The 72,089-nt window shown below is 42.5% G+C and overlaps 1 protein-coding gene across 2 annotated transcripts; it reads left to right on the top strand.

Annotated features, from left to right (window-relative positions):
* Positions 1 to 28,476: 28,476 nt before the first annotated feature.
* ZNF180 (zinc finger protein 180) lies at positions 28,477 to 55,972 on the top strand. Of its 2 annotated transcripts, none has more exons than XM_049901016.1 (5): positions 28,477 to 28,733; positions 32,793 to 32,882; positions 43,292 to 43,366; positions 50,926 to 51,052; positions 52,374 to 55,972. In XM_049901016.1, exons 2-5 carry the CDS (start codon positions 32,832 to 32,834, stop codon positions 54,104 to 54,106), a joined length of 1,986 nt encoding a protein of 661 aa, XP_049756973.1. In that variant the 5' UTR covers positions 28,477 to 28,733; positions 32,793 to 32,831; the 3' UTR covers positions 54,107 to 55,972. The 2 variants fall into 2 exon arrangements, with proteins under 2 accessions (XP_049756973.1, XP_049756974.1); XM_049901017.1 differs by having other exon boundaries at positions 43,310 to 43,366.
* Positions 55,973 to 72,089: the final 16,117 nt, after the last annotated feature.

Raw genomic sequence — 72,089 nt, forward strand, 5'->3', positions numbered from 1 at the left:
ATATTCAATATTATAGGCATATAGGTACATTTTATTATATGCATAATAAAACTATGTTAATATAAGAGAATAATTCACAAGACTTCAGTATCATGGTTACCTCTGTGTGTGATGGTAAATGGGTAAAATAGGAGAAGAAACCAGAGGCAGAAGAAATGGCATTAGTAATATTATGGCTCTTATGTAGGGCAGCAAGTTTGTGGATGTTTATTGCATTATTATCTCTCATAATCTACAAATAGAGTATATAATTAAAAAATTTTATTTATTGTGCTTTAGGTGAAACTTTACAGCTCAAGTTAGTTTCTCATACAAAAATTTATACACACGTTGTTATGTGACCCTAGGTGCTGCCCCTATGATGTGACTGCACATTTCTTCTTTCCCCCCAGATTTCCCATGTCCATTCAACCAGCTCCTGTCCCTTCCTGCCTTCTCATCTCACCTCCGGACAGGAGCTGCCCATTTAGTCTCATGTATTTATCTACTTGAACTAAGAAGCACACTCCTCACCAGTATCATTCTATGTCTTATAGTCGAGTCTATTCTTTGTCTGAAGAGTTGGCTTCAGGAATTGTTTTAGTTTTAGGTTAATAGAGAGCTTGGGAACCATGTCTTCTGGGGTTCCTCCAGTCTCAGTCAGACCATTAAGTCTGGTTTTTTTACTAGAATTTGATTTCTGCACCCCACTTTTCTCTTGTGCTGTCAGGGAATCTCTTGTGTTCCCTGTCAGGGCAGTCATTGGCGGTAGCTGGGCACCGTGGAGTTCTTCTGGTCTCAGGCTAAGGGAGGCTCTGGTTTATGTGGCCTCTTTTGTCTAATGGGCTCATATTTTCCTTGTGTCTTTGGTGTTCTTCATTCTTCTCTGCTCCAGGTAGGTTGGGACCAATTGATGCATCTTAGACGGCCACTCACTAGCTTTTAAGATGCCAGAAGCCACTCACCAAAGTGGGATGCTGAACATTTTCTTACTAAACTTGACCTAGATGTCCCCCAAAACCATGTCCCCAGAACCCCACCCCTGTTACTCTGTTCCTCAAAGTGTTTGGTTGTATTCAGGAAACTTCTTAGCTTTTGGTTTAGTCCACTGGTGCTGACTTCCCCTGTACTGTGTGTTGTCCTTCCCTTCACCTAAGATGATTCTTGTCTACTATCTAGTTACTGAATTCCTCTCCCTCCCTGCCCACCCTCGTAACCATCAAAGAATGTTTTCTTCGGTGTTTAAACCTTTTCTTGAGTTCTTATAACAGTGGTCTCATACAATATTTGTCCTTTTGCAACCAATTTCACTCCCAGTAATGCTGTCCAGATTCCTCCATATTATGAGATATTTCACGGATTCACTGTTGTGTGAATACACCATAATTTGTTTATCCATTCATCTGTTGATGGACACCTAGGTTGTTTCCCATTTTTTGGTATTGTGAACAGTGCTGCAATGAACATGGGTGTGCCTATATCTATTCTTGTGACAGCTCTTATTTCTCTAGGATATATCCCAAGGAGTGGGATTGCTGGATCGTATGGTACTTCCATATCTAGCTTTTTAAAGAAGCACCAAATCTATTTCGAAAGTGGTTGTACCAGCAGTGTATAAGTCTTCCAGTCTCTCCACAACCTCTCCAACATTTATTATTTTGTGTTTTTTGGATTAATGTTAGCCTTGCTGGGGTAAGATGGTATCACATTGTAGTTTTGATTTGCATTTCTCAAATGACTAATGATTATGAGCATTTCCTCATGTATCTGTTAGAGGCCTGAATGTCTACTTTAGTGAAGTGCCTGTTCATATCCTTTGCCCATTTTTTTTTGTTTGTTTTATAATTTTTATTGCGCTTTAAGGGAAAGTTTACAAATCAAGTCAACCTCTCACACAAAAACTTATATACACCTTGCTACATACTCCCAATTAATCTCCCCCTAATGAAACCACCAATGAGACAGCCCACTCTCTCCCTCCACTCTCTTTTCATGTCCAATTTGCCAGCTTCGAACCCCCTCCACCCTCTCATCTTCCCTCCAGGCAGGAGATGCCAGCATAGTCTCAAGTGTCCACCTGATCCAAGAAGCTTACTCCTCACCAGCGTCCCTCTCCAACCCATTGTCCAGTTCAATCCATCTGAAGAGTTGGCTTTGGGAATGGTTCCTGTCCTGGGCCAACAGAAGGTCTGGGGGCCATGACCACCGGGGTCCTTCCAGTCTCAGTCAGACCATTAAGTCTGGTCTTATGAGAATTTGGGGTCTGTATCCCACTGCTCTCCTGCTCCCTCAGGGGTTCTCTGTTGTGTTCCCTGTCAGGGCAGTCATCGGTTGTAGCCAGGCACCATCTAATTCTTCTGGTCTCAGGCTGATGTAGTCTCTGGTTCATGTGGCCCTTTCTGTCTCTTGGGCTCATAATTACCTTGTGTCCTTGGTGTTCTTCATTCTCCTTTGATCCAGGTGGGTTGAGACCAATTGATGCATCTTAGATGGATGCTTGCTAGCATTTTTAAGACCCCAGACACCACTCTTCAAAGTGGGATGCAGAATGTTTTCTTAATAGATTTTATTATGCCAATTGACTTAAATGTCCCCTGAAACCATGATCCCCAAACCCCTGCCCCTGCTATGCTGGCCTTCGAAGCATTCAATTTATTCAGGAAACTTCTTTGCTTTTGGTTTCGTCCAGTTGTGCTGACCTCCCCTGTATTGTGTGCTGTCTTTCCCTTCACCTAAAGTAGTTCTTATCTACTATCTAATTAGTGAATACCTCTCTCCCACCCTCTCTCCCTCCTCCCTCTCGTAACCACAAAAGAACGTTTTCTCTGTTTAAACTATTTCTCAAGTTCTTGTAATAGTGGTCTTATACAACATTTGTCCTTTTGCAACTGACTAATTTCACTCAGCATAATGCCTTCCAGATTCCTCCACATTATGAAATGTTTCACAGATTCCTCACTGTTTTTTATCGATGTGTAGTATTCCATTGTGTGAATATACCATAATTTATTTATCCATTCATCCATTGATGGGCACCTTGGTTGCTTCCATCTTTTTGCTATTGTAAACAGTGCTGCAATAAACATGGGTGTGCATGTATCTCTTCATGTAAAGGCTCTTATTCTCTAGGATATATTCCGGGGAGTGGGATTGCTGGATTGTATGGTAGTTCTATTTCTAGCTTTTTAAGGAAGCATCAAATCGATTTCCAAAGTGGTTGCACCATTTGACATTTCTACCAGCAGTGTATAAGTGTTCCAAGCTCTCCACAGTCTCTCCAACATTTAGTCTTTTGTGTTTTTTGGATTAATGCCAGCCTTGTTGGAGTGAGATGAAATCTCATTGTAGTTTTGATCTGCATTTCTCTAATGCCTAATGGTAGTGAACATTTCCTCATGTATTTGTTACCTACCTGAATGTCTTCTTTAGTGAAGTGTCTATTCATATCTTTTGCCCATTTTTTAATTGGGTTATTTGTCTTTTTGTAGTTGAGTTTTTGCAGTATCATGTAGATTTTAGAGATCAGGCGCTGATCAGAAATGTCACAGTAGTCTTTTTGCTCTTTTGGTGAAGCCTTCGGATGAGCACAGGTGTTTGATTTTTAGGAGCTCCCAGTTATCTAGTATTTCTTCTGCATTGTTAGTAATGGTTTGTATACTGTTTATGCCATGTATTAGGGCTCCTAACGTTGTCCCTATTTTTTCTTCCATGATCTTTATCATTTTAGATTCTATATTTAGGTCTTTGATCCACTTTGAACTTGTTTTTGTGCATGGAGTGAGGTATGGGCCTTGTTTCACTTTTTTGCAAATGGATATCCAGTTGTGCCAGCACCATTTGTTAAAAAGACTGTCTTTTCCCCATTTAACTGTTTTGGGGCCTTTGTCAAATATCAGCTGCTCATATGTGGATGGATTTATGTCTGGATTCTCAATTCTGTTGCATTGGTCTGTGTATCTGTTGTTGTACCAGTAGCAGACTGTTTTGACTACTGTGGCAGTATAATAGGTTCTAAAATCAGGTAAAGTAAGGCTTCCCACTTTGTTCTTCTTTTTCATTAGTGCCTTTTTTTTATTTATCCGGGGCCTCTTTCCCTTCCATATCATATGAAGTTGGCGATTTGTTTCTCCATCTCATTAAAGAATGTCTTTGGGATTTGGATCGGAATTGCATTAAATGTATAGATCTCTTTTGGTAGAATAGACATTTTTATAATGTTAAGTCTTCCTATCCACGAGGAAGGTATGTTCTTCCACTTATGTAAGTCTCTTTTGGTTTCTTGCAGAAGTGTACTGTAGTTTTCTTTGTATAAGTCTTTTACATCTCTGGTAAGATTTAGTCCTAAGTATTTTATCTTCTTGGGGGCTACTGTAAATGGCATTGATTTGGTGATTTCCTCTTTGATGTTCTTTTTGTTGGCGTAGAGGAATCCAACTGATTTTTGCATGTTTATCTTGTATCCCGATACTCTGCTGAACTCTTCTATTAGTTTCGGTAGTTTTCTGGAGGATTCCTTAGGGTTTTCTGTGTATAAGATCATGTCGTCTGCAAATAGTTTTACTTCTTCTTTGCCAATCTGGATGCCCTTTATTTCTTTATCTAGGCTAATTGCTCTGGCCTCCAACACAATGTTGAATAAGAGCGGCGATAAAGGGCATCCTTGTCTGGTTCCCGATCTCAGTGGGAATGCTTTCAGGCTCTCTCCATTTAGGGTGTTGTTGGCTGTTGGCTTTGTATAAATGCCCTTCATTATGTTGAGGAATTTTCCTTCTATTCCTATTTTGCTGAGAGTTTTTATCATGAATGAGAGTTGAACTTTGTCAAATGCCTTTTCTGCATCAATTGATAAAATCATGTGGTTCTTGTCTTTTGTTTTACTTATGTGATGGATTACATTAATTGTTTTTCTAATGTTGAACCATCCCTGCATACCTGGTATGAATCCCACTTGGTCATGGTGAATTATTTTTTTGATATGTTGTTGAATTCTACTGGCTAGAATTTTGTTGAGGATTTTTGCATCTACATTCATGAGGGATATAGGTCTATAATTTTCTTTTCTTGTGGTGTCTTTACCTGGTTTGGGTATCAGGGATATGGTGGCTTCATAGAATAAGTTTGGTAGTATTCTGTCCTTTTCTATGCTCTGAAATATCTTTAGTAGTAGAGGTGTTAACTCTTCTCTGAAAGTTTGGTAGAAGTCTGCAGTGAAGCCCTCCGGACCAGGGTTTTTTTTTTTTGTTGGGAGTTTTTTGATTACCTTGTCAATCTCTTCTTTTGTTATGGGTCTATTTAGTTGTTCTACCTCTCTTTGTGTTAGTTTAAGTAGGTAGTGTGTTTCTAGGAAGTCATCCATTTCTTCTAGGTTTTCAAATTTGTTAGAGTACAATTTTTCATAGTACTCTGATATGATTCTTTTAATTTCAGTTGGGTCTGTTGTAATATCACTCATCTCATTTCTTAATCGGGTTATTTGCTTCCTCTCCTGTTTTTCTTTTGTCAGTTTGGCTAGCGGTTTATCAATTTTGTTGATTTTTTCAAAACACCAGTTTTTGGTCTTGTTAATTCTTTCAATTGTTTTTGTGTTTTCTATTTCATTTAGTTCTGCTCTAATTTTTATTGTTTGTTTTCTTATGGTGCCTGTGGGTTTCTTTTGTTGCTCTCTATTTGTTCAAGTTGTAGGGATAATTCTTTGATTTTGGCCCTTTCTTCTTTTTGGATGTATGCATTTATTGATATAAATTGGCCTCCGAGCACCGCTTTTGCTGTGTCCCAAAGTTTCTGATACGAAGTGTTTTCATTCTCATTGGATTCTCTGAATGTCTTTATTCCATCCGTAATGTCTTCTATAATCCAGTCTTTTTTGAGCAGGGTATTGTTCAGTTTCCAAATGTTTGATTTCTTTTCCCTGCTTTTCCTATTATTGATTTCCACTTTTATGGCCTTATGGTCAGAGAAAATGCTTTGTAATATTTCAGTGTTTTGGATTCTGCTAAGGCTTGCTTTATGACCTAACATGTGGTCTATTCTAGAGAACGTTCCATATGCACTAGAAAAGAAAGTATAGTTGGTTGCTGTTGGATGGAGTGTTCTGTATATGTCCGTGAGGTCAAGTTGGTTGATTGTGGCATTTAGATCTTCCGTGTCTTTATTGAGCTTCTTTCTGGATGTCCTGTCTTTCACGGAAAGTGGTGTGTTGAAGTCTCCTACTATTATTGTGGAGCTGTCTATCTTACTTTTCAGCGCTGAAAGAGTTTGTTTTATGTATCTTGCAGCCCTGTCATTGGGTGCATAAATATTTAATATGGTTATATCTTCTTGGTTTATTGTTTCTTTAATCATTATATAGTGTCCTTCCTTATCCTTTATGATGGATTTATCTTTAAAGTGTATTTTTCCAGAAATTAATATTGCCACTCCTGCTCTTTTTTGATTGTTGTTTGCTTGATGTATTTTTTCCATCCTTTGAGTTTTAGTTTGTGTCTCTAAGTCTAAAGTGTGTCTGTTGTAGGCAGCATATAGACGGATCTTGTTTTTTAATCCATTGTACCACTCTCTGTCTCTTTATTGGTGCATTTAGTCCATTCACATTCAGGGTAATTATGGATGGGTATGAATTTAGTGCTATCATTTTGATGTCTTTTTTTTGTGTGTTGTTGACAGTTTCTTTTTCCCACGTAATTTTATGTGTTTAGTAGATTATCTTTATATATCGTCCTTTCCTCATATTTGTTGTTGTTGATTTTGTTTCTGCTGAGTCTCTTATTTTTTTCTTGTATTTTATTTTGATGAGTAGGACAGTTTGTCTCCTTTGTGGGTACCTTATTATTTACCCCTATTTTTCTAAATTTAAGCTTAACCTTTATTTCTTTGTATTACCATATCTTCCTCTCCATATGGAAGGTGTATGATTACATTTCTTGGTACCTCTTTATTATTCTAATGTTGCCTTCTTTTATGTAATAACATTGCTGTTGCCGTGTTTTTAGCTTTTTTTTTTTTTTTAATAATCTTGCTTTTTTTTTTATTTCCCTGTCTGGGTTGACTTCTGGTGGCTCTGCCCACTGTTCTAGTCTTGGGTTGATACCTAATATTATTGATTTTCTATCCAAAGAACTCCCTTTAGTGTTTCTTGTAGTTTTGGTTTGGTTTTTTTTTTTTTTTTAATTAATTTTTATTAAGCTTCAAGTGAACATTTACCATTCCAATCAGTCTGTCACATGTAAGTTTACATACATCTTACTCCCTTCTCCCACTTGCTCTCCCCCTATTGAGTCAGCCCTTTCAGTCTCTCGTTTCGTGCCAATTTTGCCGTCTTCCCTCTCTCTCTATCTTCCCATCCCCCCTCCAGTCAAGAGTTGCCAACACACTCTCCAGTGTCCACCTGATTTAATTAGCTCACTCTTCATCAGCATCTCTCTCCCCCCCACTGACCAGTCCTTATCATGTCTGATGAGTTGTCTTCGGGGATGGTTCCTGTCCTGTGCCATCAGAAGGTCTGGGGAGCATTGCCTCCGGGATTCCTCTAGTCGCAGTCATACCATTAAGTATGGTCTTTTTATGAGAATTTGGGGTCTGTATCCCATTGGTCTCCTGCTCCCTCAGGAGCTGTCTGTTGTGCTCCCTGACAGGGCAGACATCGATTGTGGCCGGGCACCAACTAGTTCTTCTGGTCTCAGGATAATGTAGGTCTCTGGTTCATGTGGCCCTTTCTGCCTCTTGGGCTGATAGTTATCGTGTGACCTTGGTGTTCTTCGTTCTCCTTTGATCCAGGTGGGTTGAGACCAATTGATGCTTCTTAGGTGGCTGCTTGTTAGCATTTAAGACCCCAGATGCCACATTTCAAAGTGGGATGCAGAATGTTTTCATAATAGAATTATTTTGCCCATTGACTTAGAAGTCCCCTCAAACCATGTTCCCCAGACCCCAGTCCCTGCTCCGCTGACTTTTGAAGCATTCATTTTATCCCAGAAACCTCTTTGCTTTTAGTCCAGTCCAATTAGGCTGACCTTCCTTGTATTGAGTGTTGTCTTTCCCTTCACCCAAAGCAGTTCTTATCTACTGATTGATCGATAAAAAACCCTCTCCCTCCCTCCCTCCCTCCCTCCCCCCTTTGTAACCACAAAAGTATGTGTTCTTCTCCGTTTTTTCTATTTCTCAAGATCTTATAATAGTGGTCTTATACAATATTTGTCCTTTTGCCTCTGACTCAATTCGCTCAGCATAATGCCTTCCAGATTCCTCCATGTTATGAAATGTTTCACAGATTCGTCACTGTTCTTTATTGATGCGTAGTATTCCATTGTGTGAATATAGCACAATTTATTTACCCATTCATCCGTTGACGGACATCTTGGTTGCTTCCAGCTTTTTGCTATTGTAAACAGAGCTGCAATAAACATGGGTGTGCATATATCTGTTTGTGTGAAGGCTCTTGTATCTCTAGGGTATATTCTGAGAAGTGGGATTTCTGGGTTGTATGGTAGTTCTATTTCTAACTGTTTAAGATAACGCCAGATGGATTTCCAAAGTGGTTGTACCATTTTACAATCCCACCAGCAGTGTATGAGAGTTCCAATCTCTCCGCAGCCTCTCCAACATTTATTATTTTGTGTTTTTTGGATTAATGCCAGTCTAGTTGGTGTGAGATGGAATCTCATCGTAGTTTTAATTTGCATTTCTCTAATGGCTAATGATCGGGAGCATTTTCTCATGTATCTGTTGGCTGCCTGAATATCTTCTTTAGTGAAATGTGTGTTCATATCCTTTGCCCACTTTTTGATTGGGTTGTTTGTCTTTTTGTGGTTGAGTTTTGACAGAGTCGTGTAGACTTTAGAGATCAGGCGCTGGTCTGAGATGTCATAGCTGAATATTCTTTCCCAGTCTGTAGGTGGTCTTTTTACTCTTTTGATGAAGTCTTTAGATGAGCATAGGTGTTTGATTTTTAGGAGCTCCCAGTTATCTGGTTTCTCTTCATCGTTTTTGGTAATGTTTTGTATTCTGTTTATGCCCTGTATTAGGGCTCCTAGGGTTGACCCTATTTTTTCTTCCATGATCTTTATCGTTTTAGTCTTTATGTTTAGGTCTTTGATCCACTTGGAGTTAGTTTTTGTGTATGGTGTGAGGTATGGGTACTGTTTCATTCTTTTGCAAATGGATATCCAGTTATGCCAGCACCATTTGTTAAAAAGACTATCATTTCCCCAATTGGCTGACACTGGTCCTTTGTCGAATATCAGCTGCTCATACATGGATGGATTTATATCTGGGTTCTCAATTCTGTTCCATTGGTCTATGTGCCTGTTGTTGTACCAGTACCAGGCTGTTTTGACTACTGTAGCTGTATAATAGGTTCTGAAATCAGGTAGAGTGAGGCCTCCCACTTTCTTCTTCTTTTTCAGTAATGTTTTGCTTATCCGGGGGTTCTTTCCCTTCCATATGAAATTGGTGATTTGTTTCTCTATCCCCTTAAAATATGACATTGGAATTTGGATTGGAAGTGCGTTATATGTATAGATGGCTTTTGGTAGAATAGACATTTTTACTATGTTAAGTTTTCCTATCCATGAGCAGGGTATATTTTTCCACTTAAGTATGTCCTTTTGAATTTCTTGTAGCAGAGCTTTGTAGTTTTCTTTGTATAGGTCTTTTACATCCTTGGTAAGATTTATTGCTAAGTATTTTATCTTCTTGGGGGCTACTGTGAATGGTATTGATTTGGTTATTTCCTCTTTGATGTTCTTTTTGTTGATGTAGAGGAATCCAAGTGATTTTTGTATGTTTATTTTATAACCTGAGACTCTTCGAAACTCTTCTATTAGTTTCAGTAGTTTTCTGGAGGATTCCTTAGGGTTTTCCATGTATACGATCATGTCATCTGCAAATAGTGATAGCTTTACTTCCTCCTTGCCAATCTGGATACCCTTTATTTCTTTGTCTAGCCTAATTGCTCTGGCTAGGACTTCTAGCACAATGTTGAATAAGAGCGGTGATAAAGGGCATCCTTGTCTGGTTCCCGTTCTCAAGGGAAATGCTTTCAGGTTCTCTCCATTTAGAGTGATATTGGCTGTTGGCTTTGCATAGATGCCCTTTATTATGTTGAGGAATTTTCCTTCAATTCCTATTTTGGTAAGAGTTTTTATCATAAATGGGTGTTGAACTTTGTCAAATGCCTTTTCTGCATCTATTGATAAGATCATGTGGTTTTTATCTTTTATTTATGTGATGGATTACATTAACGGTTTTTCTGATATTAAACCAGCCTTGCATACCTGGTATAAATCCCACTTGATCAGGGTGAAGTATTTTTTTGATGTGTTGTTGGATTCTATTGGCTAGAATTTTGTTGAGGATTTTTGCATCTATGTTCATGAGGGATATAGGTCTATAATTTTCTTTTTTTGTAATGTCTTTACCTGGTTTTGGTATCAGGGAGATGGTAGCTTCATAGAATGAGTTGGGTAGTATTCCGTCTTTTTCTATGCTTTGAAATACCTTCAGGAGTAGTGGTGTTAAGTCTTCTCTGAAGGTTTGGTAGAACTCTGCAGTGAAGCCGTCCGGGCCAGGACTTTTTTTTGTTGGAAGTTTTTTGATTACCGTTTCAATCTCTTTTTTTGTTATGGGTCTATTTAGTTGTTCTACTTCTGAATGTGTTAGTTTAGGTAGGTAGTATTTTTCCAAGAATTTATCCATTTCTTCTAGGTTTTCAAATTTGTTAGAGTACAATTTTTCGTAGTAATCTGAAATGATTCTTTTAATTCCATTTGGCTCTGTTGTGATGTGGTCCTTCTCGTTTCTTATTCAGGTTATTTGTTTCCTTTCCTGTTTTTCTTTAGTCAGTCTAGCCAATGGTTTATCAATTTTGTTAATTTTTTCAAAGAACCAGCTTTTGGCTTTGTTAATTCTTTCAATTGTTTTTCTGTTCTCTAATTCATTTAGTTCAGCTCTAATTTTTATTATTTGTTTTCTTCTGGTGTCTGATGGGTTCTTTTGTTGCTCACTTTCTATTTGTTCAAGTTGTCGGGACAGTTCTCTGATTTTGGCTTTTTCTTCTTTTTGTATGTGTGCATTTATCGATATAAATTGGCCTCTGAGCACTGCTTTTGCTGTGTCCCAGAGGTTTTGATAGGAAGTATTTTCATTCTCGTTGCTTTCTAACAATTTCCTTATTCCCTCCTTGATGTCTTCTATAACTCAGTCTTTTTTCAGGAGGGTATTGTTCATTTTCCAAGTATTTGATTTCTTTTCCCTAGTTTTTCTGTTATTGATTTCTAGTTTCATTGCCTTGTGGTCTGAGAAGATGCTTTGTAATATTTCGATGTTTTGGATTCTGCAAAGATTTGTTTTATGACCTAATATGTGGTCTATTCTAGAGAATGTTCCATGTGCACTAGAAAAAAAAGTATATTTTGCAGCAGTTGGGTGGAGAGTTCTGTAGAAGTCAATGAGGTCAAGTTGGTTGATTGTTGTAATTAGGTCTTCCGTGTCTCTATTGAGCTTCTTACTGGATGTCCTGTCCTTCTCCGAAAGTGGTGTGTTGAAGTCTCCTACTATAAATGTGGAGGTGTCTATCTCACTTTTCAATTCTGTTAAAATTTGATTTATGTATCTTGCAGCCCTGTCATTGGGTACATAAATATTTAATATGGTTATGTCTTCCTGATCAATTGTCCCTTTTATCATTATATAGTGTCCTTCTTTATCCTTTGTGGTGGATTTAAGTCTAAAGTCTATTTTGTCAGAAATCAATATTGCTACTCCTCTTCTTTTTTGCTTATTGTTTGCTTGATATATTTTTTTCCATCCTTTGAGTTTTAGTTTGTTTGTGTCTCTAAGTCTAAGGTGTGTCTCTTGTAGGCAGCATATAGATGGATCGTGTTTCTTTATCCAGTCCATGACTCTCTGTCTCTTTATTGGTGCATTTAGTCCATTTACATTCAGCGTAATTATAGATAAATAAGTTTTTAGTGCTGTCATTTTGATGCCTTTTCATGTGTGTTGTTGGCCTTTTCATTTTTCCACATACTTTTTGTGCTGAGACATTTTTCTTAGTAGATTGTGAGATCCTCATTTTCATAATGTTTAACTTTATGTTAGTTGAGTCGTTACGTTTTTCTTGGCTTTTTTCTTGAGTTATGGAATTGATATTCCTTTTTGTGGTTACCTTATTATTTACCCCTATTTTTCTAAGTAAAAACCTAACTTGTATCGTTCTATATCGCCTTGTATCACTCTCCATCTGGCAGTTCAATGCCTCCTATGTTTAGTCCCCCTTTGTGATTATTGTGATCGTTTATCTATTGATTTCCAGTTATGTGTATTTTGTTTATTTATTTATTTTTTTAGAATTAATCTTAATTTCTTTGTTTTTTTGCTTTCCCTATTTGAGTTGCGTTGATATCAGGACGTTCTGTTTTGTGACCTTGTATTGTGCTGGTACCTGATATTATTGGTCATCAGGCCAAACAATCTCCTTTAGCATTTCTTGCAGTCTTGGTTTAGTTTTTACAAATTCTCTAAACTTGTTTTTATCTGTAAATATCTTAATTTCTCCTTCATATTTCAGAGAGAGTTTTGCTGGATATATGATCCTTGGCTGGCAGTTTTTCTCCTTCAGTGCTCTGTGTACGTCGTCCCATTCCCTTCTTGCCTGCATGGTTTCTGCTGAGTAGTCCGAACTTATTCTTATTGATTCTCCCTTGAAGGAAACCTTTCTTTTCTCCCTGGCTGCTTTTAAAATTTTCTGTTTGTCTTTGGTTTTGGCAAGTTTGATGATAATATGTCTTGGTGTTTTTCTTTTTGGATCAATCTTAAATGGGGTTCGATGAGCATCTTGGATAGATATCCTTTCGTCTTTCATGAGGTCAGGGAAGTTTTGTGTCAGGAGTTCTTCAACTATTTTCTCTGTGTTTTCTGTCCCCCCTCCCTGTTCTGGGACTCCAATCACTCGCAAGTTATCCTTCTTGATAGAGTCCCACATGATTCTTAGGGTTTCTTCATTTTTTTTAATTCTTTTATCTGATTTTTTTTCAGCTATGTTGGTGTTGATTCCCTGGTCCTCCAGATGTCCCAGTCTACATTCTAATTGCTCGAGTCTGCTCCTCTGACCTCCTATTGCGTTGTCTAATTCTGTGATTTTATTGTTGATCTTTTGGATTTCTACATGCTGTCTCTCTATGGATTCTTGCAACTTATTAATTTTTCCACTATGTTCTTGAATAATCTTTTTCAGTTCTTCAACAGTTTTATCAGTGTGTTCCTTGGCTTTTTTTGCAGTTAGCCTAATTTCATTTGTGATGTCTTGAAGCATTCTGTAAATTAGTTTTTTATATTCTGTATCTGATAATTCCAGGATTGTATCTTCATTTGGGAAAGATTTTGATTCTTTTGTTTGGGGGGTTGGAGAAGTTGTCATGGTCTGCTTCTTTATGTGGTTTGATATGGACTGCTGTCTCCGAGCCATCACTGGGAAACTATTTTTTCCAGAAAATCTGGTGTGCTGGCTCCTGGCTCTGAAAACAATTGCTGTCTCCCCGTATTTGTTTGTTCTCTGTCTCTAAATCTGTGTTTGTTGTTCAGAGTTCGTAGATTGTTATGTATGTGATCGATTCACTTGTTTTTCCGAGTCTTTGTTGCAAGAGGGATCCGCGGTAGCGTCCACCTAGTCCGCCATCTTGGCCCCGCCTTCTTGGTTTGGTTTTTACGAATTCCCTAAACTTGTGTTTATCTGGCAATGTCTTAACTTCACCTTCATATTTAACAGACAATTTTGCTGGATATATGATTCTCGGTGGGCAACTTTTTTCCTTCAGTTTTTTAAATATGTCATCCTATTGCCTTCTCGCCTGCGTGGTTTCTGCCGAGTAGTCTGAGCTTATTCTTATTGGCTCTCCTTTGTAGGTGACTTCTCGTTAATCCCTCACTGCTCTTATAATTCTCTCTTTATCTTTGGTTTTTGCAAGTTTGATTATAATATGTCTTGGTGACTTTCTTTTAACATCTATCTTATGTGGAGTTTGATGAGCATCTTGGATAGATATCTTCTCATCTTTCACACTATCAGGGAAGTTTTCTGCCAACAAATCTTCAGCAATTCTCTTGGTATTTTCTGTTATCCCTCTCTGTTCTGGTACTCCAATCACTCGTAGGTTATTTCTCTTGATAGAGTCCCACATGATTCTTAAGGTTTCTTCATGTTTTTAAATTCTTTTGTCTGATTTTTCTTCAAATATATTAGTGCCAAGTGATTTATCTTTGAGTTGAGAAATTCTAGCTTCTACTTGCTCAACTCTGCTCCTCTGACTTTCTATTGAGTTGTCTAATTCTGTAATTTTATTGTTAATCTTCTAAATTTCTGATTGCTGCCTGTTTATGGATTATTCCAGCTTATTAAACTTTTCATTATGTTCCTGAATAATCTTTCTAATATCTTCAATTGCTTTACCTGTGTGTTCCGTGGCTTGTTCTGTGTATTATCTCATTTCCTTCCTGATGTCTTGGAGGGTTCTGTATATTAAACTTTTGTATTCTGCATCTGGTAATTCCAGGAATGCACTTTCATCTAGAAGATCCCTGGATTCTTTGTTTTGAGAGCTTGTTGAGGTGATCATGGTCTGTTTCTTTATGTGACTTGATATTGTCTGTTGTCTCCAAGCCATCAATAAGTTATTGTATTAGTTTATGGTTGCTTACTGTGTCATAGCTTCTTGCTTTGTTTTGTTTTGGTATACCCCTGTGGGTTGCTTGAGTGAGCAAGTTTGATTATTTTTGCCTTTGGAGCTCTGACATCCTGTCCTCAGCTGGCTGGAGCTGTTATCAGGTATATCAGTCTAAGAGTCCATTCAGTTTTCTTGTATGAATTCAGCTTAGGTTTCCAGGTAGCTGATAATCAAGAGTATGGTACCGGCTCTGTCCTACAGTCTTAGAGGGGTGGGAGTGATTGGCGTGTATACCAGTATCTGATTGCAGCAGGGGGTCACGCTCTGAACAAGGCAGGGAGCTGAGAACCGACCCACAAATGTCTCTGAGGAAAGCGAGTCCCTGTTCCCTAGAGCGCGCAGGTGGGTGGGTTCTGCAGACAGACCATGGGTACCCAAAGTTTTTGTTGTAAGGACTGAGAGGTACCAGTTATCTTTGGACCCCTGTCACAGGTGGCTGGGTGACCTGAGTGGAGCTACCAGTCTTTAGGTCCCTGAAGTGGGTAGGTGAGGACCTTGTTTGATAGGCAAAGCAATGTCAAACATCAAACGCCCACCAGGTCCCTGCAGAAGGGAAAGGTGCTCAAAGTCCACAGACGGTTTATGCCTGAACAGGAGCTGCTTCTGTCCTGAGCTCCCCCAGTTAGTGGAGCTAGCAAATTATCTTTTCCCCCAAATGCAAATGTTTTCGTTCCCCAAGGCTGGGAGGATGGCTCTAGGTGCTCAACAGGGCCTATGTCAGGTCCAGGGATTCAGCCGCTGAAGCAGGCTTGGGGGTGGGGGGGCGCGGTAAAATATTCGCAGGTACTTAGCTTTTGCCGAGAGCACCATTATCCTCAGGTTCTGGAGGCGTGAGTGGGCTGTGTGGCTGGCTGCTTCTCCCTAAGGAAACTGCGGCCCAACGCTAGGACCAGCCTGTGGCCGCCGCCACCACCGCCGCTGCCACTCCAGGAATGGTGCCTGAGGGCTCCCTGCAATTCAGGTCTGGGAACTGCTCTCCATTTCTGAACCTTCTCTTCCTTCCCCTGCCCCTCAGTTCATTGTCTAAGCTTGCCTTTGATGCTCAGGGCTCCCAGCTTGTCACAAATATACTCGTTTCACTTGTCTTTTCGGGTCTTTATTGTAAAGAGGGCTCGACGGAAGCGTCTGTCTATTCCGCCATCTTGGCTCTGCCTCTTCCTTTGCCCATTTTTTTATTAGGTTGTTTGTCTTTTTGTAGTTGAGGTTTTGCGGTATCAGGTAGATTTTAGAGATCAGACACTGATCAGAAATGTCATAGCTAAAAACTTTTTCCCAGTCTGTAGGTAATCTTTTTACTCTTTTGGTGAAGTCTTTGGATGAGCATAGGTGTTTGATTTTAAGGAGCTCCCAGTTATCTAGTTTTTCTTCTGCATTCTTTATAATGTTTTCAGTACTGTTTATGCCATGTATTAGGGCTCCTAGCATTGTGCCTATTTTGTCTTCCATGATCTTTATAGTTTTAGATTTTATAGTTAGGTCTTCGATCCGTTTTGAGTTAGTTTTTGTGCATGGTGTGAGGTATGGGTCTTGTTTCATTTTTTTGCGGATGGATATCCAGTTATGCCAGCACCATTTGTTAAAGAGCCAGTCTTTTCCCCATTTAACTGACTTTGGGCCTTTGTCAAAGAGCAGCTGCTCCTAGGTGGATGAATGTATGTCTGGATTCTTAATTCTGTTCTACTAGTCTATGTATCTGTTGGTGTACCAGTACCAGGCTGTTTTAACTACCATGGCAGTATAATAGGTTGTAAAATCAGGTAGTGTGAGGCCTCCCACTTTGTTCTTTTTCAGTAATGCTTTACTTATCCAGGGTCTCTTCCCTTTCCATATGAAGTTGACGATTTATTTCTCCATCTTATTAAAAAATGCCATTGGAATTTGATCGGGATTGCATTGTATTTGCAGGTTGCTTTGGATAGAATTGACATTTTCACAATGTTGAGTCTTCCTATCCATGAGCAAGGTATGTTTTTCCACTTATGCAGGTCTCTTTTGGTTTCTTGCAGTAGTGTCTTGTAGTTTTCTTTGTATAGTTTTTTTTAAGTTTCTAGTTAGATTTATTCTTAAGTATTTTATCTTCTTGGGGCTGTTGTAAATGGTACTGATTTGTTGACCCCTCTTTGAAGTTCTCTTTGTTGGTGTAGAGGAATCCAACTGACTTTTGTATGTTTCTCTTGCATCATGATACTTTGCTGAACACTTCTCTTAGTTCCACTAGTTTTCTTGAGGATTGTTCAGGGTTTTCTGTGTAGAAGATCATGTCGTCTGCAAGTAGAGATACTTTTCCTTTTTCCTTACCAATTTGGATGCCCTTTATTTCTTTTTCTAGGCTAATTGCTCTGGCTAGAACCTCCAGTGCAATGTTGAATAAAAGAGCTGATAAAGGGCATCCTTGTTTGCTTCCAGTTTTAAAGAGGAATGCTTTCAGACTCTCTCCATTTAGGATGACGCTGGCTGTTGGCTTTGTATAAATACCCTTTGTTATGTTGAGGAATTTCCCTTTTATTCCTATTTTGCTGAAAGTTTTGTCATGAATGTGTGTTGGACTTTGTTAAATGCCTTTTCTGCATCAATTGAAAAGATCATGCGGTTCTTGTCTTATGTTTTATTTATGTGGTGGATTACATTGATTGCTTTTCTAATATTGAACCATCCCTGCCCACCTGATACGAATCCCAGTTGGTCATGGTGAATTATTTTTTTGATATGTTGTTGAGTTCTATTAGCTAGAATTTTGTTGAGGATTTTTGTGTCTATATTCATGAGGGATATTGTTCTGTGATTTTTTTTTTGTGGTGTCTTTACCTGGTTTTGGTATCAGTATTGTGCTGGCTTCATAGAGTGATTTTGGGAGTATTCCATTCTTTTCTATGCTCTGAAACACCTTTGGTGTAGTGGTGTTAACACTTCTCTGAAGTTTGGTAGAATTCTCCAATGAAGCCATGAGGGCCAGGGCTTTTTTTTTTTTTTTTTTTTTTTTGATGGGAGTTTTTAAATTACCTTTTCAATCTCTTTTTTTGTTATAGGTTTATTTAGTTGTTCTACCTCTGTTTGTGTTAGTTTAGATAGGTAGTGTGTTTTTAGAAATTTATCCATTTCCCCTAGGCTTTCAAATTTGTTGGAATACAATTTTTCGTAGCATTCTGTTATGATTCCTTTAATTTCAGTTGAATCTGTTGTGATACCACCCATCTCATTTCTTATTCAGTTTATTTGCTTCCTCTCCTGTTTTTCTTTTGTCTGTTTGGCTGGTGGTTTATCGATTTTGTCAATCTTTTCAAAGAACCAGATTTTGGTCTTGTTAACTCTTCCCATTGTTTTTCTATTCTCTATTTCATCTAATTCTGCTGCAATTTTTATTATTTCATTTCTTCTTGTGCCTGAGGGCTTCTTTTACTGTTGTCTTTCTACTTGTTTGAGTTGTAGGGTTAGTGTTTTGATTTTGGCCTTTTCTTCTTTTTGGATGTGTGCATTTATTGCTATAAATTGACCTCTGAGCACTGTTTTTGCTGTGTCACAAAGGTTCTGGTAGGATGTGTTTTCATTCTCATTTGATTCTGTGAATTTCCTTATTCCATCCTTAATTTCTTCTATAACCCAGCAGTTTTTTAGTAAAGTGTTGTTCAGTTTCCATGTATTTGATTTTTTTTTCCTTGTTTTTTCTGTTATTGATTTCTACTTTTATGGCTTTATGGTCAGAAAAAATGCTTAACAGTATTTTTGATGTTTCGGATTCTGTTAAGGCTTGCTTTGTGGCCTAATATGTGGTCTATAGTGGAGAATGTTCCATGTGCGTTGGAAAAGAAAGTATACTTGGCTGCTGCTGGGTGCAGTGTTCTGCATATATCTTTGCGATCAAGTTGGTTGATTGTGGCATTTAGATCTTCCATGTCTTTACAGAGCTTCTTTCTGGATATTCTGTCCTTCACCAAAAGTGGTGTGTTGAATTCTCCTACTTTTATTGTGGAGTGGATGTCACCTGGAGGCTGTGGAGGTGGTGTTCAATTACAGCCTGACCCTGCAGTGTTAGGCTGAGTCCAAGCCAGACACAGAGTATTGCTGGAGCCTTGAACTCTCCACCTGGGAATCTGTGTGGGAGCAGCTGATCATCGGAGCTTTGACCTGGGAGCACCAGGGGCTGTACAACTGCACAACCTTCAACCAAATGACTTGTCTGGCCCACTCCACCTCATTCTTGTTTAGGGTGATAAATGAGTCTGTCAGGTGCAACTTCCACTATGGTTCAAGTGGCCTTTCCCTACGCTGGCCCCAGCCATCTGGTCTTTTCCTACCATGGGAGGGAATCTGGCAACAAGTTCCCAGTCTAGAGCTCTTGAACCCCAATCCCTAGCCCACAGGCCCTTGAACTTTCACTTCCAAGCCATATGCCTTGGCAAACTCTCCAGGCCGCTCTGAGCCTCAGTTTTCTTACCTGTAAATGGGCTTTGTGATGCCTACCTCTCAGGGTTGTATAAAATAACAAATAATGTTTAGAAGGACAATGAGTCAGGGAGATAGCCAGTGAAAGAAGGTGTGAGCAGTTAGGGGGAAATCAGGAATCATGTTAACAATTGAATGTGACTGGCAAGGAATCCCTATGTTTCTCAGCCCTGAATTCTTTAGAGGGCAATATAGTCACATAGATTCACATCCTGGCTCCAATTCTTATTAGCTGTGTGACCTTGGGCCAGTTACTTAACCTCTCTGTGCTTCTGATTCCTTATCTTTTTAACAAACATAATCCAAACCAAACCAAAACCATTGCCATCAAGTCTATTCGGACTCATGGAGACCGCACATGTTACAGAGTAGAACTGCTCAATGGGGTTTTCATGGCTGTAATCTTTATAGAAGGATTACGTAATGGCACAGTGCTTAAGTTCTTAGGTGCTAACGGAAAGGTCAGTAGTTCAAAATCAGCAGCTGCTCCTCAGGAGAAAGATGTGGCAGTCTGCTTCCATAAAGATTACAGCCTTGGAAGCTCTATGGAGGCAGTTCTACTTGATCCTATAGGCTTGCTATGAGTTGAAATCAACTCAGTGGCAATGGGTTTGGTTTGGGTTTTCAAATCTTTACAGAAGCAGATCACCAGGCCTTTCTTGTATGGCTGTTTGGTGGGTTTGAATGGCCAACTTTAGGTTAGTAGTCGAGTGCAAACCATTTACACCACCCAGAGACCCAACAAACATAATAATTGCACCTGTATCATAGGGTTGTTGAGGATTAAATTAATTAATATTTGTAAAGTTCTTGGGTAGTGCCTGCCATATTGTGTTTGATAAACAAACAAATAAAATTACTGTTTATTGAGCCTGTGCCATATGCTGGAACCAAGTCTTCCCATATGTAACATCAACAAACATTCATGGGCACTCACTGGCGGCCCACTATGAGGCAGGCCTGTTCTTAACTCCATGGTACAGAAGGAGGGACTGAGACCTGGAAACTCAAGTCCAGTTGCTGAGGTTTGAAATGAGGCTGACTGCATCAAGAGCAATGCCTGTAGTTGTCCACGAAGACCACATGTAGCTTTCCAAATCACTTAATTCAATCTTCAGAACAACCCTCTGGTCCTGCTAAGACATTTGACGGGTAGGGAAATAGGCCCAGAGGAGGAAGCATCAAGTTAAGTTGAGGCTCATGGGATACCGCAGGATTTGAATGATATCCTGTGTGGAGGGCTCTTGGCACTCAGAGCTCAGTGAATGGCAGTTTCTATTGTTATTGATGTTATTATTATCATTCTCATCACCTTTTATTAAGACCTACTATGTGTGAGGCATTGTGCTGATACTTTTACATGTGATCTCCCTTATTTCCCTTAAAAGCTTTGTTATGTTGTGTTAAGCGCCATTGAGTAGGCAACCCTATGCACAACAAAACAAAAAGCTGCCTGGCCCTGAGCCATCCTCATCATTGGCTGGGGATCAGACTATTACGATCCAGAGGGTTTTCACTGGCTGATTTTTGGAAGTACATCACCAGGTCCTTCTTCCTAGTCTGTCTCAGTCTGGAAGCTCCACTGAAACCTTTTCAGCATCATAGCAACAGGCAAGCCTCCACCAGTGGCTGCATGTAAGATGCACTTGCCAGGAATCAAACCTGGCCCTCCCACACAGAAGATGAGAATTCTACCACTGAGCTACCAATGCCAAAAGCTGGTAGGGTGAGGCATTACTATCCTTGTTTGACATAAAGAAGTTGAGCCTAGAGAATGAAACTAAGAACCCCTTAGCATCTGAGGAAGTCCCCTTCCACATCTGCATATCTTGACCCTCTTGGCTGACTTCTTAACCCCTGTGGCCAGATGTCACCTCTTTGAAAAAGGTCCTGATCAGAACCAGGAAGGGCAAACAGCAGGCCAGTGTTAATGATAACTGCCAGTTATTAATCACCTACTGTGTGCCAAGCATTAACGTCCAGGAGCTCATCTCAGCCTCACAATATCCCTGTTTGATGAATACTGTCATGGATTGAATTGTGTCCCTCCAAAAATGCATGAATCAACTTGGTTGGACTGTGATCTCCAGTGTTCTGTGGTTGTCCTCCATTTTGTGATTGTAATTTTATGTTAAAGAGGATTAGGGTGGGATTGTAACACGCACTTACCCAGGTCATATCTCTTATCCAGTGTAAAGAGAGTTTCCCTTGGGTGCGGCCTGCACCACCTTTTATCTCTCAAGAGATAAAAAGCGAAGGAAAGCAAACAGAGAGTTGGGAACCTCATACCACCAAGAAAGCCACACCCGGAGCGGAGTGCTTCCTTTCGACCTGAGTTTCCTGCACTGAGATGCTCCCAGACCAAGGGAAGTCTGAGGCATCACGAAGACCTTCCTTCAGAGCCTACAGAGAGAGAAAGCCTTTCCCTGGAGCCGGCACCCTGAATTTGGACCTCTAGTCTACTGCACTGTGAGAGAATAAACTTCTCTTTGTTAAAGTCATCCACTTGTGGTATTTCTGTTATAACAGCACTAGATGATTCAGATACTGTGAAATTAAATTATAAATTTTGCTTTATGAAAACAGTCCTGTTGCCCATGACACTAAAAGTCGTCTTAGTAAATGTTAGAATCCTATGTGCTGTATAATCATACATATAATTTTTAAAGCTTATAGTTATGTCAAACTGTGACTAACCCTTAGAAGCAGCTTGTGTAGTTTCACATAATTATATTTGGGTGATCAGGCTCACTGAAACATTTGCAATTCATTCTTTCAGAAAACAATCGAAGCTTAATGAACGTATCCTGTTTCCGAAGCTTCAGAGGTCTTGCAGTCATAGCTCATTGATCTTGCAGTTGTCTTAGCAAGATTTCTATTTTTCTATTCTTTATAATAAGGAACTCTGGTGGTGCAGTGGTTAAAGCACTTGACTGCTAACCGAAAATTCGGTGGTTTGAACCCACCTGCTGCTCCTCAGGAGAAATATGTGGCAGTCTGCTTCTGTAAAGATTTACAGTCTTGGAAACACTATGGGGTAGTTCTACTTTGTCCTGTAGGGTCACTGCGAGTCAGAATTGACTCGGCGGCAATGGGTTTATTTTATTTTTTGTGCCCATTTCACAGAAAAGGCAACTGAATGAAGCCCAGAGAGGTTAAGTAGCATGTCCAAGATCACACAGCTGAGATTTGAAGCTGGGTCATATGACTCAGACCACAGAGCTATTGAAACCACAAGCTGCTGTACCCCAATGACAGGAAAACAAGTGCTCTTCAAATGACAGTGGAGATGAACCCATAAACCTGGGACTGGGGGTGGAGGCAGGGATGAGGGTGTGTTAGGCCTGGGTCTTGATTCTCTCCCCTGTCCAGGTCCCCAGTCCTCCTGCTCTGCAGGGGTTATCGTTGGCGTTGCCATTGGGATCCCAACTGTGTTTGCCCTGGCTGCAGGGCTGGGCTGTTTCCTCTTCACTAGAAATTCCAGATGATAATACTAGAGCTGAGGGAGGGGGTGTGGCTGTCATGGTCTCCCTCCCCCTTCCTGCCCTCCCCCTCACCTGTGCCCAAGAATGAGGCCTTCGAGGTTTCAGGTCCTCAAGGAAAACAGCAGAAGACCCCATCCAAAAGGCCGCAAAACCCACCTCTGAGGAGGAACACCCTGCAGAGTCCATTTCTAGTAAGTGACCCCACAGCTGGTACCCAGGGCAGCGGTGAGGGCTAGGAGGTCAGGCTTCCAGCCAAAGCTTTGCCACCAGCTCACTATGTGACCATGAATGAGTCCTGCCCTCTCTGGGCTTTAATGTCCACACCCAGAAAGTGGATGAGATTGGAGGCAAGAACCTCTGAGAAGTTCTCCCTCTTCCAACAGCATGGGACAGTGTCTTAGTTATCTAGTGCTGCTGTAACAGAAATACCACAAGAGGATGACTTTAAGAAAGAGAAATTTATTCTCTCACAGTCTAGGAGGCTAGAAGTCCTAATTCAGAGCACCAGCTCTAAGGGAAGGCTTTCTCTCTCAATCGGTTCTGGAGGAAGGTCCTTGTCATCAGTCTTCCCTTGGTCTAGGAGCTCGTCCTCACAGGAACTTCAGGTCCAAAGGATGTGCTCTGCTCCCAGTGCTGCTTCCCCATGTCTCTCTGCTCACTTCTCTCTTTTATATCTCTAAAGAGGTTGGCTTAAGACCCAACCAAATCTTGTAGACTGAGTCCTGCTTCATTAACATAATTGTCACAAATTCCACCTCATTAACATCATAGAGACAGAATTTACAACACATAGGAAAATCACATCAGATAACACAATGGTGGACAATCACACAAAACTGGGAATCATGGCCCAGCCAAGTTGACAGATATTTTGGGAAGGACACAAAAAAACAATCCATGACAGACAGGAATGGCAAAACCAAGAAAACCTGCTGCTATTCTTTCCTTTTTCACTCTCAGAAAACCTTGTGTTATGGATGGAATTAATGCCCCTGAAAATATGTATTGAAATCTTGCCCATATGCTATTATGATTTAATCAACTGATAAAATCAGTTAGCTTCCGTTAGAGCAGATTACCTTCAATAATGTAATCTAATGTAATGTAATTACCTTACATCTAATGTAGTGCAGATGTAATTACATGTATCCTATTTTTTCAAAAATATGCCCACACAAATACAAGCCCACACATATAACGTACACAGCTCACCTGGGAAAATAATGTAGTAGGGGGTTGTGCAGTTGGCAAAAAATGTGTTAACACGTGGGTTATTTGTGTAAAAATATGGTAATTACCTTACATCTAATGTATGGATTATGCCTGAACTTAAAAGAAACAAAAATCCTCACAATTGGGCCCATAAACAGCATCATGAAGAATGCAAAGAAATTAAAGTTGTCAAGGATTTCATTCTACTTGGATCAACAATCAATGCTCATGGAAGCAGCAGTCAAGAAATCAAACGATGTATTGTGTTGGGAAAATCTGCTGCAAAAGACCTATTTAAAGCATTAAAAAGCAAAGATGTCACTATGATAACCAAGGTACACCTGACCCGAGCCATGGTCTTGTCAATTGCCTCATATGTATGCAAAATCTGGACAATGAAAAAGGAAGATCGAATGAGAATTGATGCATTTGAATTATGGCGTTGGCAAAGAATATTGAATATATCACGGACTGCCAGAAGAATGAACAAATTTGTCTTGGAGGAAATACAGCCAGAATGCTCCTTAGAAGCAAAGGATGGTGAGATTTTTCTTGCTTACTTAGGACATGTCATCAGGAGATGACCAATTACTAGAAAAGGACATCATGTTTGGTAAAAGGTCAGTGAAAACAAGGGAAATCCTTCATGAGATGGACTGACACTGTGGTTGCAACAATGGGTTCAAACATATTGAAGATTGAGAGGATGGTGCAGGACTAGCAATGTTTTCTTCTGTTATACGTAAGGTCACCACGAGTCAGAGCCAACTTGACGGCAACAAACAACAACAAATGTAGTGTAATGTAATCATAACAGAATGCAGAAATTATCAAACAATATCATTAATATCACACACAAGTAAAATTTTGAAGATTCTTCAAAAACAGTTGCAGTAGTACATTGATAGGTGTCATGGATTGAATTATGTCCCCCCAAAAGAGTGTGTATTGATTGGGCTGGGCCATGATTCCCAGTATTGTGTGATTTTCCTGTATGTTGTAAATCCTGCCTCTATGATGTTAGTAAGGGAGGGTGGGTGGCAGTTGTTGTCAGTGAGGCAGGACTCAGCCTACAGGATTGGACTATGTTTTGAGGTAATCTCTTGAGATATAAAAGAGAAGCAGAGAGACAGGGGGACCTCATACCACCAAGAAAGCAAGACCGGGAGCAGAGTGTGTTCTTTGGACCCAGGGTTCCTGTGCCTGAGAAAATCCTTGATCGGGGGAAGATTGAGGACAAAGACCTTCCTCCAGAGCCGACAGAGAGAGAAAGCCTTCCTCTAGAGCTGACACCCTGAATTTGGATGTCCAGCCTACTAAAAAAACTGTAAGAAAATAAGCTTCCTTTGTTAAAGCCATCCATTTGTGGTATTTCTGTTATAGCAGCACTGGATGACTAAGACAACAGGGAACTGCCAAAAATTCAGGCTGGACTCAGAAGATGATGCGGAACCACGGATATCATTGTTGATGTCAGATGGACTTTGGCTGAGAGCAGAGCATACCAGAAAGGTGTTTACCTGTGTTTTATTGACTATGCAAAGGTGTTTGACTGTGTGGATCGTAACAAATTATGGATAACCTTGTGAAGAATGGGAATTCGAGAACACTTAATTGTGCTCATGCAGAACCTGTACATAGACCAAGAGGCAATCATTCGAATAGAACGAGGGGATACTGCATGGTTTAAAGTCACGAAAGGTGTGTATCAGGGTTATATCCTTTAACCATACTAATTCAATCTGTATGCTGAGCAAACAATCTGAGAAGCTGGACTACATGAAGAAGAATGAGGTGTCAGGTTTGGCGGAAGACTCATTAACAACCTGCGATATGCATATGCACAACCTTGCTTACTGAAAGTGAAGAGGACTTGCAGCACTCACTGATGAAAATCAAAGACCGCAGCCTTCAGTATGGATTACACCTCAACATAAAGAAAACAAAAATCCTCACAACTAGACCAGTAAGCAACATCATGATAAATGGAGAAAAGATTGACGTTGTTAAGGATTTCATTTTACTTGGATCAACAATCTACAGCCATGGAAGCAGCTGTCAAGAAATCAAAAGACACACTGCATTGGGCAAATCTGCTGCAAAAGACCTCTTTAAAGTGTTAAAGACCAAAGATGTCACTTTGAGGACATCAGAGCCATGATATTTTCAAACGTCTCATATGCAGGCGAAAGCTGAACAATGAATAAGGAAGACCGAAAAAGAATTGATGCCTTTGAATTATGGTGTTGGCAAACATTGAATATACCATGGACTGCCAGAAGAACGAGTAAGTCTGTCTTGGAAGAAGTACAGCCAGAGTGCTCCTTGGAAGCAAGGACGGCAAGAGTTCATTTCACATACTTTGGAGATACTATCAGGAGGGACTGGTCCCTGGAAAAGGACATGTTTTGGCTTCCAGACCTATAACAACAAAGGAAGAATTGACACAGCTGAGACCCTAGTCTGGGCTTTTAGCCTCCAGAACTGTGAGAAAATAAATTTCAGTAGAAAAGCCAAGAGAATCCACTGGAATACTATAAGAATTAGGAACATTTCAATAGGTAACTAGATTAAAAAATATTTAAAAAATATCAATTATAGTAACCAAGTACAAGATATGTTGGGGGTTGTTGTTGTAGGTGCCATTGAGTCAATTTTAGACTCATAGTGACCCCATGTGACAGAGTAGAACTGCCCCATAGGGTTTTCTAGGCTGTAATCTTTACCGGAGCAGATTGCCAGGTCTTTGTCCTGAGGATCCACTGGGTGGGTTCAAACTGCTGACCCTTTGGTTAGCAGACAAATGCTTAGCCCATGCACCACCAAACGTCCTTCTCTTGGGAGGAGAGATTACATTTTATATAGTAACAATCTGTTTTTGTTGCTGCTCTTAATAGTCAGAATATAAGTGAGGAAACTACAGAAGTGCTTTGACAAGCATTAAAAAAGAAAAGGCCGGTCTAAAAAAAAAAAGACCTGTTTCCATATAGCAGGACTCCAATTTTGTTTCTTCCCTAGCAGGTGAAGATAAACAACACAATTTCCTCACAGCGTAGTCAGGCTGGTTAATGAGATGTTAGACTTTAAAGTGTTTAACATAGGAAACTTCATTTATTCAACAAATATTTGAGCACCTATTTTAAAGGCTGTCAGTTCAAACCCACCTAGTGGCGATGGAAAGAAACACTTGCGGTTGCCGTCAGAATCTACTGTACAGCACCGGGTTTGGTTTATTATGTGCCAGTTATCTTTTTTATATGCTGAAGATGTCATCAAAACAGACACAAACCTTTCCCTCACTGGAGCTAACATTCTAGTGAAGGCAGGTGGATAACAGAGTAAATCGATACCCAAAATAATAGTGTGTTAAATGATGAAAAAGGAGCCCTGGTGGTGCAGCTGTTAAGCCGCTCAGCTAACAGAAAGGTTGGTGGTTCCAACCCACCCAGTGGCTCCGTGGGAGAAAGACCTGGTAATCTGCTTCTGTAAAGATGCCAAAAACCTAAAGATTACAGCCAAAAAAAAAAAAAAAAAAAAAACCATAGGGCAATTCTACTTCATCACATACGGTTTCTATGAGTTGGAATCCATTCCATGGCACCCAACAAGATGATGAAAAGTACTATAGAGAAAAATAAAGATGGGTGGAGGGAGTGGAGTGTGTGGAGAGGGAGTGGCTTGTTTTCAAGTTCACAATGGGTGGTCGGGGGAGGCACGCGAGATGGTGGAATCTGCTTCAAGACCAGAGAGGAAAAGCCTGCCAGGAAGAGGCGACAGCACATGCCAAGGCCCTGAGGTGGGAGACTGCTTGTTGTGTTGAGAAGGGGGAAGAGGCCAGTGTGGCAGAAGCTGAGCCAGCAAACGGGGCAGGAGATGAGGGCAAGGGGGAGGGGGCGAGGCTCTAGTGGTCCAAATGATTAAGCACTGGGCTATTAACCAGAAGGTGCCGGAAGAAAGACTTGGTGACCTAAAAAATGTCAATAAATCTTAGTATTTTACTACTATTAGTGTACAAAAAGAAACCTTGGTGGCTAGTGGTTAAGTGCTACAGCTGCTAACCAAAGGGTCGGCAGTTGGAATCCGCCAGGCGCTTCTCGGAACCTCTATGGGGCAGTTCTACTCCGTCCTATAGGGTCGCTATGAGTCAGAATCGACTCGACGGCACTGAGTTCGGCTTGGTTTTTGTTAGTGTACAAAAACATTAAACTCTTGGCGGGCTCTGCTAGGAGTTCCATCGACTGTGAAACGGAGATGTTGCAAAGACCTCCCAGGTTTGGCATGAGGGCCAAGGGTACGTCTGACAACAGGCGATCCACCGTTTCCACCCGGATTGCGTTTGCAGAGCGGCTCCTGGGCGTCAAGGCGTGTCCAGGGTAGGTCTTTTCCAGTCAGTCACTCCCGGTGCATCAGCACCCTGGTCTCGGCCCCCCGGTTGGGATCCTCGTCTCGGCGCCGCGCAGACTCGGACACGTACTATCGCAGCGTCCAACCAGGAGCACGACCCTGACGCCTCCTTGCCTCCTGTCTGGCGCAGTTCCTGCGTCCCCCTCCCCGTGGGACCTGGAAACCCGCCCAAAGGCCGGCACGCCGCAGAGCCTTCTGGGAATTGTAGTTCTGACTCGCCGAGCCCAAGGGCACTTCCGGGTTCGCACAGAAGTGCGGCCATTGTCCCGTTCGCGGACGTTTGTTGTCGCCTAGTACCTCGGTCTTTCGGAGCTTAACTCCGAGAGCCCTTGTGGCTGCCGACTAGGAGAGGGGGCCTAACTAACTTAACCCGAGTTGGTCGTGCTGCGGAATCAGGGAGAGGGGTTGCTTAACCCGAGTTCGTCCTGCGGTGGAGCCGTACCTGGTACCGAGGCGTGGACCAGCCAGACCTGGGCCGCAGCCCGAGGACGCCCAGGTTGGTGAGGGGCGGGCCATCGCCGGGTGTCAATATGCGCATGCGCAGGGTGTAGGCGGGAAGCTAGAAGCGAGAGTGCGGGTGGGTGATCTGAAACCTGTGCGGGCGGCGCTTTAGCCTGCTGTCTGCAGTCGCCCAGGTTGGTACAACTGCAAGATTCCGGGGCTGTGTTCAGCGCGCGTGCGCGGGTGTTTGGGCAGCCGCTGCTCCTGTCTGGGGCCTGAGGTTGCCCAGGTCGGTGGAAGAGGGCATCTGTCTGCATCGGTGTTGGGGAGAGCCTGTACTCCCCTTGCTATTGTTGGTGGAGGTTGGTGGTAGTTGCCATGGCGTCGATTGCTATCCATGGCGACCCCGTATGTGCAGACCGCCACGCCTTCTGAGGCCCTTCTGGGTGGGTTTGAACCACCAGCCTTTTGATTAGTAGTCCAGCGCTTAACCATTTGTATCACCCAGGGACTCCATACTCTCTTTGTTGTTGTTGAGGTGCTTTCAAGTTGATTCCGGTTTATGGCGACTCTCTGTGACAGAGTAGAACTGACCCATAGGGTTTCCTGGGCTGTAATTTTTACAGGGGAGCCCTGGTGGCGCAATGGTTAAGAGCTCGGCTGCTAACCAGAAGGTCAGCGGTTCGAATCCACCAGCCGCTCCTTGGAAACCCTATGGGGTAATTCTACTCTGTTGTGTAGGGTCGCTGTGAGTCGAAATCGACTTGACAGCAACAGGTTTTTTGGAACCTTTACGGGGCAGATTGCGAGGTCCTTTCTCCCGCGAAGTGGCTGGTGGGTTGGAACCGACGACCTTTTGGTTAGCAGCCGAGCTTTTTGCCATTTGAGCCACCCAGGGACTCCTTCCTCCCCTTGTTGTTGTTGTTAGGTGCCATCGAATCGGTTCCAACTCATAGTGACCCTATGTACAACAGAACAAAACACTGCCTGGTCCCGCGCCATCCTACACCCACCCAAATGTAGGGTCTGTTTGTTGGAGGGACTGAGGACATCCCGTTTGATGAAAGCTCAATTGTAGATTCTGCCTCCTGGATGGGAGGGGCAGTGCCACGTTGAGCAGGTGTTTGGGTGGGAAGCATGAGGTGGGAGGTGAGGTTCAGGGCAGGTGGTCCTGGAACCCTGGAGCAGACACTGTTCTTACAGGCCTGGGGACACAATGGTTGGTGGAGAGACCAGCGTGGAGCTGCAGATTCCTTTCCCAGGAGAGGCATGGCAGCTTCAGGCAGCCTTAGGTGGAAATATAAAGGACTGCAGACTCCCGGCTTGAAGGAGGGGCCAGGACCTCGAGGCAGGTTCTAGGCAGCACGTGCCGGAGGTGTCTGAGTGCCAAACAGGAGCCTGGGACCCATGCAGGGTAGTATAGAACCCAGGGCATTCAAGTTGGTGGAGGTGCAGAATCTGAGCCCAGGAAGGGCAGAGCTGTAATTCCCTGCTGTCCAGTGTGTTCCAACGTACAGGACAGAATAGATAGAACTGCCCCAGAGGGTTTCCAAGGCTGTAAATCTTTACAGACGCAGACTGCCACATCTTTCTCCCATGGAGTGGCTGATAGGTTCGAACCACCGACCTTTCAGTTAGCAGCCGAACACTTAACCACTGTGCCACCAGGGCTCCTAGAGCTGTAACAGCTGGTGTCAGATCATCAGCTGTTTGGACAGGAAGCAGGATGCTGCCAGCTATGACTGAGGAATGTGTTCCTGGGACCTTTGCTCAGGGGCCGCTCTGCTTGCCCAGGTTGGTAGAGAGACAGAATCTGGGCTGACAGAATCTGGGCTGCACATTTGGGCTTGGAAGGGCCTGCACTCTGCACAGCACCCAGGCGTACATGTTTGGGTAGGAGGAGGGGAAGGGCCCAGAACCCCCAGGCTGGTGAGTGTCCAAGTCCTGGAGCTGGAGCTCAGCACTCAGGCTCCTGTGTGGGTATTCTGGTGGCAGGCAGGCAATGGGGCAGGTGACTGTGGAACACACATGGAGCCATGTGGGTACCTGTCCCAGGTAGATTGAGGCTGAGTGGGAATGCAGACTCTTCAGGAGCAGCAGCTATATAAGACCTTCAGGCTGGTGGAGGGCCCAGGCCCTGGATACAGATCTGGGCAAGAACCTGCTGTGTGTGTGCGTGGGGGTGGCAGGAGGAGGGAGCCTGGGGGGGTGACCCCTCTGCGGTGGCTGCTGGAGTGGAGGCCTGGAGGCCCCAACTGGGAGCTGCAGGTTCTGGGCGGGGCTGCTGCAGCTGCACTGTGCACACGTGCTGGCATTTGGCCGGAACAGGGAGGCGTGGGCAGGCCTAGAACTGCCTGCAGGTGCTCAGGTGGGTGGAGGGACCGGATCTGAGCTGCAAATTCTGGGCAGCGGAGGCGTGGGGCTGTGCCAGGCACCCTCTTTGCATGTGCCCAGGTGTTTGAGTGGGAAACAGGAGGCTGTAGGTAGGTTTCGGGCAAAGGGTGCTGGGACCATTGTGTAGATGTTGCCCTCAACACAGCCTGACGATGCCCACGTAGGTGGAAGGACAGGATCTTGCTGAACCACAGGAGCCCAGGAAGGTGCTTGGGTAGGAATCTGGGCTGCTGCTGCCCAGGTGGGGCCTGTGGAGGTTGATGGGTGGAACTGGGTTTTGGTGCAAGTTCAGGTAGAGCTGTACCCTGAACCCATGCTAAACTGTTTGAATGAGAAACTGGGGAGTGGGCGGGGAGGGGTCAGGGACAGGGCAGGGTGGGCTCCACCGGAGGCTGCTCTGGTCTCTGGGTGGCCGCTGCTAGCCGAAAGGTTGGAGGTTCGAGTTCACCCAGAGGCACCTTGGAAGAAAGGCCATTGAAAACCCCATGAAAAAAAGACCCTGTCAGCCATTGAAAACCGTATGGCGCGCAGCTGTACTCTGATGCACACGGGGATGCCGTGAGTCAGAGCAGATCTGACGGCAAGTGGTTTGTTTCCGTTTTGTTTTGCATTAGTCAGACCTGAAAACACCTAGGTGGTAGAAAGAGTCAGTGCTATGCCTTCTGGGCCTGGGAGAAGCCATCCTTGGTGCAGGTGCTCGCTGCTGGTGTTTCGGTGGGAGCCTGCAGTCCTGCCCAGGCTCTGTTTTAGTTTCCGGGTGCAGTGTCAGTCCCGAGGACGCCCAGCTGAGTGGAGGCACCAGATCAAAGCTACAAATCTAGGGCACAGGAGGCTGTTGGGGAGGGAAGTTGGGCTGGCGCTCCTCTGGTAGGGTCAGTGAGTTGGAATGGTGGAGGGACCAGGTCCTGGGTGCAGCCTATTTGAGGGGAGGTGAGAGGTGATCTTCCAGAGAATGCGCGAGGGTGGACCTGGCTGTCTGTGTTGTCGGGCGCCATCAGCCCCGTGTGGCAGAGGAGGAGTTCTCCACAGGGTTCCTTGACTGTAATCTTCACAGGACTGGATCACCAGGTCTTTCTCCCTGGAACCGCTGGGTGGGTTTGAACCACCGACCGCTCAGTTAGCAGTTGAGTACTTAACCAGTGTGCCGCCAGAGCTCCTAGTGCCTGGTAGGTGGAGGGACAGGGTCAGTCTCAGCAGCTGAATCAGCTCCTGGCAGGGGCGGGGCAATGTCTTGGGCTTCATACATTTAGTCACGTGTGACTCTGGGTTGTTCATCCGGAGCCCTGCTCCTGGCCCTAGGGAGAGGTGCTTGTCTGGGGCTGAAGGTTCCATTTGAGGGGAGGAGTGCTGGTGTTTGTGGGGATCCCAAGACCCAGTGGGAGTAGGAGAGGAACTGATTTGTACTGCAGACATTGTTTGGGCCAGGGAGGCTATGTTTAGGCAGGAGGTAGGCTTATGGGTAGGTGGCTCAGAGCCCCAGGACAGTGGAGGAATCAGGTTGGAACTGGAGAGGCAGGGTTATGCCTGAGAGATGGTAGGTATACGCACAGTTATTTGGGCAGGAGTCTGGGCAGAATCTCCTGGGAGCTCACTTGCTGTGGGGAGTGCATGCTACGGGCAGAGACTGGTCTGGGAAGTGGGGGGGTCCTGGCAGAACCCTGCCCCCCATGCACAGGCTGTGGGCACGATGCCATCTCAGGGCTGTCTCTTCCCACTGTAGCTCCGAGTCCTCAGGACCTTGCCCTGCCTGGAGAAGAGCATGGAAGAGCAGGATGAGAAGCCCTCAGGGCCCCTGAAGGTCTGTGCACAGGTGAGTGGAGCCCCCTTTCCCCAAGGGACTCTGAGCTTGCTCCCACCAGGCCCCGCTGCCTAGCCCACTGGGCGAGGAGCCTGAGCCTCTTCTCAGAGCATCTTAGGGGCCTCTGCCCAGCAAGACTGCTAGGCTTCTAACACTTATATGACACATTTTATGAGTCTCCCTGCATTTCCTGAGCCTTTAACCCAGATAACTCTTTGGGTGGGTGGGGGTGGCTTCGCGTCGTGTGTCACAAGCCCTTACAATACTGACTTCCCTTTGCCCAGCAGTTCATAGCTTTGTTTAAGGATGAACAATTGGAAATATCCTAAGAATGCAACAAAAGAGGGAAGATAAATGAATTATGGCAGAACCACGAAATGGACAACGCTGTCACCACGGGCAATGATGCTGTCATGCATATTTGCTGACATGTGAAGCGATTTATGATCTTTGTTAATGTAGAAATTGTCATTTTAAAAAAAGGGATGGTGGTTTATGTGTGCACACAGAAAATAGTTTGCAAGACTATGTTGTTATTTGCCGTCCAGCTGATTCTGACCCATGGTGATCCCATGTGTAACACAGTAGAACTGCTCCGTGGAGTTTTCTTGCCCGTAATCTGAACGGAAGCAAATCACCGGGCATTTTCTCCTGTGGTACCACTGTGTGGGTTCGAACCACCAACCTTTAGGTCAGCAGTGAAGTGCAAACCATCTGTGCCACTTAGGGACCTCTTTACAAGAGGTATACCAAAAAGTTAACAACGATTATCTTTGAGTTAAACTACAAGTGACTTTAATCTTTCATTTAGTTATCTATATTTTTTTACTTTTGTAGAGTGCATTTTGAGGCTAAGGCTCAACAATGAGATGTGTTTTTCTATAGCAAATATTATTTGAAAACATTTAATCGCTTAAGAACTTCCCCTTACTGGAAGGTTCTGTCCTGAAGCCGTTAGGTGGGGCAGAGCAAGGTGGGTATCTGCATTTGGGGGAGGGGTACCTGGCGTGGGGTGTCACAGACTGAGCAGGGTGAGGAGGGCACCCATGTGTGGGGGGTCAGGGGCCAAATAGGGTGAAGAGGGTGTCTCACAGGGTGTCAGAGCCCAAGTAGAGTGAAGAAGTCAAGTATTAGAGCCCACTGGGGCTGAGGAAATAGTCTCTGCAAGGTCTCAGCAGCCTGACCTGGGGAGCCAGTGATCAAAATGGGGTAAAGAAGGCGTCCATTCAGTGTGGCAGTCCAGCAGAGTGAGGAAGTTCATGTGGGGGCAGCCTATTGTGGGCGTTAGAACCCTTGGGGTTGAAGAAATGGTCTGTGCAAGCTGACAGCCTGATGAGGGGGAGCCAGTGCTCAAGTGGGGTGAGGAGGGTACCCACACTGGGGAGCGAAAATCAGTGTTGGGAGTCAGAGCCTGTGTTAGTGTCTTGTGGCTGCTGAAACAAAGTACCACAACCTGGGTGGGTTAAAACAACAGAAATGTATTCTCTCACAGTTCTGAAGGCTAGAAGCCTGAAATCAAGGTGCCAATGGACCATGCTCTCCTTCCTGCGTCTACCGGCTTCTGGTGGTCCCAGGTGCTCCTTGGCTTATGGCAGCATAACTCCAGTCTCTGCCTCTGCCTTCGCATGGCCGTTGTCTCTCTGTCTGTCTGTGTCTGTGTCTCTTCTCCTCTTTTTATAAGGACACCAGTCATATTGAACTAGGGCCCATCCTTCTCCGCTGTGATCTCATATTAATTACATCTGCAAAGACCCCGTTCCAGATAAGGTCATGTTCACAGGTATCTGGGGTTAGGAATTCAACAGAGGCATGGCGGGGGTGGGAGGGTGGATGGCCTGGTTTGGGGTGACAGGGTCAGAGCAGGTGAGAAGGACATCCACAAAGGGAATGCCCCAGTGTGGGTGATTAGAGCCCAGGTGGGGTAAGGGTGTCCGTGCAAGGGGTGGTGTTGGAACCAGAGCAGGGTAAGGAGTTGGAGAAGTATGCCCACGTTGGGAGTGGGGGCTCAGCCCAGTGTGGCATGTCAAGAGTGTGGGCAGGTCAAGGGCGCCCACGCATGAAAGTAGCCATGTGTGAAGTACCAGAGCTGAGGTAGGATGTGCAGGGCAGCCTGACGTGGAACTGACATCCAGCGTCATGCTGAGTGAGTCTGTGAGTAGGGACGGCCTGTCTTGGGAGTCAAAGCCCAGACAGGAGGAGGAAGCCCTTGGCAGAGGGCAGCCACGGCGGGGCATCAGAGCCCAAGTGGAAGGAGGAGAGCGTCTTTGCGGGAGAGGGTGTGGCAGTGGAGGTGGGAGATGAGTGACTTCCAGAGGGTTTGGCTAAATAAGTAGATGTAATTAGAACTAGGTCCTCACTGTCAGAGCAGGGAGGCACAGGTATGGAAAGAGAGAACCCTGGAATGAGCCCTGTGGTGTTCAACGGGAACTGGAGGTATTAATGTGAACAGCCGGTTTTCAGTATATATAAACCAAAAACCAAACCAATCCCACTGCCATCGAGTCCATACCTACTCATAGCGACCCTATATAGGTGTAGAAATATATGGAGCTGTAAGAGTACCTCTGTGTGTCTACATACATACACGCAGTCCCTGAGTTACGAACATCCAACTTACATGCAACGTACGGTCGCTCATCAACCCCGGTAAAGCCTATTATATTAATACAATGGCTCGTAATAACAGACGAGGGCTACTTTGCAACGTACATCAAAACATTATTATTACTGTATCGTTAGACACGAACCGTGCCTAACCCTTCTGACTTACATACAAATTCAATTTAAAGATAGACTTAAGAACAGAACCTGTTCGTAATCCGTGGCCTGCCTGTGTATCCGTTGCTGTTGATTCAACTCTGACTTACGGTGACTCCGTGTGTGACAAAGAACTGTGCTCCATAGGGTTTTTAATGCTGATTTTTTCGAAGTAGATCACCAGGCGTTTCTTGCAACGTGCCTCTAGGCGGACTTGAACTGCCAACCTTTTGGTTAGTAGCCAGGTGCATTAACCCTTTGCAGCACCCAGGAACTTGTGTGTACATCCATCCTGTGCACCCGAGAGAGCCTGGGGACGGTGAGAGCTGATAGCAATGTCCACGAGTACTGCCCAGATCTTGACTTCTGAATATACCACAGGTTTTACAGGTTTACAGCTAACAGCTACTTAGTGTTCGGTTCTGTGCTGTTAGAAATAGCACTGTTGTAAACGTTCTTGTATGTGATTCCTTGTGTGCAAGTGCAGGAGTTTCTCTAGGGTAGCTGCCTAGGAGGGAAACTAGCTAGGTCCTCAAGTAAATTCAGTGTCGCTTACCATCCCGCTAGAAGTCATATGGTGGTATCTCATTGTGACTTCAGTCTGCATTTTCCCGGATTCATAATGAGGTTGAACAACTTTGCAAATCCTTACTGGCTTTTCGTATGTTATCTTTTGTGTAGGGCTCTTATGAAATTTCTCTTTGGTTGTTTTTAACTGATTTGTAGTTCTTTCCATTGGTTGTCTTTTTCTCATGGATTTGTAGTTCTTTACACACTCTTATCTGCACCTTTTTCCCCTGTAAGTGTTGCACAACTTTCCTTAAATATACTTCTGGATCTTTAATGTATTTTGGTGCTACCTTAAATGATAGCTTTTAAAAATATCCCTTCTCTGTTGGCTGATGCATAGAAATACGGTTTAATTTTTATGTTGATTTTTGTTTCCACAAACTAGCAAACTCACTTGTTAATCTTATCTGAAGATTATTTGTTTTTTCTATGTACACAATCATATCTTCTGCAAATATTGACAATACATTTTTTTTCCAATTCTTAAACTTTTCATTTTTTTTTTTCTCCCTTGACTTATTCGCTGGCTGGAACCTCCCTTAAAATGTTGAATAGAAAAGTGCTTGCAGGCGGGATGGTTCCCCCCTTTGAATCTACTTCTTTAGGCATCTCTGTGTTGGGACATTGGTCCTGAGTAGGCTGTCCACTTTCACTCAAGCTTCTCTCACCCATCGACCGATCCTTGGCTTCTCAGGTAAATGGTGGAGGCTTTGAGGAGCCCATCACAGATGTCAATGCATCCATCGCTTATATTACCGAAGACGTGTATCTGATCATGGAGACAGCATTTGATTTGGTGCTGATCTCATTGTGCCAGCTAGGTATTTTTCAGTCAGAGCTGGGATATTTATGGATGGGTTTTCCTCTATGTGTTGTTTTCATCTTAGTGACTATTTAGAGGGAGCAGGAGTCCTGGTGGTGCAGTGGTTAAGGCCTCAGCTGCTAACCAAAAGGTCACCAGCTCAAATCCATCAGCCGCTCACTGGAAATCCTATGGAGCAGTTCTTCTCTGTCCTGTTGCGTTGCTATGAGCTGAAATCAACTCTACAGCAACCGATTTTTTTTATGCAGATGTAAGGAGCCCTGGGGGTGCAGTGGTTAACTGCTGGGCTGCTAACCAAAAGGTCAGCAGTTCAAACCCACCAGCAGCTCCATGGGAGAAGGGTGTGACAGTCTGCTCCTGTAAAGATTACAGCCTTGGAAACCTATGGGGCAGTTCTCCTGTGTCCCGTAGGGACGGCAATGAGTTTGGATTGGTCTGGTTTTGATTCTTCATAGATGCAGACTGCCACATCTGTCTCCCGCAGGGCAGTTGGTGGGTTCGAACCACCAACCTTTTGGTTAGCAGCCAAGGACTTAATCACTGTGCCACCAGGGCTTCTTATCCATAAATGAGGGTAATAGTATCTATTACAGAGGAGCCTTGGAAGCCCCATAGGGCAGTCCTGTAGGGTTGCTATGTGTCAGAATGTACTGGACAGTAATGGGTTTTTTTTTTTTTAATGCAGATGTAAATTTACATTTACATTTTTACATCTTTATCAAAACTCTAGGTAAGATGTGTTTTAATGTGTGACCATTGGCATTCTACTTTAAACCAATGACTTTGGGTATTTTGGGGGGATCTTAATGGTTCTGTGGCCATTTTCTTTGATGTTATTCAGTCTGTTCATTGATTGTTTTAGCAGTACGAGGTCTCATGTAAGGCACCAGAGAGAAAGATGCCTCAGGCGGAGCCCTGCCTTTCATGATTTAGTTCTTACAGACAAAAATACACTTCTTATATTTCCCAAAACTATACAGAAAAGCAAAAACACCTTCTTCTTTAATTAGTTATCTATTTCTGTGTAACAAATTACCTCACAATTTAGGAGCTTAAAGCAACAAACATTTATGATCTCACACAGTTTCCTGAGGGTCAGGAGTCTGGGAGCAGCTTGGCTGAGTGATTCTGGCCACTGGGGTCTCTGATGAGGTTGCAGGGACAGCACTTGTCTGAGAGCTTGTCTGGGTGGGAGGACCCCCTTCCAAGCTCTGGCTTTTGGCAAGAGGCCTCAGTTCCACACCAGGGAGGCCTCTCCATAGGGCTGCTCATGGCCCTGCAGCTGGTTTCCCCAGAGTGAATGATCTGAGAGAGAGAGAGGGAAAGAGCAGAAGCTCACGCTCAAGTAACAAAGACAGAAGCCACGGTGTCTTTTATGATCTAATCTCAGAAGTGACACACCATCACTTCCTCCATATTCTATTGACACACAGACCTACCCCAGTACAGTGTGCACGAGGACTACACAAGGGTATGAGTGCCAGGAGAAGATGGGGTCATTGGGGGCCATCTTGGAGGCTGGCTACCACACATCTCAACTCTGAATGTCCTCCAGTTCTTTTTATTATCAGAAGATACATGGGTACTTGATTTGGACCTGAAAGATACTAAGCCCTGACAGGGAGAGAAATTAAGTGAGCCTAAGTCTTGGCTTTCAGTAAAAGGGTTGACTCCGATGAGCCGATTTAGGAAGAGATCATCTGGGTATTGGAACATCACCTGAGAGAGTTTAGTGGCTCATACACTTGGAAGTAATTGGGTCAGGGAAGGCCTTGAGCCACCTCCAAGCCCTTCCTACCTTCAGGGGCTGAGACCAAAAATCCTGCCAAAAACGTGGTTGAGGCCATGCCTGTCCATCATCAGTCTCAGCATTCAGAGATGTGCCGGTTGGTGGTCCTGGGGTGGGCCTATTCTGTATATTTGAGGAAAGTGAGAATTACTCACAGATGATGGTATGAGCAGTAGAGAGAATTTTCTTGTGCTTCGGAGGAAGGGGGACCCAGCTTGTCAGGCGGATCCCTGAAAAAATCAGACAGAGGAACCTTCCATCTTTCTAGTTTGGGGGAGTTGGTTTTGTGTCCTCTGGAATCATCCTGATTAAGAAAGCTAAGGGTCAGAGTGAGCTTCTTAGATCAGGTGGACACTTGAGACCATGTTGGCATTTCCTGTCTGGAAGGGAGATGAAAGGGTAGAGGGGTTTAGAAGTTGGCAGAATGGACGCAAAAAGAGAGAGTGGAGGGAGGGAGTGGGCTGTCTCATTAGGCGGAGAGCAACTGGGAGTATGTAGCAAGGTGTATATAAGTTTTGTGTGAGAGACTGACTTGATTTGTAAACTTTCACTTAAAACACAATAAAAATTAAAAAAAAAAAAAAAAGAAAGCTCAAGGTCTCCATATAAGGCCCATGTATCATACCCCTTGAGCAGAACTATGACCTGCTTCCCCCATGGGCAATGTGAGATGTGAACACATCAAAGAAGGAAAATTCTCCCTGTGATGCCTGTTAGAGCCCTAGTGGAGCAAATGGTTAAGCACTCAGCTGCTAATCAAAAGGTTGGTGGTTCAAACCGACCCAACATCTCCATGGAAGAAAGACTTGGTGATCTGTTTCCATAAAGATCACAGCCAAGAAAACCCTATGGGGCAGTTCTACTCTGTCACAAGGGGGTTGCTATGAGTCGGAAGTGACTTAACAGCACTAACAACGACAAAAACCTCCTCATGGATACAGGGGATTTCTCTCCAGGTGTATCTGCCATTTCACCTCAAATGCAAAGTTTTGAGGATGGGGTTTAGCAGTAATTCTGTGATTTGACTAGAAGCTTTGTTTTATTACCTCAGGAACCCCCCAAATTAGGAAGGGTAGTTTTGGCCATCTCTGTGTGGGTGAGCAGATAGCCCCTGTTCTAGGCCAGTTCTAGCTCACGTGAAGTGGATAGGTCACTCAGCTATGGCTCTGCCTGGTTCCATTCCTCCACTCTGGGTCCCACATGGTCTCACCCCTGTAACAACAGAGAGCAGTTGTTAATTCTGACCATCCCTCTTCTCTCCGTGGAAGTCAACACTCTAATTCCTGTTTCCATTCTGTAACACAGGAAAAAGAGAATGCTTCTTTATTACATGGGCAAGTGTCTGTTGAACAGAGAAGGGGATTAACAAATGCTCCAGAAGACACAGAAAGTGGGGGTAAAGGCTTTTAATCCCGTGCGTGTGTCCCAAACCCTGCACGCAGTTCCATGCCTTAGAGTTGTCAAATCTGGAGAACTTTTATTGTGGCCTCTGAAGATACTGAGGGGAATGCAAAGGTGAAAAATATATATATTTGTCTAGTATGGAAGTTATGAACCAGGGGAGAGACGTGTAAGGATATAAGTAATATGAGGAGGAGCCCTGGTGGCGCAGTGGTTAAGCACTCTGTTGCTAACTGAAAGGTCAGCGATTCGAACCCACCAGTCACTCTGCAGGAGACAGATGTGGCAGTCTGCATCCATAAAGACTACAGCCTTGGAAACCCTATGGGGCACTTCTACTCTGTCCTTTAGCGTCAATATGAGTTGGAATTGGTCGAAGGCAATGGGTTTTAAGTAATATGAGAAGAATAATTTTGCTGGCACAGTAAAGGTCTGATGAAAACAGCTAACAAGTCCTAAGGGAAGAAGAGTTGGGGTTTTGCGCTATCTGGGAACACTTCATGGAAGAGGTGGTATTTGATCTGGGGCTTGAATGACTAGTCAGATTTGACAGGCGGGGCAGTGGAAAGCGGGGGAGGTCGTGTCAGGCAATCCATGTTTGGATCATGACTGGTGGACTCTATGGATTTAAATGAGTTTTCTGGCCTCCTGGGTGGTGCAAAATGGTTAACACGCTTGGCTGCTACCTGAAAGGTTGGCAGTTCAAGCCCACCCAGAGGCACCTTGGATGAAAGGTCTGGTGATCTACTTCTGAAAAATCAGCCACTGAAAACTCTGTGGAGCACAGTTCTACTGTGACACACGGGATTGCCATGAGTCAGAACCAACTCCCTGGCAACTGTTTTGTTTTGTTTTACTGTGCTGGCGTTTGTACTGGGTAACAATACAGGCATCCTAATGCCTGTGCTTTCACATTGGGCCTTCTTTATACTGTGGCAGTTCCAGCTCTTTGAATGATCACGGTTTACCTCAGTAACTGACCATTAAATGTGTATGTATGTTTTTTTTAAGTTTGAAAAAATTATTTTCTGCCTCTGAACACATTAAGGCTAGCCATTTTTTGGTAACCTTTCCCACTGCAATAGTGAGGTTTTCTCTGGGTTGATAAGGGCCAAAAACAAAATGAAATGGCAGCAATGACAACAAAACAACATTGATATACTACAATAGTTTGTTTCCTTTTCATTTATGATTCAGAGGCTTCCAAATCATTGAGTGGTAAATCAAGAACCAACAGTACTTGCGTGAAGATTTGTGAGGGAGCAGAGTATGTACACTTGAATGGACTGTCATTTAACAGGTTGAGAAAAAACCTCAGGAAGCTATGAAGGGGTGACCTGATTTCAAAGTGATTTTCCAAGGGGGAAAACACTTTCACTGATTTCTGAATATTTAACTGAAGAAAATAAGTGCCACTGAAAATTGTGTACAGTATTAAAACATAGGCAGTGAACATGCTTCTCAGTCCTGCCCCTCAAAAAAAAACAAAAAAACACTACTTTTAATGCTTTTGAGAATGTCCTTCCAGACCTTTCTGTTTATATTTATATTTTATAAAAATCTACTCATATTTTATATACTGTTTTTACTTTTTTCATTCAATATATCGTAGACATCTGTCATTTTATATGCATCCTTACATACAAATCTATCTCGTCTTCTCTTAGTTGCTTAATAGTATTCAGTTGCCTAGAGAAAGCACAATTTATTTCACAAGACAGTTACTAATAGACATTTAAACCTGCCTTCCAAATTTTTGCTGTTTTAATGTAACCCTTTAGTGAGATTTTTTATACGTTCATCTAGGAGTGCTTTCTATTTTGCTAAAGATAAATACTTACAAGTAGACTTATTGATATGGGCATTACATTTTTAAATGAAAATATTGCCATTAAAAGAACAAAAATATAAACAAAGAATGCACATAAAAACTGGTGCAATCCAAATAAGGTCTCTACCTGAGTTAATAATATCGTACCACTGTCAGTTAGCTGCTTTTCACAAGTACTCTGGTTATGTATGATAAGATCATGGGGAGAAGTTGGGTGAAAGGAACATGAGAACTTGCTGTACTATTTTTACAACTTCTTCTGAGTCTTAAACTATCTCAAATAAAATATTTTATAAATATGTGTGTGTGTGTCCAATCCAGGAAGGCTGTATGGGCTGCCAAGGTGTGAAGTGGGGGACTCTGCTGGTGCAGGCTTGAGTGCGTTGGTGCCAGCAGACATCAGAAACACTCTATGTGGTTGAGGAGTTGTTTACATGCAAAGGGTTTGAGCAAATAAGTAAATATAATGAAGATAATGGGGGCCAGAGAAGGAAGGTACAAATGTGGAAAGCAGGAAGGCTAGGATAAAATGTATTGTCGAATTGTAATTGTAGGTATTGGTGTGAATTTATGGTCTCCTATAAAAAAAAAAAAAAAAAAATTTTATAGAGGTAAATACTAGGTATAAAAAAAATAGAAATAGTCAATCTATATGATTAAAAAGAGCTGAGCATCTTTATATTCACTGACCATTTTTTATTTCTCTTGAGTTGGGTTACATGTACCCTGTTCTTGGTCCATTTTCCCATTGAAGCTACCTTTTCTTACTGATTTGGAAGAAGTCTTAATAGTGCAGATTCTTATTGATGGTGCCTTTATTGATGGCACTTGTTGCCAAACATTTTATGTAATCTATTAATCTTCATGACTCTGGCTTTGGTCATGCTGTATTCCATGCTATTTGCTCATGATTCTGTGATCCAGGAATTCAGGCAGGGCCCAGCTGGATAGTTCTTTTGCTTCTTATAGTGACTGGGGTCACTCACTCAACTGCATTTAGCTGGTAGTTGGGCTATCCAGGAAGGTCCACAATGGCCTCATGCCCATGTCTGTTGTCTCAGTGTTCCTCCAGATGTCCTCTTTCTCTCCACATGGCTAGTTTGGGCTTATCCGTAGGAGGGAGTGGAAGCTTGGTAGGTGAACTGTGTTAACATAGTTGGTGTGTCAAATCCTAGCCCACCCACAGTGGGAGTTTTGAGCCATGACTTAGCTCCCTGATTTTTTTCCTTTTATCTGTTTTGCATTCTCAGGACTCTCTCTGTCCTCAGGAAATTATCATCAAGATTGAGGGAGAAGACACTGGGTCACAGGCCATCCCATCCCAGGTGAGTCGGGCATGACCCCTCTCCGCATTGAGAAATTTTGCACGGCTGGTTGGCAGCAGAAGCCAAATTAAAGTGTGGTGGAAAGTGAGGAAATGGAGGTAAGAGCAGAACACTTTTATAAAAAGTTTGGTCATCAAGGGAAGGATTGAAAAGTGTGAATATTGCAAGGAGATTTGATATTGAAAGAACTTCCCCCCCCCTTAAGGATGGAGAAGATTTGACTATGTTTAAATGGTTGGAGAAGGACTTAGTGGAGAAAAAGAGGTTAAATATCACAGAAGAGAGGAGGTAAACCATGAAGCAGGGTCCTTGATTCAGGCCAGAGGATTTAATTCAGAGCATATGTGAATAAATTGACTTTTTATAGGAAGAAGGACTCATGTAGGAAGAATGAGGTTGAGGGAGTTACCCGAAGGTTTGGATTTTTCTGTGAAATATCAGATGAAGTTATCTGTTGGGCGTGAGGGTGGGAGTTGAAACAGAAAAATGTTTGATAAGGATGGAGAAGGTTTAAAATAGTAGTTTTGAATTATGAGAGAACAAACTACCCTAAATAGGTCTAATAGGGTTGCTGGTTGGTCTTAAAGGATGGTGACCAGTAATTTATAATACTCTATCCAGCTGCCTGGTTTTGTGGATTTTTTTCCCCAGTGGCACTCTGCAACCCATTTCCCATAGATAGCCAACTGACATTCGAATTCACCTAGTTTTTTTTAATTTGCCAGGTATATGCAGTGGAAGCTCCATAGGTCAAGGGAGTATTTGAAGGAGAATTTTTGTATGTATCAAATACAAAGATTTATCTGAATAGTTAAGAGGAAGAAGATAGAGTACACTACATAGAAAGGAAAAGAATGTAGACTGGTATAGTAATAAAATTGGCACAGCGGTTACGAGCTTGGCTGCTAATCAAAAAGGTTGGCAGTTCGAATCCCCCAGCCGCTCCTTGGAAACCCTATAGGGCAGTTGTCCTCTGTCCTCTGGGGTCGTTGTAAGTCAGAATCAAATCGATGGCATTGGGTTTTTTTATACAAGAGAATGCAATAGATGATGGAAGATGAAATGATACAAGTTCTTGTATTAGAGGATAAATCGTGGGTATAGATCTTCAGTGAATGGGGTTGGTAGTGTTCAGGAGGTTTTAGGACAAAGCTACAAGAAGTGATAGATTCTGAGGTAAATGACATGAATTTCAGAGTAACTGGGAGGATGCACATCCTCCCCATCTTGATGTTGACATCCCTGGAATGGGAGAGCATGGCCATCCTTAGCCTGTGAGGGCTGCAGAGCAGAGGAGGGGAGTCTTCAGGGGGAAGCATCAGTTTCCATTAGAACAGAGATGTGTAGGGAGTGTTTGGTGAAGAATGTTGACTCTGTAGGATTTCATTGTGAAAGATAAGTTCCTGAGGGCACAGTTCAAGGATTTGGGAAAGAGTTTTGAGGAGTGAGGAGTCTGGGAACAGGAAGAGGGAGAATAGAATAAGGTGAGATGGAAGACCAGAAAAGTCAGTATCTACATATTGAAAGGCCATCCCTGGGTGGTACAAATGGTTATTGCTCTCCGCTGCTGACCAAAAAGTTGGAGGTTCAAGTCCACCTAGAGGGGCCTTGGAAGAAAATCTTGGCAGTCTACTCCCAAAAAATAAGCTATTGAATACTCTTTGGTCCAAGCAAAAACTGGGCAAAGGACATGAACAGACACTTCACCAAAGAGCATATTCAGGTGGCCAATAGACACATAAAAAAATGCTCAACAGCATTAGCCATCAGAGAAATGTAAATTGAAATCACAATGAGATACCATTTTATACCCACTAGGATGGCTAAGATTAAATAGAAAATAACAGGTGTTGGAGGAGATACGAAGAAATTGGAACCCTCATCCATTGCTGGTGGGAATGTAAAATGGTACAGACATTGTGAAAGACAGCCTGGCAACTCCTCAAAAAACTAGAGGTAGAGGTGCCATATGACCCAGCAATTACACTCCTAGATATATATCCTAGGGATGTAATAGAAGTGACATGAACAGACATACGCATACCTATGTTCATCGCAGCGCTATTCACAATAGCAAAAAAATGGCAACAACCTAAGTGCCCATTAATGGATGAATGGATAAGTAAAATGTGGTACCTACATGCATGCATTGGAATACTACTCAATGATAAAGAAAAATGAGTTCCTGAAACATCTCGGAACATGAATGAACTTGGAGGACGTTACGTTGACCAAAATAAGTCAGTCACAAAACAAACGTTGTATGCCCTCACTTTCATGAAATGACATGAACAGGCAAGTATACAAAAACTTACGTTCATTAATGGTTACTAGGGATGAGAGTGGGGGAAGGAAGAGAGGGTTTCACTCTCTAGAATAGTAGACACTTGTTATTTTTGGTGATTGAAAAGGTAACATCGAATGAGGGTGAAGTGTGCACAGCTTGTCAAAGGTAAATGATGTCACTAAAATGTACACAAGATGAAAGGACCTTTTGGTAATTGCTATGGCGTATATAATTTTGAACAACAAGCAAAATATATGTGTGGGAGTATATGTATGTACATAGATGAATATGTGCATAGGTTTGTATATGTGAGTGTGTATGTGTGTAGATAGGTAAATGTACGTATATGTATATGCATGTATATTGTGTGGTTTAAAGTCAGGAAAGGTGTGGGTCAGGGTTGTATGCTTTTCATTATACTTATTCTGTATGCTGAGCAAATAGTCTGAGAAACTAGACTATATGAAGAATGTGGCATCAGGATTGGAAGAAGACTCATTAACAACCTGTGTTATGCAGATGACACAACCTTGCTTGCTGAAAGTGAAGAGGACTTGAAGCACTTACTGATGAAGATCAAAGACCACAGCCTTCAGTATGGATTACACCTCAACATAAAGAAAACAAAAATCCTTACAACTGGACCAATAAGCAACATCACGATAAATGGAGAAAAGATTGAAGTTGTCAGTGATTTTGTTTTACTTGGATCCACAATCAACACTCATGGACGCAGCAGTCAAATCAAGTGACGCATTGCATTGGAGGAATCTGCTGCAAAAGATCTCTCAAGTGTTAAAAAGCAAAGATGTCACTTGAAGACTAAGGTGCGCCTTACCCAAGCCATGGTGTTTTCAGTCACCTCATATGTGTGCAAAAGCTGGACAATGAATAAGGAAGACTGAAGAAGAAGTGACACCTTTGAATTGTGGTGTTGGCGAAGAGTACTGAATATACCATGGACTGATAAAGGAATGAACAAATCTGTCTCGGAAGAAGTATAGCCAGAACAGTCCTTAGAAGGATGGATGTTTTGAGGCTACATCTCAAGACTTTGAGCATGTTATCAGGATGGATCAGTCCCTGGAGAAGGACATCATGCTTGGTAAAGCAGAGGGCCAGGAAGAGGAAGACCCTTGATGAGATGGATTGATAGAGTGGTACAACAATGGGCTGAAGCATAACAACGGTTGTGAGAATGGCACAGGATGGGACGATGTTTGTTCTGTTGAGTCAGAACCGACTCAACAGCGCCTAACAACGACAATAATGCACGTATTTGACTATATGCACATATGTCCATATATATAATAAAGCACATGGGAGCACAGTTATGGATGCTTCTTAGAGATAACCAAACACTTTGTGTGATTGGTTTCCTGGGTTTGAAGGATTAGGACCATAGTCTTGTGGGACATCTTGGTCAGTTGGTATAAGATAGTTCATAAAGTTAATGATCTCTATCCTAGTTTGGTGGTAGCATCTGGGGTTTTAAAAAGCTTGCGAGCAGGCATCTAAGATACAACTATTGGTCTCTACTCGTCCAGAGCAAAACAGAAAGAAGGAAACCAAAGACTCAAAGAAGAAACTAGACTAGAGGACTTATAGTCTACACGAACCACGGCCTCATCGTACCCAACTACGATTACTGAACACGCTGACCAGGGCCACAGTAGATGGACCTTGATAGAATGAGAGGAACATATGGAACAGAGCCTCAAATTCCTAAAAAATAAACAAAACCAGACTTTTTGGACCAGTTGACACTGGAGGACTCCCTGAAACTGTTGCCCTGAGATGCTCTTTAAACCTTGAACCAAAACTATCCCGAGGTCACCTTTTAGCTGAATAACTGATTAGCTTACAAAATTAAGAATGTCACTTGTGAGTACTGTGCTTCATTGAAAAATCATCTTTATGAGACCAAGTGGTCAACAATTACTTTAAAACAAAGAACAGAATGTAAGGGGGCAGGGGAACTAGGTTAATGGACACAGAAATATTGAGAATGTTCATGCATTGTGAAGAATGTAACCAATGTCACTGAACAGTTTGTGTAGAAGTTGTTGAATGGGAACCTAAATTGCTGTCTAAACGAAAAACACATGAAAATATTATTAAAAATAAAACTCATCATAATAGATGGTCCTGGATAGAATGGGAGAAAAATGTGGAACAGAACTCAAATTCTTAAATAAATAAATAGCCAGACAAACTGGAACAGTAGAGAGCAGAGGACTCCCTGAGGCTATAGCCCTGAGACACTTTTTAAACCTACAACCAAGTATTTCCTGAGATTACCTTTTAGTGAAATAGCAGAGTGGCACACAAAATAAAGGATATTACCCGTAAGATTGGTGCTCTGCTCAAAAACCATCATTATGGGATCGAAAGATCAAAAATTACCAAAAAGCAAAGGTAAACAGTTAAAGGGGCGGGGAAGCTAGATTACTGGAAATGGAACCAACAGAACACACCTGAAGAGAATATTGACACATTGTGATAAATGTAACAATGTCATGGAACACATTTGTGCAGAAATTGTCAAATGGGAACCTAACTTGCTGTAAACTTTCACCAAAAACTCAGTAAAATATTATTTAAGAAAAAGAAAACCCTTTGGAGCACAGTTTTACTCTGACACCCATGAGGTCACCATAAGTAGACATCAACGTGACGGCAGCTGTTTTTTTTAACCTGGTGAAGGACATTTTTACATGGGCACGTGATATGCCTGGTGAAATTTAGGTGAGAGGAGAGGCTTAAATCAGAGTTTGGGCCAGGATTATTTGGATATATTAGAAAGCCTTACTGAAATAATTTACCAAATATATATTTAGTGTCTATTATAGATCAACATTGTGTTAAGCACTGGAGTTACAAACTATAAATACCTTGCCTCTCCCCGCTGTCATGGATCATAGCCTAGTGACAAAGTTGACCATTAAGCAGATAATAAGAAAGTGTGGTGAGTGTTACCATAGAAGTCCAGGGTACTTTAAGATCATATAGCTGGGGCTGGTGAGGAGTGCTAATATAAAATTATCTAGTATTATTTATTTGGCATTTGAACAAGCTTGGTATTCAAGGTGCCTACGTTAAACAGCAAAGGGAAATGTTTATTAAAAGGAAGCATGGATTAAAGGTTGAAAAACAGTGCACTAAAAATCAATATTCAACATAGCTGGGTTTGTAAATTAAATTTTGAGTCCCATTTTTGGACTAATCAGAAAACCTTTGAGATTTTGGTGAAATCTGTGGGCCCCTGAGTTAGAAAAATGCATATACAGCAGCATGTTGCATGTAGTTTCATGTGATTCAGAGAACCCTGTATCCTATTCATGAACCACAGTTTAAGAACATCTGGTCTATTTAAAGAGCCACTAGTATTGAGTGATATTCAACTTCCTTGGCTTTTGCTGCCTTTGGGTAAGGACCGCTCACCCTGAACACTGCTTCTCTGGATCAAAATTCCTGCCCAGTTTTCTTGGGAACGGACCCATACCCCCTTAGAGGAGGCAGCCCAGGAGATCCTCTTTATATGGCAGTAAAGACACTGAATGTCTTCTAAGAAGCCCTGCAGTGCAGGTCCTAGTGTGGGCACATAAGAACTATCAGCCAAAGGCTAAGGGTTCAGGATAAAATTTATTGAGTCACAGTGACTGTCAGGTAATTTTTTAGGGTTCTCAAAACTAATAATCCTAATAATTGCCAAGTGTTTTAGTAAAGTCTGCTAACAGCTTTTCATATATTATCACAGTTAATTCACTTAACAACCCAATGAACTGGGTATAATTAAGCTTAATAAATAGAAATGGAATAAACTCATCCTTAAAGACAGATTGCCAGAGTTACCCATCACTGTCAAGTCGAGTCTGACTCAAGGCAACCTCATGTGTGACAAAGTAGAACTACCCCATAGGGTTTTCTTGGCTGTAATCTTTACGGAAGTATGTTACCAGACCTTTCTTCCATAGGGCCACTGGGTAGGTTCAAACCACCAACCTTTAGGTTGGCAGACCAGTGCAAACTCTTTGCACCACCCAGGGACCCAAAAGACATATACTCATTATAAGTGAGAAAACCCACCTCTTTTCTTCCAAATCCATTGCTTTTAACCTACACATACTTTCTTTCATTGAGACCTACATTTCATTTTCTACCTCAGGCGTTAGCAGAGCACAACCTGTGGGCCAAATCTGGCTCACTGCATGTTTTGTAAATAAAATTTTATTGTAATACAGCCACACCCATTTGTTTATATATATCTATGGCTGTCGTCTTACTACAGCAACAGAGTTATAATTATCATAAAGACTGTATGGCCTGCAAAGGCTAAAATAGATACTACCTGGCCTTTGGCAGAAAAAGTTAGCCAACTTCTGTTCTGTTAGGCTCTTGGTAATTTGGAAGGAATTCCTGAGTGGGAATCCTACAGTCACCAGTGCAAAAACCAGAGTAAGCATTTTCTTAAAGGTGGACAAGAGTCTTGGAAAACTGTTTGTTGGTTCTTATCTGGTATTCCTCTTTGGAGTTGTAAAAACAGGTCCAGCATCCAAAACCCAAAGGCATGTCATGGATTGAATTGTGTCCCCCCAAAATAAGTGTCAATTTGGCTAGGCTGTGATTCCCAGTATTGTGTGGTTGTCCTCCATTTTGTGATTTTTCTATGCATTATAAATCATAGTCTCTGCCTGTGGTTAAAGAAGATTAGGGTGGGATGTAACACCCTTGCTCAGGTCACATCCCTGATCCAATGTAAAGGGAGTTTCCCTGGAGTGTGACCTGCACCACCTTTTATCTTACAAGAGATAAAAGGGAAGCAAGCAGAGAGTTGGGGACCCCATACCACCAAGAGAGCAGTGCCAGGAGCAGAATGCACCTTTTGGACCCAGGGTTTCTACATGGAGAAGCTCCTAGTCCAGGGAAAGATTGATGACAAGGACCTTCCTCCAGAGCCAACAGAGAAAGCCTTCCTCTGGAGTTGACACCCTGAATTTGGACTTCTAGCTTACTAGAGTGTGAGAAAATAAATTTCTTTGTTAAAGCCATCAACTTGTGGTATTTCTGTTAGAGCAGCACTAGATGACTAAGGCCGAGACTCACTTAGAAACACCTGTATGCCTTGACTGAATCCTTTGGACACTGACAATCTCAGGACACCTCCCAGGCTATCAGGTTTTTCTTCCTCCATTTGCCAATCTCTTTTCTTCCTCACGTACATTGGAAGGAAATGATACCTAGCTGAGCAGGCATGTATGTCTTCTTTTAGGAAGGAGTGAACTTCAGAGTTGTGACTGTGGACTACACTCAGGAGGAACAGAGCACCCTGAACTTTGCTCAGAAGACCCTGGATAGAGATGTGATGCTGGAGAACCACAGGGACCTGATCTTTTGGGGTAAGAATACAGTCCCTTTCAATGAAGTTCTGTCTGTTGGAATGATTTCATATTCTTAGCAGAGCTGTAGGGTTCAGCAGCTGGAATGGTTTTGGCCACACATAAATTGTGTTTGTGCTCTTTATCCCTAGTGAAAATTAATTCTGATTTGTAGGATGGAAAAGGTACAGCTTCTTGGGCTTGAGCTTATTCAATCCTCATGGCTTGTAAAGGCCAAAGATGGGGACTAGATTTTGCAGTGGTTTTCTTTCATCCCAGCCCAAACACTCAAAGTCCTATGTCCTTCCTTATCAGCTTTTCAAACTGGAACAATCTCATAGTTGGAAAAAGGGCAAGAGTATAAACAGAATTTCTCAACACATCTTCCCAGGTGAGACGAGACGCACAGGTATAGAGGGTTTGTTTGAAACACCCCATAGGGAATGCAACATTTTTCTTCATCTCCCACCTCCTGGTGGGGTGCATATGTCACCACTTTTTCCAGGTGTATTCTCTATTGTGTGATCTAGTGGCCATCTAGGCTTCCGCCTCTGTGCCAACCTCCATTCTTCCTCACTTGAAATTACAGGAATCCATGAAGCCTTATTAACTCATAAGACACTTTGGGAACTGAAATAACACTGTTCCCATTCTTTTGCATGGGTTCACAAATGTAGTTTGCTCATGTGTTGCTGACACAGGCTATTAGCAAGTGTCATACCATCATAAATTCCTAGAAACATAGACTCTGATCTCTATTTCAGTGAACATGTATCTAGCACTAAAAAGGGTGGACAGGCCCCTCTATTTCTTTGTCAAGGATTGCAAAATTGTTTTTAAGATCTGTGGGTTCTGCATGTTGCTGTGTGCTGTTGAGTGGATGCCAACTTATTGTGACCTTATAGGACAGAGTAGACCTGCCCCATAGGATTTCCTAGGCTGTAACTTTTTGGAAGCAGATTGCCACATCTTTTCTTCTGTGGAGCCACTGGTAGATTCCAACTACCAGTCTTTCAGTTAGCAGCCAGGTGCTTAACGTTGTGCTACCAGGGCTCCTTTGGGTTCTGAATAGGTAATCTTATATTGGAATATGCAAGTATTTGACACCTAAAATCTTGGATATTCAGACAAAACTAGGATTAAAATAGTTCTATTTTAATGCTCTATTATACTATTGGGCTGTGGCAGTTTTTCATTCCACTCTTTTGCTTTCTCAATGTGGGTTATAAGTTCATATCTGAAAGCAAAACCGCATATAGTTTGCATGCTTTCTTGTCAATTTATCCCACCATTCCAACCCTAACATGTTTTGTCTAGATCGTCTTATTTTGCTTTCTTTCAGACTTGGCAACTGCACGTGGAAGAAGAGAATCAACTTCAAAGCACAGCACTTTTGATGAAGAACCATCCCATGGAGTGAAGATAGAAAGATTGACAAGGGGTGATCCTAGGTTGTCTTCATGTGGGGAAATCCGTGATTGTAAGGACCAGTTGGAAAAGCAGCAGGAAAAACAAGAGAGACTTTTGAAGGAACTGGCATTCACCCGAAGGAAAGCTGTCATTTATGAGAAAATCTGCAAAAGTGATGAATTTGAGGATAAAAGTGGTCTGAATTCCAGTCTTCTTTCATCCCAGTCGATATCCACAAGAAAACATTTTCATAAACATGCATTACATGTTAAAAAATTACATTATAATTCTGTTGTAAACAATCATCAGAAGATTGATGACAATGAGAAATTATGTGAAAATAATGATTGTGGAAATCTTCCCCAGAGCATTCACCTTATTCAACTTACAAGAACTCAAACAGAAGATAAATCCTATGGATTTGGTGATAATATTCATATTACATCACTAAATATACCTGAGAAAATTCATGCAGGAGGAAAAACCTTTGATTTTAAGGAATGTGGTGAAGTTTTGAGCCACAGTATATCCCATAATGAGCAACAGAGAATTTCTGTTGAAGAGAGTCAATATAAATGTAGTAAAACCTCCCAGAGCTCATCCCCTGCTCAAAACATGAGAAATCATTCTGAAGAGAAACCCTTTGAATGCAATCAATGTGGGAAATCCTTTAGCTGGAGCTCTCACCTTGTGGCACATCAGAGAACTCATACTGGGGAGAAACCTTATGAATGTAGTGAATGTGGGAAATCTTTTAGCCGGAGCTCTCACCTTGTTTCCCATCAGAGGACTCATACTGGAGAGAAACCTTATAGGTGTAATCAGTGTGGGAAATCTTTTAGCCAGAGTTATGTCCTTGTTGTTCATCAAAGAACTCATACGGGAGAGAAACCTTACGAATGCAATCAGTGTGGAAAGTCATTCAGGCAGAGCTATAAACTTATTGCACATCAAAGAACTCATACTGGAGAGAAGCCCTATGAATGCAGTCAATGTGGGAAGTCATTTATCCAGAGCTATAAACTTATTGCACATCAAAGAATCCATACTGGAGAAAAACCCTATGAATGCAATCAATGTGGAAAGTCCTTTAGTCAAAGTTACAAACTTGTTGCCCATCAGAGAACTCACACAGGAGAAAAACCCTTTGAATGTAATCAGTGTGGGAAATCCTTCAGCTGGAGCTCTCAGCTTGTTGCACATCAAAGAACTCATACTGGGGAGAAACCCTATGAATGTAATGAATGTGGAAAGTCTTTCAACCGTAGTTCTCACCTTGTTATGCATCAGCGAACTCATACTGGAGAAAAGCCCTACAAATGTAATCAGTGTGGGAAATCCTTCAGCCAGAGTTATGTTCTTGTTGTACATCAGAGAACGCACACTGGAGAAAAGCCCTATGAATGCAATCAGTGTGGGAAATCTTTCAGGCAGAGCTCATGCCTTACTCAACACCAGAGAACTCATACGGGAGAGAAACCCTATGAGTGTAATCAGTGTGGAAAAACGTTCAGTTTGAGTGCTCGGCTTATTGTACATCAAAGAACTCATACTGGAGAGAAACCTTTTACATGTAATCAGTGTGGAAAAGCTTTCATTAATAGCTCTAAACTTATCAGGCATCAAGCGACCCATACAGAAGAGAAACCCTATGAATGTAACTAAAGTGAAAAGCCTTCAGCCAGAGTATATTTATTCATTTTTGTTTTTTAAAAGGAGTACATGTAATGGAAAGAATTAGTATAAAAACAATGTGTGTGGGGAACTTTGTTATTGTGTATCTGGAAATTCATTCTGGAGAAGAAAGACGGAAAAACTATGAATTGCTTGTTTTACTTAGCAGTTCCACATACAAAATCAGAATTGTCCCCCATGATACATTGCTATAAAAGTAATAAATATTGACACTTTTCTTTGCAAAAAACACTCAGGCCTGAATCAAAGAAAACCATCAAATGGTCAGTAGACTGGATTGCCAGTGAGACAGACCTCTTTTGTAATAAAGAGTAGATAAGAATGCTAATACTGGTGGGCTTATTGTTGAGTAGATGGGAAAATTGCTGTAGTTATCAGAATTTAGGATGGGAAACAATATTGCAGTGTATCATTTTATTGCATGACTTCCCAGTTTGGTAGTTTTCTGTTTCATACAGCACTTCCTATTATATATGAAGATTTAGTAGAAAATAGAAAAATGGCTCTGATATGAAGTGAAAAATGCAGGGCAAGAATATAGGACATTCATTTCTAGAACCATTGTGAGAAGATTTTTGTATATGGATCAGAGTTGAAAGAGGATATGGGTGTATCTATTTGATTTTTAGATTTATATGTGGGTTTCTTCCCTTTTAGATTGTAAACTGTTTTTCTATAATGATACAAGTAAAAATCAGTCAACAACAAAAAGGAAGTACAAAGATTTCCATTTGCTTTGTCTGACAATTCAGGAAAGACTAGGAAACTAGTTAGCAAAAATTCTTCAGGATTCTGAGATTTTCTATTTGCAGTAGAATCAGGGGGTTACATTTTAGGGCTTAGATTCCCAGGGATATTATTCGCTGCAAATAAAATAGTGCCCTGGGAATGGGAAACTGGGAACTTAGGCCCAGGAATATTCTGTAGGAGGGAATTGAGAATGCATGGACAGTATAAGGTGCAAATGGGCTTATTTTTATATATCCAGAGCAGTGTAAAAGAGCTCAATTTTTAAAGTGTTTTGTTCTCCCCTTATGTCACATCTTGTCTTTCTCATGGGATATATCCTTTAATGCCCCAGCTAAGTGTTTATCACCTAAATTAAGCTTGCAAGGATGTTTTTACAGAAGCAAGATTTGTGCTCATTGATCTTTAGATTTGGTTTGCATGTGTTTCTTGCCTTTGCCCCTAAATCATGGATTCTAATCCTGTGGACTGCAATAGGCGTGAAGCCCCTGACCCAGAGAGGTAATAAATTGGTGTTTTTTTTCACATCCATCTATTCTTGAACCCGCTCATTTTCAACTGTTCATTTTGCATCAGGTGAGTTTCTCCTGTAACAACCATATTCCAGGTTCCCAGATTTTGTGTGTGTAAGTATTTTGGCTATGACTCCTTCCTACTCAGCACTGGACTCGTCTGCAGGGCTGTTCACTGTGCAGCCTCATTTTTTACTGTGTCATAGGGCTTGACTACTTCATGCAAATATCTTTTTCTCCCTGTTGTTCACTGTCTAGCCCAGACTCTCTTGCTCTCAGATCCAGAATGACTCCAGGAAAGACACTGCACTTGGTTCTCCCCATTGCGAAGGATCTTGATCTACAGTTAAGGGGGTGGCTCCCTCACTTCAGGGAAATGTGCCTGCAGAGGGGACGTTATCTCCATTTCCTCTCACACTCGGGTTCAGTCTTTACTGCCTTTGGATTCTTTCCACCTGATTTTGTGGTATGGTGCTTCAGCCTCTTAGGCTTGACAAATATAAAGTGTGCTTTTCTCGATGTTTTTGAGAGATTTTAGCTAAGAAGGAAATCCAGACTTTTTGATGCTGTTTTCAGATAAGGCTTTTGTATTTAAAAAATATATATGGTTTTTGTACTGAATTCATCTACTCTGTATGTCTTATTTATTATACTTGACGAGACCAGTTAATTTCACTTCAGCCTTTAGACTTTGTCTTGCAAAATCACTGTTTTCTAGTTTGTTTAAAGATGTTGCACCTGGATTCAGTCAACTTTACTGTAGAAGACTTAATGGTTCACATCATTAAATACCATATTGCTCTTTTCAAATTGTAGCAAACTGGGGTTCTTAATTGGAAAGCATAGGAATCAGCTCTAGCCAATTGATTCAGAAAAAGGAGTTCTTAAAGAGGATATTAGATGGCTTGCATAACTGTCAAGAAACTATAGGACTGAGCTCAGGGCTATAAAGGCAGAAACAACTTCTAGACTCATGCTGCAGAGGCCATGAGAGTTCCTCCAGGTCATGGCTCTATTGATTTCTTCTGATTCCAAGTCCAGGGCAAGTGCCTAGGTCTGGTGGGTCCTATGGTCACCAGTAGCTGGAGTTTTCAGGAGAGTCTGTAGATGTAGGTGGGCTTTACCTTTCACTCATACTAGTTAAGTGGGCAGTTTGCCATTTATGGAATTATTATTTTCTAAGTAACAGCAAAGGAATAAAAAGGTTTCCAGTATAGCTCACCTTTTGCCCAGCCCATATATCAACATTTTTTTCACTTTTTATTCTTTATCTTATTTAAATATGTGTATATAACCTAACGTAATACAACTGCCTGTCTTATAATCAGAACCATGCTCATGCTCTTCCCAAATAGGGATAACCCAGAGCTTCACATTATTATATCCAGTCCCAAATCTGGGATCTCTGGTGATGTCCATTCCTCTTCTAGTGAAAGTTCTTAGTAAGAGGGTTCAGGTGCTAGGTATCAAAAAAAAAAAAAAGATTGTAAAACCAAGTTGAATTACCAACCTAAAAATATTCAGTATCTTTTTTATTATGGCCAGTAGATATTCAAAAGCTTTCTAAAAATGGTTTTGTAACACTGTAAATGAGTTGGTGATGTAGACAGTTGTTTACTGGCTAAGACGATTTAATCCTTATTTGGATTCATTTGGGCTCTGGCTAAATAAATGACTGTTTTATAGACTTCTCAGTTAAAAAAAATTGTTCCGTTAAAAATATCATTTTTGGCACTTCCCAAGTGAATCTTTGGCCAAGTGGATTTGTTGGAACAGTAAAGTTGGGTTTTCTGTGTTATAACCAGTGTAGTATTGGTTTGTAATCCACTGGGAATGAGATTTCAATCAAAATGGGTTAGCAATTGATAAACCTTTTCATAGTACTTATGTCACCTGTTCTGGCCTCTTCAGCATCTGTGTTCTATTACGTTTTCATCTGAGGCCATGACAAGTGTAAAAATGGTGTGGGGGCAGTGTCCGACCTCCTCCAGCTTCCCAAGGGGAAAGGAGAATCAAGATCAACAGCCCAGGCTGATTCCTATCAGGCAGAAGTCATACATGCCTCCTCTCTCCACCATCTTTACCAATTCTGACACCAACTGTGAGAACGTTGTGGGGACGATGTCTGACCTCCTCTAACTTCACAAGGGGGAAGGAGAATCAGGACCAACAGTTCTGACACCAAACATCCCTCCCACGGCACTTTCTACTTCTCTGCAGGGTTTGAGAATTCATTGCAATGGCCACACAGAACTCACAGAAAATGCTCACGATTATGGGGTTTTATTAGGGAATTAACAGTTATAATTCAGGCTCAGGAACACTCAGGATACAGTTCTTCCATCAGGACAGCCCCTTCCCAGCCATGCTTCTAGGCACGCCTCTTCCTGGCCCTAGGCTTCTGCCCAAAGGCACTCAGCTTTCTCTGTGGGCCAGGAAGCCCACCACACTATCGCCTGCTTCCGGGTCTCTGCTGCCAGGTCTCTCCTGCCACCGCTACTCACCGTTTTCAGGATTACAGCTCTCTCCCTCTGTCTCCTGCTTCCAGGAGTTTCTCAGCACAGGAATCCTGGGTCTGAAGGATGTATTGGCTCCTGGCTGTTCTTCCTTGGTGGTGGTGGTGATATCTTCTTTTTCTTGCCTCTGAAATGGCTCACTGCAAGCCCAGTGGGATGGAAAAACTGACCAATCCCCTTGCAATCCTTATCTGCACAGTCCTGCCCAGTCACCTGGGTGGGAGTTACAAGACCATGGTGAGAAAAGCCACACAAAAGCCATTGATTGCACTCCAACAAGCTTCAAGATCATCTCTTCTGGGACGATTCCTGGAATTCAGCTGTTCTTGAAACCTGGATATTTCTATCGTTTCTCTTTCTTGTCCAAGCTCCACCAGTTCATTCTTTGATAGTGTTTGCTTAAGCCTAGGTTATTGATATTTATACTGCAGATCTGTTGGTGATTATTTTGACCATAAGCTCTTCCTTTTGCTCTATATTTGGTTTGTCCACATTCCCCTCCCCCCCACCACCACCATTACTCACCTTCTGAGAGGACAAGGACCACCCTACTCCTGAAGAACATTTTGTGGTAGGCTGGGACATTCTGTGGTGTTACAGTCTGAATTTTCTGTACTTTTTAAAAACTTCAAGGACATGCCACTAACCTGGATTGTTAATTAAAAAAAAAAATACAGATACGATCATAAGTGGAATGTGCTGAAATTTGAATAGTGGGAATTAGGTTAAAAAAAGGAACCAAACGTATGGGAAAGCCAAAGGAGGTTTTTCTGATGAAATCTCAAAGCTATTTATCTGTACTCGCTGATACTACTATTCTTTACTAATAGTATGGGGATTCCATCATTGATACTGGGTGTACTCTCTGCTTTAGTATTTCTGTATTTTTCATGGGGATAGAAAGATTTGGACTCTTTTTTCATAATATGGTGTTTTAATTAGATGTTGCTCGTAGTGCTGATCATCTAGACCTGTATGAATGCAGCCAACTGCAAGATGTGTCCCCGAGAAATTGGACACAGCACCCCCTGTGGTGCAGCCTTTAACTGTGTATGAGTGTCTGTTTCCCATATCCAAACGGGAACATGAGATGACTACTGTGTTCTTTGTTATTTGCTGGATAAAGTCCAATTGTATTTTTTTATGAAAGGAAAACTGAAGTTTCTAGCTTTAAGTAAAACTAAAATCGTGGGTTTTTTTGTGATTATTTATGGAACATTGAAATTGGTCAGAAAACATTGAATTGGGGGGAAAAGCTTTAATAGTAAAGTGTTAGATGAGGTTAAAACTGGAATTAAATTGGAAGCAGTAGCATTAGTTCATACTCTTGGGTTGCAGCTGTAATGTGGGACCAGGACTTTTTGATGAGCCGTCTATCTTAACACAGAAAAATAAAAATGGACTTTAACATCTTGTTACTGTAGATAAAAATATTTTCAGAGACATCTGGATAGTGTCATATAGGCAAAAGGGGCCAGCCCTAGTGGGGTTTCCACAGTCAGGCAGGGACACTCTGAGCATCAAGAAACTGTTAGTCAAGGGCAATTGGAACAAAGTTGGTCTTTACAAATCCATGGGTCCACTGTGAAATGCAGTATCAAGAGTGCTGAAGAAAGGCACAAACTAAGAGCCCACTGCCGTCGAGTCGATTCCGACTCATAGCGACCCTATAGGACAGAGTAGAACTGCCCCATAGAGTTTCCAAGGAGCACCTGGCGGATTTGAACTGCAGACCTAAACTAGACATCTAATAATCTTCACAAGAGATGCTTTATATTGATCAATTTGTCCTGTAGGCAAATTTTGATCAGCATCTAAGTTTATGACAAATGATAAAATAGGATAGTATACAGGACCCTACAGTAAATGAAACTCATTAGTCTAATCATCTGCAAATCATAGGTTTCACCTTATTACATATTGAAATGGGCATCTAAAATTTCAGCTCAGGCATCTCACACAAGTTGGTCTTTTCATTACCTGACACTGGCAGATAGGATCACAAGCTGTGTAATTACAGACACATAAAGATTCCATTAGTAAATGGGTCCAACCCAGGTGGAAGGTGAGTTCTTTAAGTTGGAAGGCACTCAAAATACACAGTGGCCCCAACGATGGACTCAAGCATATCAAAGATGGCACAGGACCAGGCAACATTTTGTTTTGTTGTACATGGAGTTGCCATGAATAGTAGTTGAGGTGATGCCAACTGTTTTTTTCTTTTAATCACTTAAGGGAGCAGATAAAATATCAGTAATAGGCCCTGATTCGCTCTTTATTAAAACAAGGAAGAAAAAAATTTATATGAGTCATCCCCTCACATGGGGGTGGGCAAAGTGTAGGTTAGTTTTCCAGGAGGCAATATATAAAGGGGAGATATACAAATACAATTTTTTAAAAAGCTCAGTATCATCAGAACAAGGCCAGGGGCTGAATTCAGAACAGACCATCAGTTACTCACAAGCAAGTTCAAACTGAAGACGAAGAAAATTAGAATGAATCCACTAGAGCCAAAATATGACCCTGAGTATATCCCAACTGAATTTAGAGACCATCTCAAGAATAGATTTGATGCATTGAATACTAATGACCAAAGACCAGAAAAGTGGTGGAATGACATGAAGAAAGAGGTCATTAAAAAGACAGGAAAGAAAGAAAAGACCAAAATGGATATCAGAAGAGACCTGAAACTTGCTCTTGAAAGTAGAACACCTAAAGCAAAAGGAAGAGATGAAGAAGTAAAAGAGCTGAACAGACGATTTCAAACGGCAGCTTGAGAAGACAAAGTGTAATGAAATGTGCAAAGACCTGGAGATAGAAAATGAAAAGGGAAGAATGTGCTTGGTATTTCTCAAGCTGAAAGAACTGAAGAAAAAATTCAAGCCTCGAGTTGCACTACTGAAGGATTCTATGGGCAAAATACTAAATGATGCAGGAAGCATCAAAAGAAGATGGAAGGAATAACAGTCACTGTACCAAAAAGAATTGTTCAACATTCAGCCATTTCAGTAGGTAGCATATGATCAAGAACTGATGGTACTGAAGGAAGAGGTCCAAGCAGCACTGAAAGCATTGGCAAAAACAAGTTTCCAGGAACTGATGGAATACCAACTGAGATGTTTCAACACATGTACTTTGATACATTGTCAGGATGGACCAGTCCCTGGAGAAAGACATCATGCTTGATAGAGCAGAGGGTCATCGAAAAAGAGGAAGGCCCTCAACAAGATGCATTGACACAGTCGCTGCAACAATGGGCTCAAGCATAAGAATGATTGTGAGGATGATTTAGGGCCAGGCAGTGTTTCCTTCTGTTGTACATAGGGTCGCTATGAGTCAGAACCGACTCGATGGCACATAACAACAACAGCATGCAAATATCACCTCTAACCAAAACCAAACCAAACCCAGTGCCATCGAGTCGATTCTGACTCAGCGACCCTATAGGACAGGGTAGAGCTGTCCCATAGTGTTTCCAAGGAGCGCCTGGCGGATTTGAACTGCCGACCCTTTGGTTAGCAGGTGTAGCACTTAACCACTACACCACCAGGGTTTCCATCACCTCTAAAAGCAACATTAAATGTATGGCTGAGGAAGGCTTAGGAACCAAATAGTTATCTAAATAGGATTCCAGTTGATTTTTGTAATATAGCTTCCCTAATCCTACTGCTTCTAAAAATTGGATTGTTCAAAGTTGGAGGACTCAGATCATTCAGCCTGATGTTCTAGAACCTGATTGAAATATGAGCTCGCTTCCTATTGTGGGGAATAATACCCCATCTACCACACATCTGAAACAAATTATAATTGGTTCTCTGCTAATCCATGCTGGAGTGGAGCATATATGGAAGTCACCCATGGGACCATCCTCTTTGTTATTATCTCTTTCCTATATAGCTGGCCTTCACTGGGTATAATTTTACTGGTTAAATTTGGACCCCTTTGAATCCAGGTCATCATCACATTTATCAATATATCTGACTTTACCTTAAAAAGTCCTGGTTGTCATTACTGGGGAGGGAAAAGACTACATTTTATAAAGAATCATACATGATAATCTAAGTAAATAAATAGTGTTAGCTTTCATTGCCTCTGTAAGGGCCACTGTTGTCACGATGCTGAAACTTTTATTAATGAAAGTATCTTGGTAACTAAGGGATCTTGATGTAGGTACTTAAGTATATTGCATTGGGGTTGGAACTCATAAAAATAAGGAATCTCATGTTTAGGTCCATTGGGCTGGGGGTAAACAGGTATTTCCCATGGACTTGACAGGATCTCATAGGCCACAGTGCATCTCACACATTCTGCTTAGGCCACGGTCTCTTTCACCGTTTAAGACCTTCTCTATTGTGTCCTTGGCACTTCTCTAAGCCAGAGGATACATGTCTAAGGCAGTAGCTCCCTTGGGAACCACAAACAAAGCTTCACCTCTCATTTTAAGGTCTGTTTGCTCAAAAACTACCAGGCAGAATAAGGGTCTGCCAACCAACATCCCAGGACACTGGAGAGAAATGTCAGCTTCATTAAGGACCTTTAATGAGTGGCACCAGAACCTGTTTTGTATGATGACCAAAGATAACTTTCTCTAGCCAAGTTCTACTTCAGAGATGTCCCCAAAAGGGTTTACCAAAACCAGTTTTTTTTGCAAAAAGTACAGCCTATCTCCCTCATGTACACATACACAGAACATGCAAAAATGATTCAGTGATGTGTGTGAAAATAAAATTTAACCTCATTTATGGTATCAAACTAGAAAAAGTTGTTTTTCAATTATACAATCCAATTTGAGATATAGAGATGCAGAGTAGTGGGTGGGTGGTAAAATCCACACTTTTATTCGTTGGTGGTGGTGTTAGGTGCCGTTGAGTCAGTTCCCACTCATGGCGACCCGGTGTACAATAGAAGGAAACCCTGCCTGGTCCTGTGCCATCCTCACAATCGTTGCTATGCTTGAGCCCATTATTGTAGCCACCGTGTCAATCTATCTCATTGAGGGTCTTCCTCTTTTTTGCTGACCCTCTAATTTACCAAGCATGATGTCTTTCTCCAGGGACTGGTCCCTCGTGATAACATGTCCAAAGTATGTGAGACAAAGTCTCACCATCTTTCTAAGGAGCATTCTGGCTGTGCTTCCAAGACAGATTTGTTCGTCTTCTGGCAGTCCATGGTATATTTAATATTCTTCACCACTACCATAATTCAAAAGGCATCAGTTCTTCGGTCTTCCTTATTCATTGTCCAGCTTTCCATGCATATGAGACGATTGAAAACACCACGGCTTGGGTCAGGCACACCTTAGTTCTTAGGGTGACATCTTTGCTTTTTAACACCTTAAAGAGATCTCTTGAAGCCAATTTGCCTGATGCAATTCGTCTTTTGATTTCTTGACTGCTGCTTCCATGGGTGTTGATTGTGGATCCAAGTAAAATGAAATCCTTGACACCCTCAAATCTTTTCTCCATTTATCATGATGTTGCTTATCGGTCCAGTTGTGAGGATTTTTGTTTCATGTTGAGATGTAATCTGTACTGAAGGCTGTGGTCTTTGATCTTCATCAGTAAGTGCTTCAAGTCCTCTTCATTCCGAGCAAGCAAGGTTGTATCATCTGCATATCACAGTTTGTTAATGAGTCTTCGTCCAATCCTGATGATGCCACGTTCTTCACATAGTCCAGCTTCTCAGATTATTTGCTTAACATACAGATTGAATAAGGATACAGCCCTGATGCACACCTTCCTTGACTTAAAACCATGCAGTACCCCCTTGTTCTATTCGAACGACTGCCTCTTGGTCTAAGTAGAGGTTCCTCATGAGAACAATTCAGGACAGCATAAATTGAGATAGCCTTTCTAGAATGTCGTTTAATATTATATACCAAGACCCACCCAAATACTTAAACCCTTTGCTCCAATAATTACATGTTGAAGAAGTCTTAAGAATGTCATCACTGCATTATAGTACAGTACAGGCAGTCCCCGGATTTCCAGGAACAAGTTCCATTCCTACATCTGTCTTTAAATTGCACTTATATGTAAGTTGGAACAGTTAGGTACAGTTCGTATCTAACATCTAGTTAGTCAAATTTTGTCTTAGTATATAGGGTACCTTTCTATAGAGGATCCCTGGTGGCACAGTGGTTAAAGTGCTTGGCTGCTAACTGAAAGGTCAATGGTTCAAACCCACCATCCACTCCTTGGGAGAAAGATGTGGCAGTCGGCTTCCCTAAGGATTTACAGCCTTGGAAACTCTACGGGGCAGTTCTGCTCTGTACTAGAGGGTCGCCATGAGTCAGTGGGTTTGGTTTGGTACCTTTCTGTGCATAAAAACAATAAACACTTCCAGATACACTAAAACACCTTTAACATAATAATACAGTATCAATAATAATGTTTTCATGCGCCAGCACCCATTCGTTATTATGAACCATTGTATGTATCTTCTCCACAGTTGAAGAGATACCTACAGGGCAAAAGTTACCCAAAATACTCAGAAGATTCTGTTCTGTAAAATCTTTGTGAGACTATTTAGATACTTTATTGTAGACTCTGAACTAAAAAATCTGCGTTGTACCACTGCGGCCATTTCTGTTGGGTTTTGGACTCTCCTCTGCACAGGGCGGGAGAGTTGGGGGCATGGGTAGGACAGTGCTAGAGCCATCGGGATCATTCCCCCATCACCTCCTCACCAGACCTGTCAACCCCACGCACCAACTCTGAGACCCCCGTCAGATGCAAGGGGCAAAGTGCCGCTCAGGATGTGCTCAGAGTGAGCCCGAGACCTAAGCGATGGGAAGAGGTCCCTTAGGGAAACCCAAGTCGAAGTTCTCCACAGACGCCGGAAACCCCATGGAAATGCAGAAGTCGGGAACCTAAGACTGCCTTTCCTCCCCTTACAGTCACCAAATGGCCAAGAACCGCTGAAATAATGAAATTCCACAGAGAAGTGCTGTGATGGCCTCAGGAGCTGGGTAAAAGGGCGCCACGGAGGCCCCGTGTGCCCAGCGTGGCGCATTGACCAGTTGTACTAGAACACGTAGAGCGCGGCGCCCCAAGTCCGGGCCTCCACCACCTGCAAGTACATGATGTTGGGGCCCCGGTTCCCACGACAGGCCGCGCTTCTCCTGCGGGTGCGGTTGGAACAGCGGCTTCTTCCTCGAGCGGCCGCTGGCAGCAGGACTGCCCTGCTACACAGAGAGCCCAGCGGAAGGCCCACGTGCACCCGCCACCCTTGAGAGCTGGAAAGGGCAGGCCCCACCTTCCGCGTGACCGAAGCACCTAGGCTCCGCTCCACGTGGCGGGCCTGGCCAGTCAGCAAGCTTCAAACCGAGCCGTCTGCGAGAGGCTATGCGTGCAATAGTGAGGAGCCTTGCGGCTCTGGACTTGTCAATGGGCGGTGGCCATAGAGAGGAGGAAGCCAAGCGCATCTGGTACGGCGGCCCCTCCTCCCTTTCCAGCTTTCTCAATCATTTTCTTCTGTACAGGCTTTACGTGGGTTGGTTCCTAACTACCAGCTGTAGGTAGATAGTTCAGCATTCGTAACGCGATCACAGCCTGCAATGCAATATAGTCATATCACTGCATTATAGTAACGTAAATTGATTTAAGACAAAAGGAAAATGTCAACGCTGGCTAGGTGGTTAGACAAAATTTGGCTCATCGTTGACGGAATTTTATGCATTTAAAATGTTTTACAAACAGTTTGTAATGGTATTTTCTTATTAACGGCTGATGCTGGTTTCCACATGCCAGAGATACAAACTATGCTACTCAGCTTGACAGAAAAACAGAAAAAATTTCCTATGTGTGGGGTTGATGTTCCTGTATTTTCCTCCTGGCCAACCACATTCCAGTTTAATTCCCAGATTTTATCAATGACCCTGTTTTCCCCTTGTCTTAGTCATCTAGTGCCATAACAGAAATACCACAAGAGGACGGCCTTAACAAAGAGAAATTTATTTCACAGTCTCGTAGGTTACAAGTCCAAATTCAGGGCATTGGCTCCAGGGGAAGGCTTTCTCCCTGTGTCGGCTATGGAGGAAGGCCCTTATCCTCAATCTTCCCCTTGCCCAGGAGCTTCTCAGTTGCAGGGACCCTGTGTCCAAAGGACCGCTTTGCTCCTGGTGCTGCTTTCATGGTGGTATGAGCTCCCCAGCTCTCTGCTTCTTCCCTTTCCTTTTATCTCTTGTGAGATAAAAGGTGGTGCAAGCCACTCTCCACTGGATCAGGGAGGTGACCTGAGTAAGGGTGGTGTTACAATCCCACCCTAATCGTCTTAACATAAAATTACCATCACAGAATGGAGGACAACCACACAATACTGGCAATCAAGGCCTAACCAAGTTGATACATATTTTTGAGGGGACACAATTCAATCCATGAAACCCCTCTTGTCTGTTGTCCGGTGATTTTCAATCAGAAGAGTTTGCTCTCTTAGGGAGATGTATCAGGTTTCCTGGAGGAATCTTCTAGAAATGCAATCTGGAATTCTGATATATGGCCTCCACAAGAAGTGGGGGAAATTGTGCAGTCCAGACTTAGTATTATTGAGAGAGATGTTGATCCCAGAGTGTTAGGAATTTGAATAGTTTGGAGGTAGGCTATATTTAAAGCGAACATTCCCTCTACAGTTATGAGAGGATTGCCAATCTTTAGGATGCCCATCTGTTATTGAACTGTATCTTGTACCCAAGCATGTCTGAAAACATAGAGGTTGCCCCTACGTCCCTGAACAGAGAGGCCTCCTTTGCCAACACATTCATAACCAGCTCTTTGGAGAAAAAATAGTAGTATGATAATTTTTTGTTATCGCCCAGCCAAGCCCACTACTGTGAAGTTGATTCCGACTCATAGCAACCCTATAGGACAGTGTAGACCTGCCCCATAGGGTTTCCAAGGCTGTAAATCTTTACAGAAGCTGACTGCCACATCTTTCTCCCGCAGAGTGCGGCTGCTGTGTTCAAACCTTTGACCATTTGGTTAGCAGCTGAACGCTTTGACTACTGCACTCCCGGGGCTCTTGCTGTTATCACAGGCCTCCCAAATCTGACCTGTGTAAGTCCCAATGGAGCCCACACACACCTGATATGAGTTGGCAAAGATAACGACCACTTAAAGGGAATCAGTAGTATAACGTTCAGAGATGAAGCAGTAATAATAAGATTGACTCCTAGTAACACAGAATTCACGGAAGATAGAGCTATACTTATATTCTGGAGGTGATTTATTGCCTGTATCATTCAGGGTTCAGTAAAAGAAACAGGAACCACTCTAAGTATTTTAGGAAGAAAAGGGAAGAATACAATGAATTTGGTCCTTACACAGTTGTTGAAAGGTCTGGAGGAACAGGTGCTAGCGAGCCCTCGTTGCACTTTTTTAGTCCAAGGTCACGTCACCATAGCTGTGTATCAGGGGATAGGAAGCTTCTGCTGCCACCACAACTTATTTTTCAGGTTCATTAAGCTGATGAACAGACTGAACGTTGAGTGCAGTGACGCAAACTATCTCTAAACACTGCTGTCTTCACAACTTTTCTCACCAGTAGCTAGAGAAGCAAGAAGATGACATCCACATCATTTCTATCTTCCAAATTTTATATACACACATCTAATTGTCGTAACAATTTGCATCTGGAACCATAGCTGTAAAGGAGCCTGACTTTAATTGAAAGTTAACTTTAATTTTTCCAACCTATAAACTAGAAGGAAGTTAGAATGGATGTTAAGAGTAAAACCACAGAATCTATCACTCTGCCTTAAAATATTTTATTATTTAAAAACTGTGGGAGCTGTAAAAAGACCAGACTTAATGGTCTGATTGAGACTAGAGGAACCCCAGAAGACAGGGCCCCTGGACTCTCTGTTAGCCCAGAACTAAAACCATTCCTGAAGCCAACTCTTCAGACAAAGATTAGACTGGACTATAAAATATCAAATAATACTCGTTAAGATTATGCTTCTTAGTTCAAGTAGATACACAAGCCTAAACGGGCAGTTTCTGTCCAGAGGCAGGATGAGAAGGCAGAAAGGGATAGGAGCTGTTTGAACAGACACAGGAAACCTGGGGTGGAAAGGGGGAGTATGCTGTCGTAGGGATTTCAACTCGGGTCACGTAACAATATGTGTATAAATTTTTGTATGAGAAACTCACTTGAGCTGTACACTTTCACCTAAAGCACAGTAAAATAAATAAAATGAGGGGAAAAAACCCTGTGGGAGTGTAGAAACGTGAGCCACAGAGTACAAGATATTTGCTAGTAACAAAATTGCAAATATATAAACTGACAAAGGACTCTAACCTAGAATATATGAAGTACTGCTACAAACCAGTAAGAAATAGGCAAACAACCCAACAGAAAAGTGGGCAATAGACATGAATAGGGACTTCACAGAAAAAGCATATCCAAACAGAAAATAACTATATAAAAAAGTGGTCAAATTTACTGGTTGGTGGGGTAGTGATTTGCTGATATAAATTCTTGCACCCAAGGGGAAGTGCTGAGTTCCGGCCTGGGTGTTTCAGCAGCAGGCATGATTAGGGACTGGTAGTCCACAGGAGCAGAGCCGGACAACATTGCATTCTGTCATACGTAAGGTCGCCATGAGTCACAGTCCGCTCCACAAAACAGCAACCAACAAATTCAAATTCAGATTCCTAAGATGGTGGAGAGACCACACTGAAATTGCAGATCAAAACCTAGTTGAGCATGGCTGTGGCAAGACCCATTTGGGCGCATGTGTGTGTCTTGGGCAGAATCACTAAAAGCATAGTTTTCCTGGGGAGGATGTCCCACCAGCAGTTTGATTTTGTGGAGCAGGGCTTCCTTAGTGCCGCCGCGCATGCGCGGGTGTGAGGGGGTAGGGGCGAAAGGGGGGTAGTGCGCAGAGGGACCTAAACGTGCTAGAAGCTGGGCAAGAGGACAAGGGAATGGAACGTTATTTTCAGTAGTCTTCCCACTTGGTACTTCCACTGTGGCTGGCCACTCGAGCTTAACGGCCATGTATCCTCTTGCCCTCTTGGGCATGTGAACCTTAAGGCACGTGTGAGCTGCTCAGCACGTTTCATCAAAGCTTAGAGTGTTCTCTGAGAACACCCTGGGCGTCAAAGAGCTAGACCCTCCCATTCCTGTGATTCCCTGTGTGTATCATCGCGGGATGAGTCCAGGAGTGCAGGAAGGTGTTTCTGTTGCTTCTTTGGGTGAAAACATTCTCAATGAGTTGCAACGGAGGTAGATGACATGGACTGTGGAGGGACCTAAGTATGGACAAGCTGCAAAGGCGACGCTGAGAGCACCCATTTGCTTGAGACAGGCAGCCTCAGAGCTCAGCCCTTCTAAGAATAACCTGTTCTATCTTCCTACAAAGAGCGGAAAAGGTCACACATTTCTCTGAAATTGGCCTTGACAAAAAACCACAAAATGGGTCATAGCTGGCCTCAAACCGGTTTTAGCAGGTTTTTGACCCCATCTTGGCATGTTAAGTGAACTATTATTAGCTCATTAAGTGCAAAATACATGTAAGCACCCCACCTCTGGGTGGAGACTTAACATGCTAATGAAGGAAAACTGACCTCCTCCTGCATCCCAAAGAATGGAACCCTTGTGAAAAGAAAATGCATAGTCATCCCCAAGCCCTGGATGCCTGTGTGAAGGTCGATCCTGAATATTCATGATAAATTTACATTTCATTGTCTGCTCTCGGAAACCCTGGTGGCATAGTGGTTAAGTCCTATGGCTGCTAACCTAAAGTGTTGGCAGTTCGAATCCGCCAGGCGCTCCTTGGAAACTCTATGGTGCAGTTCTACTCTGTCCTATAGGGTCACTACAAGTCGAAATCGACTTGACGGCACTGGGTTTGTTTTTTTGTTTTTGTTTTTGTCTGTTCTCTGTAAAAGCCTGCGTCCCTGTCTTGGTTATCTAGTGCTGCTATAACAGAAGTACCACAAGTAGATGGCTTTAACAATGAGTTTATTCTCTCACAGTCTAGTAGGCTAGAAGTCCGAATTCAGGGCTCCAGTAGCAGGGGAAGGCTTTCTCCCTGTGGGCTCTGGAGGAAGGTTCTTGTCATCAGTCTTCCCTTGGTCTGGGAGCTTCTCTGCTTTCTTGGTGGTATGAGGTTCCTAACTCTCTCCTTGCTTCCCTTTCCTTTTATCTTGAGAAATTTCCTTTACATTGGATCAGGAAGGGTACCTGAGTAAGGGTGGTGTTACAATCCCACCTGTCATGGATTGAATTGTCTCCTCACCAAATGTGTGTATTAACTTGGTTAGGCCATGATTCCCAGTATTCTGTGGTTGTCTTCCATTTTGTGATTGTAATTTTATGTTAAGGAGGATTAGGGTGGGATTGTGACACCCTTACCAGGTCACATCCCTGTTCCAATGGGAGAAAACCTTTGGGAACCATATAGCTGACAAGAGTTTAATATCCAGAATATATAAAGAAGTTCTACAACTCAACAACAAAAAGACAAACTGAATGAAAAATGGGCAAAGCACTTGAATAGACATTTCTCCAAAGAAATAAGCACATGAAAAGATACTCATGTTATTAATACTTAAAAAAAACCAAACCCATTGCCGTCAAGTCAATTCCAACTCATAGGAACCCTATAGGACAGAGTAGAACTGCCCCATAGAGTTTCCAAGGAGTGGCTGGCTGCCGACCTTTTGGTTAGCTGCTGATCTCTTAACCACTGTGCCACCAGGGATCCTATCGGTCATTAGGGAAATGCAAATCAAAGCCACAATGAGATACCACTTCACATCCACTAGGCTGGCTATTATCAGGAAAAAAAAAAAAAAAAACCAGCAATCTTGTTGGTAAGAACGTGGAGAAATTGGAACCCTCATCCATTGCTGGTAGGAGTGTAAAATGGTAAAGTGCTATCTAAAACAGTTTGGCAGTTCCTCAAACAGTTAAAAATGGAATTACCATATGACCCAGCAACTCCACTCCCAGAAATTCCACCCAAAAGAAGTGAGAGCAGGAATGCAAATGGCAGTGTTTATTGCAGCATTATGCACAACAGCCAAAAGGTGGAAACTATCCATCAACAAATAAATGGATAAACAAAATGTGGTATATCCGTATAATGGAATATTCTTGTTGTTAGGTGCCCTCGAGTCTCTTCCGACTCATTTGACCCAGTGTACAACAGAGTGAAACACTGCCTGGCGGCCCTGTGCCATCCTCACAATTGTTGTTATGCTTGAGTCCGTTGTTGCAGCCACTGTGACAATCCATCTTGTTAGGGGTCTTCCTCTTTTTCGTTGACCCTCTGCTTTGCCAATGATGATGCCCTTCTCCAGGGACTGATCTCTCCTGATAACATGTCCAAAGTATGTGAGACGAAGTCTCACCGTCCTTGCTTCTAAGAAGTGTTCTAGCTGTACTTCTTAACCACTATGCCACCAGGGTTTCCTAAATCCCTGGAACCTTGTTTTTCATCAATGCCTTTAGTGCAACTTGGACTTCTTTCAGTACCGTCAGTTCTTGATCATGCGCTACCTCCTGAAACGCTTTAACATCAACCAATTCTTTTTGGTACGGTGACTCTGTGTATTCCTTCCATCTTCTTTTGATGCTTCCTGCATCGTTTAATATTTTCCCTGTGGAATCCTGCTTGAATACGTATGTTTTACTACATTAAAAAAATGAATTTATGCTGTTAGATATCAGAATAGCAGTCACCATTCGGGCATTAGAGGCTGGAAATGGGTACTTCATGTTTTTCTGGAGTGCTGGTTATGTTTCCTTCCTTGATTTTGATTGTGCTTACGTGAATATATTTCCAGAAAATTTATTTTAAAATGTGCTTATTTTACGTGTACATTTTTGTATATGTATTATATTACAATAAAACATTTGAAAATCTTATATAATTTAAATTATTTTATGTTGTGAAAAGTGTGTGGAGACAGTGTCTGACCTCTTCTAACTTCACAAGGGGGAAGGAGAATCAACATCAACAGCCCAAGGCTGATTCCTCTGAGACGGAAGTCATACATGCCTCCTCTCTCCACCAATTCTGACACCAACTGTGAGAACGATGTGGGGGCGATGTCTGACCTCCTCTAACTTCAAAAGGGGGAAGGAGAATCAGGACCAACAGCCCCAGGCTGATACCTACGCGGAAGAGGTCAGACATGCCTCTTCTCTCCACCATCTTTACCAGTTCTG

The sequence above is a fragment of the Elephas maximus genome, chromosome 11, assembly GCF_024166365.1.
Source record: "Elephas maximus indicus isolate mEleMax1 chromosome 11, mEleMax1 primary haplotype, whole genome shotgun sequence".
NCBI classification, from domain to species: Eukaryota; Metazoa; Chordata; class Mammalia; order Proboscidea; family Elephantidae; genus Elephas; species Elephas maximus.

Coding starts and splice junctions, on each gene's coding strand:
- ZNF180 (XM_049901016.1), top strand. CDS start 32,832: ATGGAAGAGCAGGATGAGAAGCCCTCAGGGCCCCTGAAGGTCTGTGCA. Junction 43,367..50,925: donor CACAGGCCATCCCATCCCAG/GTGAGTCGGGCA, acceptor GTCTTCTTTTAG/GAAGGAGTGAACTTCAGAGT. Junction 51,053..52,373: donor CAGGGACCTGATCTTTTGGG/GTAAGAATACAG, acceptor GCTTTCTTTCAG/ACTTGGCAACTGCACGTGGA.